The sequence below is a fragment of the Ursus arctos genome, unplaced genomic scaffold (assembly GCF_023065955.2).
Source record: "Ursus arctos isolate Adak ecotype North America unplaced genomic scaffold, UrsArc2.0 scaffold_29, whole genome shotgun sequence".
Taxonomy (NCBI): Eukaryota; Metazoa; Chordata; class Mammalia; order Carnivora; family Ursidae; genus Ursus; species Ursus arctos.
In genome coordinates, this window is record NW_026622974.1 from 9,492,995 (window position 1) to 9,565,083 (window position 72,089).

Consider the following 72,089-nt stretch of genomic DNA (forward strand, 5'->3'; position numbering starts at 1 on the left):
GATGGGAAAATGTAATTTCAGCTTTGGAAAATGCTTTTATTAAGTCCATATTTGTTAATGACTATAAATACATAATTAACCACAGAATTCACACACAAACCTACATTTTAAGAAAAAGATGTTTGGTACCCTCATTCCTACTCTGGTCTATAGAGGAATAAAGATTTTATATAATATTATTTATCAAACTTAAATTTAGTAGAATGGAAAGATATTCAGTGCTTATTTCATGTCACTGTGTGATCTAAGACTGTGGGACAAAAGAGTATTACTGGGCTTTGAAGTGATATAATGGTAAGTAGTCATAGGCCATCTTTTATTACTTGTATAACTATGGAAAGATCATTTAATTCTAGCTTTAAAATGAGATTAATAATTATTTTAGATGAAAGTAGTAATTAAAACAGATTGAGTGACATGATGGCAATAAATTCCCTAATCTAAATCTGTTTGGTGGTATATAACATATTTTTGGTACAGATCACATATTAAAATATATAAAGACAAGAAAATACATCATTAAGTAATGAGGTCCAGGTTGAAGTGTCCATGCATCTTATTTTGGCAACATATTTTCGCTCCTGCCACTATTTGAAATGAACAAAAAGAATTAATGCATTTTTGAGCTAACCTTGTTTTCTTCCAAGAGAGTAAGCTTGCATTTCTCTTAACCCAGGTCTGACAACTTTGGTGGGCTTTGGGACTTTTTTTCTTTTTGAAGGGATACATGGCATAGTACACTAATGAGTGTCTATATCAATTTCTTTTTCCTGAGTATATGCAGAAAGAATAAAAGACCCAAAAGAGCAAGCCAAAATATAATTAAAAATCTATAAATTATGTCTTGCCTAAATGGTCATTTATTCTATGTGAGTGACTGGCTATGATTGTTTCTAGTTATATAATCTTTTAAGTTGGAATCTGGTTGTCATTTAAAACAATAACTGATTTTAAGCATTATCCAATGATGTATGTGTTGGGGGGAAAACTAGTCCTGAAAAGCCAGAGGTAAAATTTACCCAACTGTGAGTTACTCTATGATGTGTACTCCATAGTTAAGTCAATTAACATTGATCCAATGCATTTAATCAGGTTTCAGCAACGTCTGCAATCCAATTAAGGTAAAGATTCTATAAGAGCTAAATTTTGTTAATCAAATGACATTTAAAGTTGCTCTATTTTCTTCTTTTTTGACGAAAAACAGATTGTAAAATTGGAGGTTTTCTAGTAAATCAAAATATTCAATGTCAAATGAGTTATTATCCATTGATAAAAATTTGAGTACAGTATAATATATGCTCTGACATAACACATATATTTTGCTCTAAAAAATCAATTAAAATTAGATGCATTTGTCTCTTTTCCTTCCTTCCTTCCTTCCTTCCTTCCTTCCTTCCTTCCTTCCTTCCTTCCTTCCTTCCTTCCTTCTTTTAAGTAGGCTCCACACTCAACATGGAGCCCAATGCAGGGTGTGAACCCATGGCCCTGAGATCAAGACCTGAACTGAAATCAAGATTCAGATGCTTAACTGACTGAGTCACCCACGCACCCTGTTGCATTTTTTAAGTAATACACCTGTTGAAAAGGAAAAAAAAAAATTCTATCATTCAAGATTCTTCTGGCTGGTCTAAGAATTAAATTGACATGAGACAGATTAACAGGAGAAAAATCAAATTTCCACATATACATGAAAGATTCCAAAGGCAGGGAAAATGAGAGATAGATATAGATATAGATAAATATAAAATTCTGGATTAAGAGAAGGAAGGTTAGGAATCTGAAGCTAGAAAGGGAAGAAAGGCAATTCACAGGAAGCATGAAAAGATAAATGTTTGGTAACCAAATGTTTGCTGGGTCATCCAGAAAACAAAGGGAAACAGAGAGTACTTTGATCATATAGGCCTAGCTAGGTTCCTCCCTGTATACCATACTTAATTCATATTATACTATAGTTATTTATGGTGATAGCTCCCTTCCTGGAATATGTTCTCTATCTAAATTTTTTGAGGCAGTTGTGGGGGGTAGGGAGGAGGCAAAAAGTAAAACTTGAGTTTTGTGTTCCTTAATCAGCTTAAAATAATCTATATGCCAAAGAGACATTTTGGGGTGGCAAGTTTTATTTCTCAACATAACATAAACTTGATTAATTTCAAAAACTTATTCTAAAGTTTAGAAATTAACCTTTAGCTTATGTTTTAAATGAGTTATAGCTCATAATATGGCTTATGAGTGATACAAAGACTATTTCATAGTATATTTTGTATCTTAATACACACATAAAAAAATGAAATTTCCTACCTTCACAAATAGTTTCAAAACTTGAAGGAAAATGGATACAATAGAATCATATTGTAAAAGTTTTCTAACGAATAATTTTCATCCTTTGGGGATGTTAGAAATAAATGAACAGTTCCATGAAAAGGAATTTCAAAAAATTATTTATGTTGCTGAGGTCATCAAAACAAATAGTGATACTAAACTCAGGAAAACGTTTTAATTACGTAATAATACTTTGGGAGATTTTTGAAGCCTGATTCCCAGCCCTATGGTTACTTGAATATTTTCAGGACAAGAACAGCGGAACCCAGAGGAAGTATCTACTCCAGTCCTCATGGGGGCAGAGGAGTGTTTTTGGTGATTTGCAAGGGGTCTACACAGCATAAATTTATTCTCTATCTTTCCACCAAACCCCATTCAAAATTATGTCATTTTCTTTCTTAAATTACACATTTGTCATTGTAAATTTACATTTTGTCTTATTAAATAAGTAGTACTCTGTGTAAAGAGTATGATTTACAAAATTATTTAACATTCAAAAGTTGTCATTGCTTTCGCTCCTCCCATCCCCTCCTCCTTCTTCTTCAGATATACAGCTGTATAAATGGCAGCAAATCAGTGCACATGCCCCTAGGGACCACTGAGCATAGGTACCATTGTGGTAAAGGAGGCATAATTTTTATTGCCTTAGGTAATTTCAAGAACAATATTCAGTTAATCATTCATACTATTTCTATTATATCTGGTGGAAAAAATGAATTTATTCAACTAATTTTCCACTGAATGTTAAGAACTCAGTCTCAAATATTTATTATTAATTATATTATGTATTATTATAATTACTGTTATTCATGTCTTAGTGACAGTATATTTACTCTATTTTCTCACCATATTCCCTTGCCAGAGAAATGTGAGTGAAGAGAAGTACTCTATGTACAGAAGACTATTAAATGTCCTCTGCAATGTAACCTCCACTTTTCTTATTGTTGTTGAATTGCAGTTAGACATTTATAAACATATTTCTCTTTACTATGAAGTCCATTTCAGCAGAGACTATGCTTTGCCATCTGTATTTTTATGGTCTCTAGGACAGAACTTCTGGCACTGAAGTTCAAGGAGGGAAGAAAGGAAGGAAGGAAATGAAAGGAAAAAAATGGCAGGAAGAATAATGATACTTGGATAAAAATCTAGAGTTTTGTTTTGATTATTTATTGCTGCATAACAAAATTCCTTAAAGTGTGATGACTAAAACCAATACCTAGTTAGCAGGCACTGCTCATCTTTGCTCCATGTTGGATTGGCTGAGGGCTTCTTTGGAGCCAGAGACACTAAGACAGCTTCCCTTGTATGTTTGGCACCTCAGTTTGGATGGATGGAAACAGTGGCTGGGTTACTCTACCTCTCTTTGTAATCTTTCATCCTTCAAATCACTCTCTCTTGATGGCAACTCTCTCCAACAAGTTAGTTGTTCTTGACTTGGTGGCTGTTTTGCAAAAAAAATGGAAGCTGTAAGACCTCTTAAGACCCAGAACTGGAAATTTCAGATTGTCACTTTTACTATACTCTGTGAGTCAAAGAAAGTCCCAGGACAGCTTGGATTTTAAAAGAAGAGGAAAAGACACAACTTCTTGACAGGAAGAGCAGCATGTGCATGTAGGTGTGGGAGGAAGTGTTACAAGTCGTCTTCGCAGAAATCTACCATAAGTGCTTACAGCCTGTCCCTGGAGTGTCACAGGAAACTATTTCTCAAACCCAACTGAGGAAGTATAATTTGGCAGAATTTTTCCCTCTTTACTACTTTTTAAAGAACACATTAAAATATTTGCTGCAATACCTCAGCCTGACCAAAAACTGTTAATCAAATATATCCTGAAAGTATTTAGGATCATTTTAATAATGTCTAAAAGCATTTATAAATATCTATATTAATTAACTAGGAAATGTTTTAGAGAAATTGTGAATTGCCATATCTATATAAAGCTTGTCACAAAACTAACTAATGATTGTAACTGTGAACTAATTTATAGAAGGGTCATGCGTAGTCCTTCTAAGTTTAGAAACTTAGTGTATTTTTCTGGAGCACAGAGCAGCTGAAAGATAGGGTGATAAGACACTTTAAAGATACACTTGACTCTCAATGCGGAAATTAGGGGCACTGACCACCTGCACAGTTGAAATCCCACATATAACTTTTGATTCTTCAAAAACTACTACTGATCTACTGTTGGCCAGAAGCCTTACCAATAACATAAATGGTCTATTAACACATATTTTGTATGTTATTTGCATTGTATACTGCATTCTTAAAGTAAGCTGAAGAAAATGAGAAGAAAATCATAAGGAATAGAAAATACATTTATAGTACTTTACTGTAAAAAATCCATGCAGAAGTGGACCCACACAGTTCAAACCTCTGTTGCTCAAGGGTTAACTGTCATAACATTTCTTTTGAAATATAACGGTATTTATTTAAATGGATTTGTGCATGTATTTACACATGAAATTTGTAACAGAAAACCTGACTAAAATATAATGGAAGCTTTTATTTTCCCCCTTTTTTTTTAAGTTTATTGTAACAAATTTGCTGCGTCATTGAAAGGAGTTACACACACATGTAGGCTTCATAAAGATTTGAAAACATATGATATTACATTTCTATCAGTTCAGCACTTTGGTTAGAATACACTTTGATTCTAATAAGATTGACTTTCTTTCATGAGTGCATTCTCCATGGGTTTGGGAAAATATATCTAATTTAGAGGATTGTTACAAGGAGATGTCAGCCCACAAATTAATATCCGTTACTGGTCATCTGAATGGTGATAATGGATGTTCACTGTGGTTTTATTTTATATTCTTAAGAAAATATTTTTTAAGATAGTGAACTATTTTAAGTTCTTTTAGTTTTTAGTTTCAGAAGTTTTTAAATAAAATTTCTGGCAGTAATTTTGAAAACATTGAAAACATGTTGATTCAGAGCCTCTTTTTAATGAAGTTGAAGCCATTAAGTGATTGGAAAAGCGTGAACATACTGTGTAGTCTCTGGTGATATAAATGATTATTAATATGCATCTTCCTAATACAAAGGATTCTGCAAATAGTTTTATTAATTATACTATTTTTAGGATTCTGGCATCATAGGTTTATTAGGAAGCTAATATTTCAAGGTAAGGCTTTGTTCAATAGCCTTGTGTAATTATTTCCCACTTTTGGTAACTAAGCTACTGAGGAAACAGACAAAAAAAATAACATGTTGACAGGATAAGCTATTTTTGCTTGGCTGCAATTGCCCAGAGTTTCTATTTCAACTTTTCTCCTCTCAGGGAGTTGCCACTAATGTGACAATCAATCCATCCAGGCTTCTGGTTATTAAAGGACAACCTGACAGCCCTTTTAATCGATCACCTTGCAGTGCCAAGAAGTGGTAGAGATGTTGAGGGGAGAGGTGAGGAATTACCTTAAATCTGAGGTCAGTGATACTCTTTGCAGAGGAAACCACCCTAGGAATCTATAACCTAAGGTGAGTTTTTACTGGTATCCTTCATTTTTTCTTTATGCTGAAATAACCTTGAGAATACACCAGATGATTTAGGCAGGTCAGGAAGCAATAGCCCATTTCTTCAGAATTCTTAGGGTGGAAGCTCATTCCCTCAAGGTAATACATTTTATTTGTACTATTTTCCACAGTTTAACCTTAATCAGCTTCTAGATAACCTCCTAACCTGTAATTTTCCCAAGAAATTGAGGGTGTGTGTGTGTGTGTGTGTGTGTGTGAGAGAGAGAGAGAGAGAGAGAGAGATTTAAAGCCACTCCTTTCTAGTCAGGGAAGTAGATTGTCTTCTGACTCATTTGCTTAGGATCCTCACCAAGGACCTACATGTTTGTGTCTGGCGGTCACAGCTACCCCCTGAATCATCCCTTAGAGCTTTATCCAGTGCAACCTTCAACACACAGTTCTCACTGTACTATCCTGGTTTTCTCCATGTCACACATACAACCCATTTCTATTTCTAGTTTGCGGTCTTTGCTTTTGCTATTCCCCCGGTCTTGCAATTGCCTGAACCTTTTTACTCATTACCACGTAGAACGTAACCTGTCTCAGAAGTTTAACTCCGTCTATCAGTTTCTTCTGATAATATCACAGCCCTCTTTACCCTCACAATATTTTTTTTTCTCATCTAAAGCAATTGCACTCATTTAACAAATGATTATATAATGACTTATCTAAAGTTTTTATGATGTTATGTCTGTCAGTTTGTCTTGCAAGGTTATAAATTTGAAACTGAGGATTATATACTTGCAACATATATCAGAAGGTTAGGGGCCTGGGGTGCTTTATCGACTGACTGATTTCTGCCAGTCACTTCACAATTAACATGAGATCCATCTCTTCTCACTGTGTAAGATTCCACATTTCACTGAAGTGAAAAATGCCTTTCCTTCTATATGGCAGACAAGTTTTTAAAAAAATATATTTTAGACATATCCTACGTAAGATCATTTTGTCATGTTTATATTATTTTTGTTTGCTACTGTTGTGATTCCCTAGACAGACCTGTTTTGATTAATTAAAATTCCTATTTTATTGTTGTTATGCAAACATTGCAGTGACTCGAACATCATAACTTGATCTTTGCTGTTTCTACTAGAAAAAACAACAACAAACAGTCTGCATTGCTTATGGATAGCAAGTTGGGGTAATGGGAGCTTCTTTGCTTTAATTTTTATATTCATAATTTATCCCTCCCTAGTTCTTATCAGGTCTCTCATTACATGAAGTACAGTAGCAGAATGGACAAAAATGATCCTTTAATACCAAGCTGTTTTCTATCAGGAACATTTCACTCCAAGATACCATCATATGGTGAGAAAGAAGTCTATTTAAAAATACAACTGCCATTCCTAAGTAACATTCTTTTGATATAAAAAAAGATTCTGATTTGCTTTTTATAAAATCAGAATTTTTCTAGCATTTAAAAATGGCAATAGGCAAATTACAGCCACAAACACAAAGGCACCCCAAATGCTGTCGTTCTTGTGCCAGACTAAAAATATTCCATATTGTGGTTTTTAGAAAGTAAATAGCTGTTAAAAGTAATTGTTTTATAACTATAACTGAGAGCATTACTGAAAGTAGAAACTAAAACATGAAGTGGATCACAAGCCTTGTTTTTTGTATAAGACACCCACTTAACAACATGTCTAGATGTCTACAAACAAATTGATTGACACCAAGTTGGTGTGTAAAGGGACAAGGAAAGCTCATATGGTTAGGAAGATAATACTGCTTTTACTTTCAAATGAAACAATATTTGAGCAGAATGAGTTCTTGGGACTGATTAGGAATTAGTGCAAATCAATAGAAAAACTCTTCAGACAATTAAGATGTAATTAGGCTTTCATTACCTCGCTACACTGATGTGCTTGTCCTTATTAACTTTGCCCCCCTTCTGACTCCTCACAGTTTTACTAAATCTGCTCTTCCTCCCTGCTTCAGACTCAGTGGTTCTCGAAAGCCTGACAGACAGGCGCTAGTAATGTCCATGTCCTCAGGTTAGAATTAACCTAAGAAACCATAGCTCAGCTCATGACTCAGTCTTGGGGCAGAGGTCCCCGCACTTCTCTTATTTCTAGCCTAAGATCTGCTTCTTTCTGGAAAGGCTTTTGGGTACCTGCATTCCTTTCTTTCTCAAACATCTTGCTTACCTCCCTGTCAGATTTTTTCTCCTTCTTATTTTTTTTTTCCCGTTCATAATTCCAACAGGTAATTAAGTTCTTTAGTCCTAAAGCAGTGCTCTGCAGCCATTTTTTAAAATCTTAATTCCTGAAGTTGGGATTTTATCACTTGGTGCAGATGTATTTATTATAGTTTTAGGGACAAATTTCCTGGATGGCTTGCGTCCACATTCTGCATATTCTGCCTTCCTGATTTAATGCCTACTCCTGGAATGATGGCAGAGACCCTCAGCTGATTTGTTCTCTATGATGATCTAGCTCCCTGTGGATTATAAGACTCTCTCATTTTATTGCATTTTCCACTTGTCAGTCGAATAATACCAGAACATTGGTAGGTAAGTAAAGGCCTATAGAGAAGACTGTCTTAGATATACTAAACATCTTCTTATGTAAGGTTAATAGAATGAAATTTTCTTTAAGGACTGAAGCAACTGCCTCTCCATCCTATTATCTTTAGGGTGTCTCTTTGAAGATTTAACTATCCCAGTAAGAGACTCAACCTTTTCACTTAACAATGCAATGTCATGGGCCTTCTGACCCTTAGAACTGTAAACACATCTCTCTGAAGTTATTTTCGCACAAGATTTATAGGAGACAATCACAAGATACATCTACCTTTCTCTCATGGAAGACAAATTTAATTGTTCTGTGTAAGTTGATGTGAATTTCTGTCCCTTACTGTAGTCACATTCATGCATGTTGATCTAATAATGCTTATTCAACATTAAATCATTTCATCTTCTTCTATATTGGTACAGAGAGATCTTCTCTTGACAGTATTGCTTTATTTGACTAATACCTACCTATATCTTAGAAATTTTTAAAGATTTCCTAATTAAAAAAATAAAAATATGTGATTTTTATTTACTTGCATTTTTAAGTAAATATATAGAGTACTCAATAAATATTACTCCCTTCCCATTCTTCCTATTGTATTTGCTTATTCTAATCATGAAAAACATTTTCAACCCAAATAGTTTCTCCTTAGAGAAAACTTGAATGTATTATGTCCAGAATAAGGTGATTTTAGGTTTAGGACATCAAGCTTTAAGAGGAAAAATGTCAAACTAGAGTGGTGGTGGTGGTTGTTTTTTCTAATTAATATTGAAAGTTGAGAAAGCCTCACCTTCCAGTCCTAAATATATGTGAACTTTAACCTTAATTAAATATTCAACTCCAGCTAACTTCTCTGAGAAGGCTTCCCAGTTCACCATAAACCACTTAATCACTCCTATTCCTTAGCTTTTAAAACACGTTTTATTGTCTCAATCTCTTATTTGGCATCAATTTTATGAAGACCTCACATTATTTCTCAAGTATATGATATACCCCAAGTGAGAATATAACTGGCTTAAAGCAGGGCTTTGTCCAGTTCTTGTTGGTATCTCACAAAACCTTACACGGGGTAGGTAACTTAACTGAGAAAACATCTTTCAAAAATGCAAACTTTAAACCCATTTATTTCCATAACGTTTCTCTTTTGTGCTACATTTTACCTCTAGATTGATGATCTGTTCATAGAAATCTTTTCAGAGATATCCACTGTTATCTTACTGACTGGTCTCTTTGCGGGCCCAGCACTAATATTCCGAGTTGTACATAAAATCATTTGTTGTTGAAGCCTTTCACAGGTCAAGGGAAATTTAAGTTTGAAATAAGTAACGAGGATTATTGTATATCTTTTCAGCAGAATGTTAGGGCCTCTGAACATTATCTGAGTCAATAACACATTCAGGATTGTCTTCTTTCAGCTATTCTACAACTCTGTACAGATCAAAGCTAAATTGTAGAGAACTGATGGCAATGCAAACCCATTATGCTCAGTGGCAGAACAACTCCCCCTCCGATGTAAAAGCCAGTTTTGCAGCCATTTGCAAGTTCATTTCAATAATCTTGGTCTATAAAGTTATCTGTTCTTTGGATTCTCCATTGAACCAGTTACAACATCTGTCTTGGTTTCTTCATTTAATTATTGAGTTAAATTGTATCTTCTACATATTTTAGATATATAGGAGTCATTATTTTGCATTTTTGCAAAGTCATGTTCAAAATCATGATTTTACTTTGTTTTGAAAGTTATGTTTTAAAAATACTTAGTCTCCTAAAAAGTGCATGCTGCTTGCAGAGTGGACTATCTCAGTAAAAACCAACAAAAACATTGGTTATTATTTCAGAATATATGTTTATCGTAGTTCTTGTGTTTTGTTTTGTGTTTTTTTTTAGTTTATTCATCATGTTCCTCATTCTTAGTAGAAATATGAAGCTGAAGTAATTTAATTCAGTAATTCCTCTATCTCTGTAGCAGCTATGGAAAGAATTATGGGACGAGTTTAAAGGAACTAACTAAATATTTCATAAATCATTAGCAGGAAAGCATTTTAGTACCAAATTTCCTGGAGAATGTCTGGATTTTAATTATCCATTTTGTCTTTCGGCTAGTGTCTAGACTTCCTTTTACAATGGGTAGTTTAAAAATATTACTACCTCTCTGTTCTTTTTAAAGCAAAATTAAGTGGTACCAATAAAAACAACAAAAGATAAACTTTCTTATCCAGGCATTCAAAGTGCCACTCTCAACATGTATTTTCTGCCTTACCTTTAACTATCATACACTATACACTATACATGCCCACCCTAAATGTTCACTTCCTACGTGTTGTAATTTATTTTCTAGTATGACACCATTCCATTTTTTTCTTCCTTAATCAGGATCCAGTTTTATTTAGCCTTTCTAGTTCAGTTCAAATTGTACTTTCTCTTACCTGATTTAATCTATTTCAAACGTGAGCCCGTAGAAAACTGCTGGGAAAGTCAGTCTCATGCCTACATTCTCTTTGCCCCCATTCTACTACCTAAGAATTATCCCTGAGCTTGGAACACTTCCTTCCCAAGAGATAGGGAGACCACACATCCTGTGCCAGGTTTATCATCTCTGTGGGAATATCTTTCTCTGCTTCAGGCTCAGTAAATGTTCTGTTGTCTCTGCTTTAACCATGTGTGTCATATGACACCTGGCCAATTCCAAGGTTAAATCCGTCCTTCATGACAAAGGGACAGGGTCCTTGTACTATGGCACAGGAAGGATGCATATACGCAAATTTTCTATGTTGTCTATTGCGAGAGACCACTGGCCATGGGGAACCAATGCCCACTATTGAAGCTGACCTTGTTCTTTATCTTCTCTGTGAGTAAAGCATTGCTCCATCTAGTAGTTGACTGAACTATGTTCTTGTTGTCTTCAGTACCAAGAGACAATGGGTAGAACTGTTTGGACTACTATTCTTGGTATTGTTATCATCTTTGCTATCCCCCATGTAGTCAAAGTTCTCCCCCGGTATATGTAACTGGTGCACAGTGTCCTACTCTCTTAAGATTGATAAATGATACATGGTAATCTCAGCAAAAACTATTTGTGATTTTCCTGTATTATTAATTACACACAGCATAACAAGCCAACTCAGGAAATCCTAATACAGGGTCTGGTTAAAATAACTGCTTAATAAATGTTACTGATAAAAAGAAACAGTGAATGAATATATATAGAAATATTCCAGTATATGATTTAACTATAGAATTCCTATATTTTAACAAACCACTAATAAAAATCACCTTAGCTGGAGAAATTATAATAGATTATTTTTAAATAATAATCTATTTAGCCTTACTAGGAAATCAGTGGACTTCCAGTAATTAATTTATCTTACATATAAGTTCTCTTACCACTATGATACTATGTTTAAAAATAAACTCAATTTCTTTTCCATCTCATGATATGGCACTTCAATTCACCCAGAGTCACAAATCTAAAGATGAGGAGTCATCCCTAAATCATTCTTTTCTCTTATAATCTTCATCATTCCCATCAAAAGACCTTATGAAATGCTCTAATTCTGAAATAAAACTAGAAAATTAATATTTTTATGGCCTCCACTGCTAACATCCTCTTCTCTATTACCATTAATTAATTATCTCTTGAAATAATGCAAAGGTCTTTTATTTGGTCCCACTGCTTCTCTATATTGCTATTTTTATTTATTTTTCCTAAAGCAGACATATCATTATAATGTATGCCATATGTTTCCATACATTCTAAACTCCGTAATGGCATCCAATGTTCTTGCTATGATCTACAAAGCTCCACACAACAGTGACCCTGGTTAATTCTTGGACTTCAGTGCCAAATATTACTACCTCCTCACTCACTGTGCTCCATACTCCCTGATGATTTTGAATGTTTAAAGCTCAGTTCTTCTTCTAGATTTTTCACTTACTCTTTCTTCTACCAGGATTGTTCTTTGCAAGATATCTCCTTGGCTTTTAATCAGTCCTGCCTAACATCTACAAAAGAAATGTCAGAAACTGATTACAAAACACTTTCTAGATACTTTATGTCACACACTATAAAAATGTCTTGGCACTGGGGATACAAATATAATCTTAATCTCTAGGCTCTTTGTGTCCTAGTGACAGAGATAATTGATGTAAATAGAGTAGGAAAAGGTAAATGAGCAAATGCTGTAAATGAAAAACAAAAGAACTAGTAAAATGTTGTAAATAGTTTGATGAGGTGTTTTAGCAGTTATGAGATGACAGTTAAATTTTATAGAGAAATTAATATTGACTTCATGAAAGATAGATGTGTACTAAATAAGAAACATTTTATTTGTAACTATATAACTTCTCTGTCATCATCAGTATTCTGGAGAGTTTCCTAACTATATAGCCATCTTTGATGAGGCATGAGCACATTATATATTTAGGCAGCATAACAACACTACGTTTTCAACATCTATTTGCTTCATCTCATAATCTGAATATTAGCAAGCTTCTTGGGGAACTTGGTTTCGGAGTAACAAAGCTGTTTAATTTCTGTGTATTCTAAGAAAAGTTTAAGTGTTGGTTCTTTAAAATCAAACATATTTCTTTGCTCATTCAAAACTTTACCAATGAACTGGACACATGTAAATATAAAACATTTTTAAAATATATTTTTGTATTACTACAGAGCCCTTATAAATCAGATCATGGCCTCCAATTACATCTTTCAGGTGTTTCTTTGTTCCAAAATGAGGACATGTATGAAAGTCATATATAGTTACCATATTACCTTTGTATTTAAAAATTATAATGAAACATATTTGAATGTTATGGTACACTGGGATGTCAACATAGTTAATGCGTCCTGCAGACTGTGTTGTTAGAATACCTAAGTTTGAATCCTGGTTCTGTCACTCCTAATTATGTGTGTGACTTCGAGCAATTGTCTTAACAACTATGAGTCTCAGTTCCTTATCTGGAGAGTGGTGATGACAATTTTTGTTTTTGTCCTGTAGGCTTCTTAGTTAAGATAACACATTAGATTAATGCCTTGTTTATGTGGTGTGTTCAGTATTTGGGGATTTGTTAACTGTTATTTTTTTAATAACTACCATGTAACCTGGAATGGAAAAATAAACTAGCAATTGAAAAACAGGAGACATTTCCATTATTGCCAATATTTGATTTTTTCAGTTTCAGTGAGAGGTTTTCTTGCAAGAACATGCCATTTGGAATGAGGTAATAATTATTAAATATGAGCTTTACTTGGTCATAGGAGAGCAGGTGGTTTAATTTTAATAAGACTATTAAGCTATGGGAGGCAGCAGCTTGAAGACCAGTAATTTGAAGCAGTTGAAAAACAATTTAAAAAAGAAAAAAAAAATACAGGTGTGGGAGACACCATATCATACAAAATGTAGATGCACTTTTTCTTACATCGAAGAAAATGTAAAGGGCATTTGTCCTTCAAAAGGCAATAAAAATAGGCAATGAAAATATCTTTATCTATAAGAAAACTGTCCACGCAATGTAAAGAATAGACAATAGTTTTCTTATTTTAAAAAAACTGAAGAGGGGCGCCTGGCTGGCTCCGTCAGTAAAGCGTCTGCCTTTGGTTCAGATCATGATCTCAGGGTCCCGGGATTGAGCCTCACATCAAGCCCCACATCAGGCTCCCTGCTTGGCAAGGAATCTGCTTCTCCCTCCCCCTCTGATCCTTCTCCATGCTTGTGCTTGCTCTCTCTCTCTCTCAAATAAAAAAATCTTAAAAAAAAAAATCCTAAAACAAACAAACAAACAAACAAAAAAAACAAAAAAAAAAACACCAAGAATCTAAGCAATTATACATATGTATGGGGAAAAAAACCAAACTGGGGATATAGAGAAAAATCAACATGTCTATGTGTCTTTGAGCTTTCTTGAACATTTACCTAGATTTTCTTTTTCCCCAAAGAGATTTACTTCATTCTGTTGGTATTATTTTCGATGCATAGGATAGTTTGTGTCTCTTTAGAACTTCCTAGAATTTTATTACAAAAGTTATATTAACAGTCTAATTATTTTAGTTCAGTTGCTAGATACTGACCATGGAAGCAACAAAATTTGATAACTAAGTATACTTTAGAGATATAATTTAATGTAATTTATAATAAAGAAAATGCAATCCATTTGTAAATATTTGCATGACTACTACTAGTTTTTTTAGACTGCTAGTTTTTAGCCAGAAATAAGTATTCACTAAAATAATACCTAATATCTTATTAGATTCTTAGAATTTTAGAACTAGTAGAATTTATAGTGTTTACACATTTCTTTCTTCATTTTATCTTCCCATCTATACATAGTCATCTTTTCCCCCTTGAGTTTTGCTCAGCCCTTAGAAAAGGAAATTCTGGTAAGGTACAAGGGAGGAGAGTTCTCTTTCTCACAGGAGGAAGTCATTTATTTGAGAAAATTGAAGGAAAGCTTGCTGATCCTGCTGGCCCAGCCTCTAGCTAAAACTCTCTAACTCATCTACCGCTCTGATTATTTTTGTCTAACAAACGCCACACACTTAATGACTTAAAACTACACTTCTGTATTATGTGTGATGGTTCTGTTGGTCATGGTGTATACCTGCTCCGCAAGGATGTGGGCATCCAGCCAGAAAGACCCAACGACTTGGACGTATAGAAGCTATTTTGCTCACATATTTGGTGCCTGGGAGAGGATGACTTGAAAGCTGAGTTCAACTGGTGTTAACTAGAGCACCTGCACTTAGCCTGTGTGGTTTGGGCTTCTCACACCATGCTGGCTACAGCATAGCTGGATTTTTTTTTTTTTAAGTAATCTCTACACCCAACATGAAGCTCCAACTCAGAACCCTAAGATCAAGAATCTCATGATCTACCGGCTAAGCCAGCCAGGTGCCCCAGGACAGCTGGAATTCTTACAAGTGATCTCAGGACTCTGAAAGTAAGTTTCCAGTGAGCAAAGGGGTAGCTGACCAGCGTTCTCTGACCTAGCCTCTAACAGTCAAAGAAGTCATGAAACTGCTCCTAATTCAAGAGGAAGAAACCTAGGCTGTACTTGTTGCTGGAAAAAGTGTCAAAAATGTTGCTACCATGTTATGAATTTTCTGCTCTTCTTTCTCCTGTTATTTGTATGTGTAGGTGCAGTGCACAGGTACAGGTATGTGTCCTTCACCTGTAAGTCTAACATTCTTAGTGGCTTTTTTTTTTATACTGCACTCAAAGAATGTGAATCAGGACATAATCCTCAATGGAAGTGGCCAGGTAAATGTCTATGTTAAGATCTGGTATTCAGCAAAAGTGAATTTTTTTTTAAAGATTTTACTTATTCATTTGAGACATACACACACACACACACATATGTGTGTATATATATATATATTATATGTGTATATATATTATATATATGTGTGTATATATAATATATATGTGTATATACATATTATATATATGTGTATATATAATATATATGTGTATATATAATATATATGTGTATATATATTATATATATGTGTGTATATATATTATATATATATAGAGAGAGAGAGAGAAAGATCATGAGCAGGGAGAGGGGCACTAGTATAGAGGCTTGCAAACTGTATTTTGTAGGCTCCCCTGCCACTTGGATTCTGTTTGGTTTCTGCCAACAGAAAGGACTCAAACCAAATTTGAAGGCTGAAGAAAGAAGTCATACTACTTTGCTTCTGCTGGTCACCTAATGAAAGCAGCAACAGTAGCTCCTCTTTGCTTTGGCAGCCACGATTCCAGTAGCGTTAGCTGTAGTGGATCAGAGATCCAGCAATGCTGGCAAGAGAGGCTCCCGCACCATATGCAGCAGCAAACTGCTAGTCCGGCAGTGGCAGTTTGTGCACAAAAGCAACCACTACAATCCTAAGTAGCACTGGTGAATGTACAACATGTACTTGAAACAAATGTGAATTCTGGAGTTCTTGGCTTTAGTGTTCCGTAAATGCTCCTTAGGTCAACATGGTTGATAGTGTTGTGTTCATCTTTTAGGATTTTGCCCCTCTTTTTACTTTTTTGGCAATATCAGTAGCTGACAATAGTATTAAATTTTCAATTCTGTGGAATTGACTATTTCTTCCTTTAATTCCATCAATTAAAGTAGTAATGGTGAGGAAAATGTATATGAAACGTGTATTTTTAAACCCTTATTGGGAATATACACATGTATAATTTGTCATCTTGATGAATTAGTATTTTCAGCATTATGAAACTATTCCTGATAATTTCTTTATTAAAGGTCAGTTGATCTTTTATTTTTTATTTTTTGATCTGACAGTGACAGACATTGGAGAATTCTTATGCTTACTATTAGATTATGTATTGTTCTGGGGCACCTGGGTGGCACAGCGGTTAGGCATCTGCCTTTGGCTCAGGGCATGATCCTGGCGTTATGGGATCAAGCCCCACATCAGGCTCCTCTGCTATAAGCCTGCTTCTTCCTCTCCCACTCCCCCTGCTTGTGTTCCCTCCCTCGCTTGCTGTCTCTATCTCTGTCGAATAAATAAATAAAATCTTAAAAAAATATATTTTTCTGACCATTTGTTTTCAATTTATATCTTTGTATTAAAGGTACATCCTTTGTAGAGAGTATACATATAGTAGGGCCTTAATGTCTATTTCCAATTTAAATAATTTCTTTTTTCTAAGATTTATTTATTTTAGAGGGAATGAGTGAGCACGGTGGGGAAGAGAAACTCTAAACAGACTCTGCACTGAGCATGGGGCCCAACACAAGTATCTCAGGACCTGAACTGAAACCAGTAATCGGACACTTAACTGTGCCACCCAGGTGCCCCCAATTTAAATAATTTCTATCTTTTAACTGGAGTATTTAGTTGATAAATATTTATTGTAATTATCATTATGGTTAAACCTAGTTCTACCATTTTACTATTTGTCTTCTCTTTATATTCTGCTTTTTGTTCGTTTAAGTAAACCATGCTGATTGTTTTTAGAGATTGTCCTAAGGATTACAATATCCATAAGTTTCACAGTCTTCTTACGGTTAATATGTAAAAAGTAGAGATGTGGGTCTACTTAATAACCCACATTCTTTATGCAACGGTTTTCATATGTATTACATCTAAAAGCATTATAAACCCTATGGTGAAATGTTAAAAGTTTTAAAATATCTTATGTGTTTGAAAAAATTAAAAGGAAAATAATCTTTTATATTAACCAACAAATTTATCATTTCTGGTGCTCTTTATTCCTTCCTGGGAGTCTGAATTTCTACCTGGTACTATTTCCCTTTAGTCTGAAGACTTGCTTTGAGCATATCTTGTAATGAAGGTTTACAGCCAGCAAATTATCCAAGATTATTTTGTAAATAAGTCTTATTTCGCTTTCATTCTTGAAGGATACTTCATTAAATACAAAATTTTGGAAAGGGTTTTTTTTTTTTTTTCTGTCAGTACTTTTAATATGTGGTTTCACTGTATTCTGGTCTCTATTGTTTCTGATGAGAACTTAGCAGTCACTGGGATAATTATTCCACTGAATATAATGGCCTATTTTTCTAAGACTACTTTCAAGATTTTCTCTTTGTCCTTGGTTTACAGCATTCGATGTGATGTGCCTTGACATTATGCTTGTTTTGTAGGTGTGCTGCTTATGGTTCCTCAACTCTTTTCGGGATTCTAATTAACCGTATGTTCTACTGCTTGATATTGTCCCTTTGTTTCCTAAGGCTTAATTTTAAAAAATTCTTTTTCTTCATACTGTATAATAATTTCCGTTAATCTATCTTGAAGATTGATTCTTCTGTCATCTCTACATCTCTATTTTGCTTTTAAACCCATTAGGTGATTTGTTTCCAAGCTCAGAGTGTGTGTGTGTGTGTGTGTGTGTGTGTGTGTGTGTGTGTGTGTTTTAGTATTTCTCTCTCCATTTGATTATTTTTGTTTCTATTCTTTTGCCAAAATTTTCTACTTTTAATTCCTTATGCTTATGTTTTCTCTGTGTCTTTTAGCCTAATTGTAAAAGCCACCTAAAACCACTGTATGCAAAATCTAACATCTCTGTCATCTCGGGGTCTCTGTTGATTTCTCAACAAGGAATCAGTAAACTATACCCCACAGGTCAAATTCAGTTCTCCACATGTTTTCTAAGTAGTATTTATTAGAACACACCTATACCCCTTCATTTACATGTTGTCAATGGCTGCTTTCACACTATAAATGGCAGAGCTGAATATTTGCAACAGGACTGTATAGCCCCCAAACCTAAAATATCCATTATATCATCTTTTACAGAAAAAGTTTACCGACTCCTGCTCTTCTGCTTATTTATTATTTTTTTCATTCGTCGAGTAAGTTTGGATTGTATCCGGGGGCATTACTAATGACATGCTGTGGTTTCTCTTATGTTTCTGTAAATGAACAAAAAAATTACATGTATAGCAGGCAGTTCATGTGGTTAAATTCAAACTGCAAACTCTGCTTCTGCACTTTTGGGCAGCAGCTGAAATCTTAGTTGTTCTTTTAAACATAGCTGGACTGCTTGATATTTGCCTCACACGTGTCAAGTTCAGGGTTCACCAGAAATGTAGGTAGAGTTTATTTACATAATTTGAAACTCCACGGGGCTCTCTTTTTCTTCTATGTTTCTCTTACTTTCCAGCAGTTGTAGCTGCCTTTATCTGCCCACTCGTTTCTTAAAAGCAGAGAGAAGGTGGTTTTTATACTAGAGCTGTTGCTGCCCAGCATGGAACTGTTCTCAGGCTAAAAATGAGACAAACAGTAATCTCACCCAGTCCTGTTTATTTCTTCTAAGCGTTAACTCTCCTTCAGTATCTGCCTATTTCTGTCCACTCTCCAATGCTTTCAGGGAGCTGTATTTGTTTTGCTGTTTGTGTGTGCACACATTTACGGTTGATACCTATGGAAAGATTGTTCAGAGGAGAACCAATCCTGCAGTAGCTTTGGTGGGAGTGAGCCCAGCACACTCAGTAGCAGCCACGGAGCTTCTTTCTGAGTAAGTGCTCGGCAGTCTCAGCAGTATCCGGGGCGAGTATGACTCATGTATTTATTTCCAGGGGAGGTAGTGTCACTGTAGTATCAGTGACATTCAATGTACTGACACCACCTTCTCCATTTGTCTTCTTCCCCAGAGAAGTAGAAACTTCCTGATATTGAGCTGTGCTCCCTTTTCTGCAGCAGCGTTCCCAATGTTTCTTTGTTGGTTTGTTTTCCTTCCCTATATTTCCTGCATTCACTTCCCCTGCCTGAACTACCTAGGGAGCTTTCTGCTTATTGACTAAATAATAATACTTATACATGATTGATGACAAATTAATATCAACAGTGAAGACTAATTTTAAAGGCAGGGAGAAAAGAAGAAATAAAAGGAGAGGGGGTGTTTCCGATAAAAAATTTGACTTTTGTTTGTTAGGTATTAGTCTAGGCATGAGGACATAATGTCCAACTTTTTTTTTAACACTATCTCTTTCTTTGCTCAGTACTTTTACTACCCTCTTAAGTGTTTGATTAATAAATATGTATTGAAAACATTAATGAATTAAAAATATATGGCTAGAGGTTCAAAAATGAAAAAAAAGAATTCCTAATTTTAAACTAATTTATTGTCCAGTGAAGTACTTTTCAAGGTGTTTTGTTTTTGTAATCTGAAACCAAAGCAAAAGAATGGAGGCATTAGGAACCAATTATAGGATGTGTCTAGAAGAATAGAGGTAGAAAAACAGCTGTTGGTGCAGGCCAGGGCTGACCTGGTAGGGTCCAGTGCCATCAAAAAATGGGAACTTATTACCCCCCCCTTTCTTTATCCCTTTCTTTTCCTACCAATCTTCCTAGTTCTTATGTTCCATAGATGAGAGAAACCATATGATAATTGTCTTTCTCTGCTTGATTTATTTCACTTAGCATTATCTCTTCCAGTGCCGTCCACAGAGATGTACTGTATGGTGACTAACATAATATAATAAAAAAATATATTTAAAAAAAAAAAAGAAGTTACAATAAAGCCAGCTAAGAATGCTAAAAACAAAAACAAAACAAACAAAAAAAAGATGGGGACTTAAAAAAACTCAGGATACTGTAAGACTGAAGCAAAAGAGTCCGTATAGGTAGGCAGCCTTCCTTCATGGAAATGGGAGGCACTTATATTGATAAAGCCACAGAAGTTCCTTTTGCTACTATCATAGGTATAAAATTATGTTCAGGCTTGGTTGGTGTCTAGATCAGAACAAGTGAAATACTGACTCATGGCCGCAGTTGGAACTGTAATCCTGCATATCCGTAACTCCACACTGATTAACAATCATATTAAGAATACAGCTATAATGGGAATAGAAACTGTGCACATTTACAAAATGCTTAATTGTGCTATAATTCTAAGAAAATAACAGGAGTATAATTATTGTTGGATCTTGCATGTTCAAGTCCTCTAGGAATGGGACACTGACTTGACACATGGAAAACAAGGAGCGTGCACTCAAAGATCCATAAAATGTATCCATAGTGAGGAAAGGATGATGACATGGAAGAAGTTCAGAAGCAAAGAATATCTTCTATCTGGCAATAATATTGGATAGATGTTAAATTGTAAAAGTATGACAATTATTAAATAAGCATTATGTAAAGGAGTACTGACAGAGATGCTGATTTTCACATACAACAGAGAGAATACAAAACAAAATGGAAATTTGTTTTATCAAAGAAATACTAATTATCATTACTGTGAATTACATACCAGCAATGCCAACTCCCATGTAGTGCCCGATGTACATACTATGATGTCAGATTAACCTTATGTGTATTTTATTATTCCCCTAAACTACTGATGCATGTTTAGCTCTTCTTGTTGTTCAGTGTTAGAGAAGCATTAGCAATACACATTTATGTTTAATTCCGTCCTTCCTTCTTAATCATGTATAATAAATATACATTTGCCTAGAAACATATTTGTCAATACAATTTTTACTTTGGCTCTCACATGTTATATGCAAATTAATTAACAAACCCCATTCTTTTCTCTTAGGAAACACGTTTATATAACTCATATTTGTTGTATCATTAGGACCTGAGATAGTAAAGAGTCACAAACTAGTTGAAGATGTCCCACAGGTTAACATAGACCTCTTAGCCACTATGATAGTCACCTTTTTCTCATTCCTTCTCCTGAAGGCCATAGAATATAAGGTGGTCTCTATGAGGTATGCTGGTTTAGCACAGTGTTCTGGCTACTAGGGTGTACTTCACTGCTTTGCACATTACCACAGGCTTATTTAATTCAAAGAGGGCTAACAGGGCTTACCTGTGTAATAGGCTAACATAGAAATACGGCTTTGTGGTCACATTTCCTACATGAATCTCGGAGATCATTTGCCCTTCTTTATAATGTTACTAAATATTCCTTAACCCCAGCATACACTCAGAAGACCTCATTTTAGAAGTAGTTTGAGTGACATATTCTGTATTGTAATACAAATCTAACCCCTCTTTAAATGTGGCCCCCAGTTCTTGTTTTGGCCAAGGATGTGTGTTACTCCAGTCCACCCTTCAGAAAAGTTGCTTTCCTAAAAGGTACTCTCTAGAAAATAGGAGCAGAGCCATTTTGCTAATCCATTCAATATCCTGCACCAGTGGCAGGAATTAAAGATTGAAAAGCAGAAAAGCCTTTAAGATTTTTCCCATGGGATGTTATTTGTTCATTGCCCCTTTTCTTAATTATCATCCATCACGCTTGCAGGACAAGTCGTTTCTTGTGCAATACCTGTTTTTCTAACTAGCGCATAAACCCCAACAAGCAGGGCTTATGGCTGTATTGTTTACTGTTACTCAAGTTGAACCCAAGCTTTAGCATATAAAAAGTGCTGCAAAACTATTTTTTGAATTCTTGGAATAATAAACGATAGATAGAAGGAGAAGAAAACCAACATTTTTATGTATTATGTTTTCTACTCCTTTCAAAGTCCTATCCCTCTTATCTGACTTGTGGCATGAATGTTTTTTAAAACAAGCAGAGAAAGAAAAGAGGAATCAGCAAACATCCTAATTAGGAAGCACTGAATACAGAAACTTTGGAGTAGTATAAATAGTTATTTCTTTTGTTTTGACATTAGTGACTAGAAAAAGCGTATCCCTGTTTCAGAACGTAGCTAGCTTTCAGCAGTGATATTTTTCTTTTCTGTTGTCTTCTGTAACAGCTTAATGAAAAATCTAGATTGGATGCAGCCACATCACTACCAGATTCTTGTTTTTCACTGTGATTAAGTGACATTCATTTTGTCACTTCAATTAAAAAAATAATTTGGGGGTGCCTGGCTGGCTCAGTCAGTGGAGCAAGTGATTCTTGATCTCAGGGTTGTGAGTTTGAGCCCCATGTTGGGTGTATAGATAACTAAAAATAAATAAATAAATAAACTTCAAAAAATAAGTAATTGAATGTGTTCCTTTTGTAATAGTTGTCAAATATAGAGATTACAGTGGCTCTACTCTCCTGAACAATAAGGAGAATATCAATTAAATTTTTTAAATTTGTAGTCAAATAAAATAATCTCTATCAAAAGATAATTTTCTTCCTAGGGACCAGTTGCTCTTACTGGCAAAAAAGCACTACTACCAGCTGAATTTTGAGTTCCCTCAACCATATTTAAAAAAAATACAACTGTTTCACATTTTATGTATCTAAATTTTGTCATGTCTATAAATTTTATCCTATAATAATGCTATAATATTTGTAAAACATATTCATATGTCTTATTTTCCAAAACTTGAATAATCAAGCCAGTTATTTTAGTACCAATCTTAAATGTTTAGTCTTAAGATGATTGCTACTTGTTATTTATTTATTGTGAAATAACTTCTACAATAGTTGCTTGACATTGTGCATTGCTGAAATAAATTTTGTAATTCCATTAGTTTATTAAGATATTTTAAACTATAATAATCTTTCATGGTATTAAGTTCAATGGTCATTCATTGGCCAAGTTTTATTTTCATCTGTAGGAATTTCAAGTCTTTTTTTTCTTAACTGTAGTGTTACGATGATAGGAAGAGGTATATAACCATAGAGTAGTGGTATCTGTCTACCCTGCCTTTGAAACTAGGTTGATCTTTGTGACAAATTTGACCAATAAAATATAGCATAAGTGGTCGAGGCTATATCATAAAGTTGCCATTCACTTCTAGTTTTTCTCTTGGGATGAAAAGAAACAGAACTTGTCACCCCAGTCTTTGACACAAGGATTATTCTGAGAGATCACTTTTAAGAAATTGCAGACACAAGAGAATCTCAGAAAACATATTATAAATTACCCTTTTATAAGACACATTTACATTTATAAGGGAAATTTCCATTTGTAAGGATGTCTCCTTCTCTGTACTAGGAAGAAGATAACTAAATCTCTAGAAATGTTTTTCAAATCTTATGAAGAAGCCAACAACTTAGTTCTGCTTACAACCTTACCCATGTTTACTGTGTTTTTCCTAGTAACTTCCCATAACTGTCTTCTCCACCTCCCAACATCTTTTGTCTTTGGCTAGAAATGTTATTTAAGGTGGTGGCTTGGGCTAAGGTGGAGAGTCACTCAGTTTTTCTGGGTATCTTCCGTGTATACAGGAGGTATATATATTATTAAACTTGTTTTTTTCCTGTTAATCTTTTTATTACATGGGGAGCTGAGGGGGCTTAGCCAAGAACCTAGAAAAACGTAGAGGGAAAATTATTTTCCTCCCCTACAGAAACTTACCGTTACTATTAGAACCCAGTTACTATGGTGTGAGAAGGCCAAATGTTCACAAGGAGAAGCCTCATGTGGATGTGTCAGCTGAAGTGCCAGCCAACAGCTACCATTAATTGCCAGATACATGAATAAAAGAGCCTTCAGATGATTCCACCCCCAGAAAATAAGTTACCAGCAGCCTTTGAGTTGTTTCTGCATGGAAAAGGAGAGAGCTTTTCCTGTTGAGTCCTGCCAAAATTGCAGATTTATGAGCAAAATAAATTATTGTTGCTGTTTTAAGCTACTTAGTTGGGTTAGTGTTTTATGCAGAAATAAATTATTAGAACAGGCACTATTTATTATTTCATTTAAGAACATAAAGGATGCAATTTATCTTTCTAGGTTTCTAACATTTAAATATGGGCTATTAAAAAACGTCTATCTCATAAATATATTATTTGGGGGAAAGGCATTTGACATAAAGCATAATTAATCTGGAAAAAAATATATCAACATCCAAAGATTATATTACAACCCAAATGTTAGAGGCAGTAAGTTCTACTTTAGAGTTATTTTAGATTTTATAACATTAATTTAAATTCTAATAAATATTAACATTCTACAAGTAAAGTACTAACATCCAAATTAAGTTTTATCTCTTCATCTTACTCTAAAAAAAATCATCAAAGTCTATTTAGGGATAAAGCTTAGAGTGGACCCAGGCCAGTCATCATTATCTAATCATAATATTGTGTCAAATATAGAAATACCCAACTTTTTGTTGGGTATACTGAAAAAATATGTTTTTCTACTAGTTCTGTTTATGCATCCAGTGGGAAAACTGAAATTTGCCTTGGAGCTGATTCTTACTTTGTTTTATAATCAACCTTTGGTGAACCTTTCAGTTATGCAGTTATGTAGCTATCACTATTTCCACGAAAATCGTGAATTCACAGAAGCCCTACGAAAGTACATGGTTCAGAGTAAAATACTGTTTTCTATTTAGTGATGTAAATTGAATGTAACTGTGGCAGATGTGTTCCTTTACATACATGGTGAATTTCTTTTCTTGATCTAATCTAGATGTTTTTATAATCACTTCTGTAGACTGGTCTATAAAGGAAGGAAGACTTTGCATTTCTACTCACTGGCACTGAAAGAAAGGCTATGAAAAGAATCATATTGTATTTGGTGCACCAGAATCCAGACTATTCCTTATTATTGTCAAAGATTGAGTAAAATGTCCAAATAATGTGAAATACACTGTTGTAATTAAGGTACCTGGGTAATAGAGCACTGACTGATCCTTTCAAGAGTTGGGTATTCTAGAGTATGGGAAAGATAATCCTCTGTGTTCCTCACAAAATCTTAATCCTGGAGCAGGATATAAAATGGTAATTGAACTAAAAAAGAAAATCTTTCTGAAAGGTAGGACAAATTGAACTAGAACTCTGAGGTATAGCAATGTGGGAGCATTTCTGGTGATAGAGGGGAGTTAGCAATCGAAGTGGAAGCAAGTCACTGCTAAGGCAGAAGATGAATTGGTAAGGGATTCTGAATTCAATCTATGGAATATTAAATAAACAATTCTTGCAGCTGTTTTATTTCCATTAGGTAGTCTATTTTACTTTATGACTAACCTTTAATACAGTCTAGTTGAAATTATATGAGTCTTATTCTTGGTAGAGAAAATCAGGGAGATTCACATTCTTCAGAACAAATTCCCATGAGCCATACAGAATCATCTCACTATATTATCATGGAGACTTATCTTTCTGAGTCACCATTAGAGTCAAAATGGTAGCTTATATTTTAGGGACGTTTCTAGTTCTCCTAACTTCTCTGAGTTTTTCTTTCTATATTTAGGGAAATAAATTAAAACATAACAATGACAGTTCTTAATTTATATGGCATAAAGAAGCCACAAATCCTTGAGTCTATAAAGAGAAGAGTTGCTCTTTTCAGAAAGCCAGCTAAAGGAAATGATGGTAGCCAGGTATGCAGTAGGTGTGTGCCCTTCTGCAATACAGTGGTTTAAGAAATATGCATATTTGGCCAGATGACCAAAGTATATTTCTTGTATATTTGGTCTTTGCCTGTGGTTCCTGGCTCACAACTCCCAAACTCTTGGAATTTCCTGAGCATGGGAGCATCTGTTGTCTTATGAAAATATGTAAAAGAAATATTATTTAAAATGGAGTGGGGAAGGCCTAAAGGAGTTCTTCTGCAGCCACATAACTAGCAGAAAGAAATAAAAATTATCTTGACAAAGGGGGGACATTTTTCACATAGTTTTACCTCCTGCTTTTAAGAAAAGAAGAAACATCCCTACCTGTCCTAGAACTAATGCACTAATCACTGCTTGCAGCCAGTGAGAAACCATCACAACTTCAAACTCTCATTCTTCTGTGGTAAACTTTTGCTCAAACAATCCATGTCAATTTCCTCTGAAAATCTAATAAAAGCTGACCTTCCCCTTGTCTCTTCAGACATGCCTATGCTTCGCCATAGTTTGCTTGTCCCAAATTGCAATTCTTCTGCCCTTCCCAAATAAACTCAATTTGCTGATACAATAACTGGCTATTTTTAAGGTTGACAGTCATAATATTTGGCCTCTTGTCCTCAGTTGCTGAAATTGTTTCAGAGCCATAAAGCTGAAATAGGTGTCTTCTTATTTATAACAGGCCATGTTATATCACAATCAGGTTTATGTTCATGAAGTGACTTCTGGAAAGCACCTAAGGAGGGAAGCCTATTGCCAAGGGATCCAACCCTGAATAGAGGGGTGGAATTTTCAGTCCCATTCCCTGATTTCCAGGGAGGGGAGAGGTGCTCAAGATTGAATCCATCACCAATAGCCAATGGACTAATTGATCATGCCTATGTAATAAAGTTACCCTTAAAAACTCAAAAGGAAGGTGTTCAGAGAGCTCCCTGGTTAGTGAATACATGGAGATTTGGGGAGAAAGACAAACCTGGAAAGGGCACAGAAGCATCCCACCCTTTCCCCATATCTTGCCTTATGCATCTCTTCCATCTGGCTGTTACTGAGTTATATCCTTTTATAATAACCCAAAAATCTAGCAAGTAAAATGTTTATTTGAATTCTGTGAACTATGCTAGCAAATTAATAGCATCCAAGGAGGGGGTTGTTGGAACTGACCTATGGCACATTGGGTCAGAAGCAGAGGTTACAACCTGGATTTGCAATTGGCCTCTTAAATCTGTGTGCATGCCTGTGTATGTGGCTGTGTGTGTGTGTGTGTGTGTGTGTGTTGGGGGGTATCCCTGAGGGACTAAACCCTTAACCTGTGGAATCTGATGTTATCTCCAGGTAGTTAATGTCAGAATTAAGTTGAATTTTAGGACACCCAGTTGATTTCATGAGAATTGTTCGATATGGGAAAATCCCCACCCCCATACACATTGAAATTGGTAATAGAAACTTTTACCTTCTTTACCCTTCCCCACTGTGGTTGGTGATCATGGATTACCAACTATAGCCCTTTCCTGCCTCACTCCTAAAACCAAGTATAGTAATATGTTCTTTTTCTATGGTATTTACCTACTCATATGCATTTCCCTCTTTAACAGAATGATCACCATTACTACTGCACTATAGAAGGGTCACCATGACTATGGTACAGTTTGCTGCTTCTTAGAGGTCACCTAGTACTGTGTCTTGTCTAATCATGAATGGGCACAGAATAAATGCTTAACTGACTCAGTAGGTATTTACTCAATGCATATTCTCTGCACAGCAAACATAGTATAAGATCCCAAAATGAAGATAAAGATCTTTTCCTTCTTTGGGTATCTAAAAATATCAGGCACAGATTATATATATATATATATATTTATATGGCATAAAGAAGCCACTATATATATATAAATATTTATATATATAATATTTATATATAATATATATAATAATTTATATATAATATATATATTTGATAAAATATATAAAGAAGCCACTATATATATATAAATATTTATATATATAATATTTATATATAATATATATAATATTTATATATAATATATATATTTGATAAAACCTGTAGACATAAATTTATTGAAGTACAGTTGACACAATGTTATATTAGTTTCAGTTGTACAACATAGTGATTCAACAAGTCTATTAGATATAGATTTTTGAACATCAGTGGATACATGATCAATTGAAAATAGAATATAAATAAGTTACAAAGCAAATTAAAACAACATGCAAAAACAGATCTTCCCTTAAAGCTAGTAAGTAGTTAATAGAAGTGCCAAATAGTCATGTAGCCTGGGTTGTCTAATGTATTTAATGACAAACACATACAAAATTATATTTGTATTCCAGGCAATATTTAACCTTTTCCAATGGTAAACCTGCGACTCATTTTCAGCATACTGGTTACCTCTCAGTGAAGACCTATGAAAAAGGGAAATACTTGAAATAGTCTGGAACTATCATAGAATATGATCATTAGTAAATGTATTTAGGTTGTTTGTAACTATTTTAAGTAACTATGTTAGTGATATTAAAGTATGTCAACCAAAACCTGGTTAGAACCAGGGTGAAAAAAGTGAAGTATTTGCCTTAGAAATAAAATCTGAAGAGTTAAACTCAGTAATTAAGAGAATTAATATTTTTTGCTATATTAAAAATAATCAACATTAATGCAAAAAATTCCTAATGTACAAAGTACCAAAATTTCAAAGAAAGGCGAGATCCCATTTTTCCCTTGCACAACCCTGCCTCACTCACCTCAACCTAATCTGAGCCCTGGTTCAAATACAACTTTGTTTACAAAAGCAGACAGTGGAACTTTGGGCTCTAGAGTTTGCAAACTTTTGTTTTCTTTTAATGTCACATAAACATTATTTGTCTTAATTACTGAGGGCTTTCTTTTGTTTTGTGTTTGGTGTACCTGATGCCAGTGCCCAACTCTCCATTCACCACTCTCAGTGGAGCAGACCCAAGGGATCATAAGTGATGCCTTCAGTATAATTTTCTGCTATTTAAACATTTACCACTGAACTCAAAAATGAGGGAAAGAGAGTTCAACTAACATAGATCAGCGTTTGGCAAGCTGTGGTCTGGCCTTTGGTCTAGAACCAGTCCACCATCTGTTTTTTATAAATAATAAATACAGCTGAATAGGAACACAGTCATGCGCACTCATTTACATGTTATCTGTGCCTGCTTTATGCTACAATGGCAAGCCTGAACAGTGACAGAGACCATAAGGCCCACAAAATATACAATATTTACTATTTGCCCCTTTACAGAAAACATTTGCCAACTTTTGATGTAGCCCATAGAAGATAGGCCTAAATTATAAATTCTATTAATATTTTTATCTAAAGTAATTCTAATGTCATTATATTTTAAAATGAATGGCTCTGGACAAACAGTCATAAATAACTTCTAGGTTAACATGTCCTCTTCTCTCCCCAATGATAACTGCGATAATTTGAGATAAGCTAAATCTATGTTTACCAGAGAACTACATAAATAAGAAAACTTTCATTTTAAAGTTACCTTATGAAATAGTAATGATTCCTCCCCTTCCATGGCTATCTAATAAAAATTGATATGAAAAAAGTATTCACGTTTGCTTACATGTCTAAATATGTGCAGTTACTTCATACTTATGATTCTGATGTATGTGACATGCCTTGTGAGGGGCTCATTTTATTTTTTTTCTTCTGGAATCCTTATGCCAAATAACTAACAAATAATTAACCTTTTGTCAAGTCATTTAGTGTGGTTGCATTTTAGAACGTGGGGAGATTTTTAAAAGATTCCAGTATCTAGGCGCTACCATATTAAATTCACAATCTTGGGGTGGGAGTTGGTGAATCTAGCTTTCAGGTCAAAGTTAGAATTAAGGTTAGGGTAACATTTGTTGCCCATGTGTGAATTCAAATTCATCTCTGTTTTTCTCAACTTTCCCTAAATATAGGGCTTTCTATCAAAGTTTGTTAGCCTTTATTGTGTTTATTTGATGCAGGGCTACTGATAATTTTTCTTCTTTAGCCATTTTAGCTAGTTAGGTCAGAAATTGAAACAATGGGAACAAAGCTAATTGCTGTAGTTCTCCAAAAAATGCTTTAATCAATTTATACCTTATAATTTCCCTTCCCACTTTTGTGTTTTACAATAATCCTAAATGTGCTTTCCTGACTGAATAGCAATGGGAGTGCAAAATGATTAACTACTTTACAAATATTTGACCATCCATTTGATATCATCCAGTTCCATTAATTATTATTGAACTCAAAGGCAAAACGTTTAAAATAATAAAATCAGTCTGAAAATGTGCTATACCAGTCTCTAGCTACCTGTCTGCTGCAGTGTTTAGCAGAAATCAAGCATTTTGAGAAGTAAAAATTAATCATATTAAAAAAATATGCTTACTAATGGCCGAAACGTTTCATTAAATATTATTATATATTTTAGCAAAACAATGGTTACCCTTATTTTACTGAGGTGCTCCTTCTGTGTTCTAAATATAGAAAACACAGAATCCAAGCCCCTCTGTTAATAGTCCTAACTACAACTTTTTCTAATTCCTTATCTATGACTGAGCCATGGGTATTGTAAAAATAAATAAATAATAATGTTGACAAACTGTCAGGTGGTAAAACAGAATACCATAGACTGGGTAGCTTATAAACAACAGAAATTTATTCCTCATAGCTCAAGAGGCTGGGAAGTTTAAGATCCAAGCAGAGGCACATTTAGTATCTGGTGAGAACCTACTTCCTGGTTCACAGGTGACTGGGTCTTCACAAAGGGGAAGGGAAAGGCTCGTTTTCTGGGTCCTCTTTAAAAGAGCATTAATCTCATTCATGAGAGCACTGCCTTCATGACCTGATCACCTCTAAAAGGCCCTACCTCCAAATACCGTCACATTTGAGATTAGGTTTTCAACACATGAATGTGGGAAGGACACAAACATTTGGAGTATGGTCACAAGCATATATGAGATGATTTGTTTTGTGATAATTTAAAAGTTACATTCTAGATCCATGTTTTACACGTGGGACAGAGACTTGTGACTTCTGAGTAATTGAAGGTGTAAACTTTATTTAAAATTCGATAATACTTGATTTATAAAAAGGGAAGTGAATGAGTACCCCTTTAATTCTCAAAAATAACAAACGTACTTTAAAATGAAAAATGTCAAAAGAAATTGTGTTACATAGTACACTTATTTTTAATTTTTTAAATTTTGAGAGAGAGCGAGAGCAAGCATGTGTGCATGCATGCAAGAGGTGGGGGAGGGACAGAGAGAGGGAGAGAGTCCCAAGTAGGCTCTACACTCAGCACAGAGCCCAACACAGCTTAATTTCACCATGACCCTAGGAATATGATATGAGCCCAAATCAAGAGTCAGACGCTTAACGAACTGGTGCCCCAACACACTTTTTTTGTCTTTTTGTGTTGTTGTTTTGTTTTTTTTAAATACAGAATACAACAAAGCTGTGTTTATTTTCTGGATGCAAATATGGTGAAATGATACAAAAAAATTATAGTGGAAGCAGCATTATTTAATGGGATTTCAGGTTGGAAATTGAAGACTTAATTGCATACATCAAATATGTATGCCAAACTGCATTTGTGATTATAACATAAGTTGGTAAATATGCTCTTTTCACAGTGTCAAAAGCAATCTTGAAGGCACTATAAACCATGCTATATGAAGAATAATTGAAACAATTTGGGAGGTAAGATGAATGAAGAAGGTACAATACCATTTTGTTGTGATTATTTGAAGAATTATGCTAAAGAGCGGTTATATTTGCTTTTGTTTTACAAAATTAAGAAAAAGAATAGGACGTTAGACAGGAAAAGACAGGAGCTCAATAGAAGGAAAAGGCTTTTAATGAAATTGTTGAAAGAAAAAAAGAGAACCAAAGCTTTAGAGAGTAACAGTTTGAGATCGTTTCCCAAAAGAAGGCATAAAAAAATACCTGTGGTGTTTTTTTAAACAAAAAGTTCCCATTCCAGATATTCTTATTAGTTAGTCAAGCTTGAGCACAGGAATCTGTTTTATACTCTGGCAGGTGATTCTGACGCAAGTGGCCCAAGAGACCACAGGCATCCCTCTCTGGGAAAAATTTCCATATGTTTATATACCTTAGGCTCCTTCTTTTCTTTTGATCATTGAGGTTCTAAGACAATGACTAAGATTTTTTTTTGAGGTAAAACTTCCAAGGTACTGATGACCACAAATAATTTCATTTGCTAAAATTGAAAATTGGGTAATTTTAGAATACGAAACTGAATTTCCAAAAGTTCCTCAAGCCCTGGTCCCCTCTGTTTTCTGTTGCACATATCTGAATCTACTTCTGTTTTGGAAGCTCAAGATTAAGAGGGCTTTGAAAATAAAGGACCTGGAAAATACACTAATCAGGTAACAATTCAATTAATGAGAGAGAGTGGGTTATGCTCCCAAGTCCTAGGCTCAAATAAACATGGAGTTTGGATTGTATTCCTAGAAAGATAAGGGTACCTGAGTCTCCAAAAAGTCACCCTATGCCTCACCTGGGAAGACAACAGATATTTCATAGTCGTAAAGGGCATTTTTTTTTTTCTGCCACTGTCTTATTTGAGATAAACAATCCCAGTTTTTCCTAAAATACTGTCACTTCTCTAATAATTAGATTATCTATAACACAATTAGTACCAGTAACCACCGCCCAGAAACAATTAAGGACTTACTTGTTACTTTTCTTTTTTTTTTTGATAATATTTTTTTTATTATATTATGTTAGTCACCATACAGTACATCCCTAGTTTTTGATGTAAAGTTCCATGACTCATTACTTGCATATAACAACCAGGGCACCATGCTTGTTACTTTTCAAATGTGGCATAAATTGATATTTGTCATCTCTTTAGGGATGACTTTTGATCATGCATGAAGCCTGTAAGTTTGTTTCACCAAAGATTTGTGCTAAATAACGTTTTTGGGTAAAATTTGGGGGGTTTAACAGCACAAGAGCTGAGACTTCAGTGGTTCCTCTTTTCTCTATTCTCCCTTAGTCTCAATTCCTCTCCCCCATCTCCTCCTTCCTTGCCCTCCTTCCTTCCCTCCCATATTTCTTCTAATTGTTCCTTTTGCCTCCTACATCTTTTTCTTGAAATGTCAGTCCAATCACCCTTAATAATCCACCTTACATTTGAGTAGCAGTTTCTTCATCTCTTTCCCTCCACTTTCCTCTCCATATTACCAGTTTAATCCATTTACCTTTTTCTATGGCCTAACTAATGGAAATTAAAAATTAACCATCTTCCTTCCATCCCTTTCCTTCCTTCCTACAATTAGCAGTTAATAATCACCACTAGGCTACATAGATTTAAAAGCAAAAAAACAGGTCTCCCAGAGCTCACAGTAGAATGCTCCTCTTTCCTCTGTGCCACTGAATTAAAAATCCCTATATGTAATCAGAGAAAGGAAAAATTCAGCAAGTTTTGGGTAGAAAGAGATCAGACCACTGAGATCACAAAAGGAATTATACTTTTCAGAAGTAATATTTAATCCCAGTTCTGTCCTATCCAATATAAATTTCTACACTTTGTGGAATTATACACTGGTCTAGAAATGATGAATTTTAAAATCCTTTTTGAAAATACTAGGTGATACATTTCATACTCTAGTAATCATATTACTTTAGGGCAAGATCTTTAATTGGGCTTACTCTTCTTTTAATTTTAGAAATAAAACTCAGATATTTTAAGTCTTCATTACATTATACACTTAAGTAATTTTCTACCCGCACTTAGGGAAATAATAATTTGGTGAATGTAGAGTTTAACAAGAGACCAGGTGTTTGCTTTAGCTGATTCTCAGTCTCTTTTCAAAGCACCAATGCATGAGAAAAGTATATAAAACATGGAAGATGCATGAAGCTCCAAAGAATAGTGTCTACATACATTAGTTTCATCATTGTTCTATTAATAAAATGTAGTTGGCCTGTTTTGAGTCATTTTCAGTCATTTTTGTTTTCCTCCCATATTCAAGATACAAATTTTGCTGTGTCTATTTGACAACTTCTCTTGCATCATTCCTACCTGTTTTGTTATTACTCTAGCATTTTTACTTCAGGCTTCCATAGTCTCTTTTTCAAATAATGTGCTACTAACTTATTGAGAGCAAAATCTCATCTCTCCAACTCGTTTTCCCCAATTAAGAGAGTTACAGCTCTAGAACACTTTAAATATTTTTAGTTCTTATAAAAAATTTGGTAACTTTTAAATTCCTTACTTTAGTACTTAATGTTTCCCCCCAAATTTGACCCAAAAACCTTATTTAGCACAAATCTTTGTGCATCTCTATGTGTCAGGTCAGAGAATATAATGGTAAGCATAGACAAAGTCCTCATTTGTATGGAGTTCATTTCTAAAGGAAGAACAGTCATTAATTTCAGATGCAAAAAATAAGTTTTAATTATGATAAGTGCTGAAAATAATGGGTATGTAGTGCTCTGAGAATATCTACGAGAGGGATTATACACTGAAGGGCTAAAGAAAGCCTTCCCTATGAAAGTGATACCAGAACTCAAGTAGGAATAGACAGACGTTAAATAAGTGAAGAGGGGTGAATGTGTTTTAGGCAGAAGAGTGGGTGCAAAAGCCCTATGGCATAAGATACTTAAAGACAAGTCAAGAAACTAAAAGATGGTCATCTCATTTGGAACGGAGAGAGAAAGAAAGGTAAGAACATGATAGAGATGAGGCTGGAGAGTTAAGCAAGGGATTGATATGTGGGTGCCTTAGAGGCCATGTTAAGGATGTTTGATTCAGATTAAAGGACAGATAGGAAGTATCCATTAGTAAATGACTGCATCATAGAGGGGAACATAGGCTGTAACCTCTTTGACATTGGCCACAGAAACTTCTTTCATGACACGTCTCCAAAGGCAAGGGAAACAAAAACAAAAATGAACTTTTTGGACTTCACCAAGATAAAAAGCTTCTGCACAGCCAAGGAAACAGTCAACAAAACAAAGAGGCAACCCACAGAATGGGAGAAGATATTTGCAAATGACACTACAGAGAAAAGGCTGGTATCCAAGATCTATAAAGAACTTCTCAAACTCAATACCCCAGAAACAAATAATCAAATCAAAAAATGGGCAAAAGGGCAGAAGATATGAACAAACCCTTTTCAATGAAGACATACAAATGGCTAACAGACACATGAAAAAGTGTTCAGTATCATTAGCCATCAGGGAAATTCAAATCAAAACCACATTGAGATACCTTACATCAGTTAGAATGGCAAAAAATTGACAAGACAAGAAACAAATGTTGGAGAGGATGTGGAGAAAGGGGAACCCCCTTACACTGTTGGTGGGAATGCAAGTTGGTACAGCCACTTTGGAAAACAGTGTGGAGGTTCCTCAAAAAGTTAAAAAAGAGTTACCCTATGACCCAGCAATTGTGCTACTGGATATTTACCCCAAAGATACAGACATATTGAAAAGAAGGGCCTTATGCACCCCAGTGTTCATACCAGCATTGTCCACAATAGCCAAACTGAGGAAGGAGCCAAGATGCCCTTCAACAGATGAATGGATAAAGAAGATGTGGTCCATATATACAACAGAATATTACTCAGCCATCAGAATGATTACCCAACATTTGCATCAATGTGGATGGGGCTGGAGAAGATTATGCTAAGTAAAATAAGTCAAGCAGAGAAAGATAATTATCATGTGGTTTCACTCCTTTGTGGAACATAATGAATAGCAGGGAGATTAGGAGAAGGAAGGGGAAAATGCAGGGGTGGATAAACAGAGGGGGAAATGAACCATGAGAGACTATGGACTCTGGGGAAACAAACTGAGGGTTTTGGAGGGGAGGGGGTGTGGGAGGATGCGCTAGCCCAGTGAAGGGTATTAAGGAAGGCACGTATTGCATGGAGCACTGGGAATTATAGGCAAACAATGAATCATGGAACACTATATCAAAAACTAATGATGTACTGTATGGTGACTAACATATCATAATAACAAGATAAAAATAAAATAAAAAAGGAAATGATTGCAGATAAGGAGCCAGGACCAACATCTTGGTTGGTGGTAGTAAAGATAGAATTCTGTATTATTCAATAGGAAATTAATTCAGTAGTAAATAAAATATCTGCAGGGGAGTAGTTGAAGGTGCAGAATTTAGAAAATAAAATCCAGAGAACTTGGTGATAGATTGGACACAAAAGATGAAAAGGAAAGGAGGGTTAAGATTGACTCTTAGGTATCTGGCTGGTGCAACTAAAAGGATAAGGAGGCCTTGTTCTGAGAACAAAAACATTAAAATTGATCAGATTTGTGGGAGAAAATCCTGAATACTAAGATGGACTGAGTTTGAGGTGCCTTTGAGTCAACCAAAGAGATAGAATATGCTTGCTTTTGGACTTAGGAAATTTTCTATACAAATTATTACTACACTTCCACACACAGTATAAATTAACCACATAGAGGTGTTTTCTATTGTCTAGACTTACCATAAGTCTTCCCAGCAGAATGTTCTTACCACACACCAAAATTCTATTCATATTTCAATCCTTTATGGATACAGTAAGGGGCATTTTTCATGAGTTTATCATCTGGCAGATATTGGGCTTACAGCAGGTGCTTAACATTAATCATTTATATTTCTCCCACCAAAAGAGTTTTTAATACAGGAGTATATATATCTATAGGTCCACACACATTCACATCCCTCCACACACAGCTGTAATTACAAATGTCATTCTAGGACTAAGAAAGGGTGCATAAAACAGGTAACATAAGCTGAGTCTTGAGGAATAAATGTTCATCACATATATTAGTGGATGAGGTATGGTGTTCCAACTTACCACAAAATAGTGGTCAATAGTCAACCTACCCACCCATCCCCAAACATACATACACCGAAAAAAAAAAAAAAAAAAAAGCTTTCTTCCTTCCCATTATTTTCTTCAAATATCTTGACAATGAGATAGTAGCTAATTATTTCTTTCCCGCACTAAATCATATACTCTATATATTCAGAAATTTTCTTCTTTTGGGTCAGTTATACACTTGATACCTAGAATAATGTTCTACATATAGTAGGCAACCAATTAATATTTATTGAAGAAAGGGATATAAGAAGAAAGTGTTGACTCAAAGTTCTTAAATATATGTGATATGAGAAGTATTTTCTGATAAAATAGGGAGAGTCCCAGGATATTCTGTGTAGAAAGTTTATCATTGGTGTTCTAGCCCATAGGATAATGGGGAGGTTATACACAGCATCAGGTCGATGTTGTTAATCATGTCTCTATGGGTTCCTTAAGAGGTGAGACATGAAGATCCAGTAATAAATGGAGCTCTGGACAAGATCTCGGTTATAGTGGGTCCACTGGTTCCACATTTTCTTTTCAATTGGCCCACTCACCACATTGGGTCTTTGGTCCTTCTGGAGTAATCTCTTAAAATGGGGAAACCCAAATGAAAGCCAAAAGCTACCCACCCCAACCAAGCTATTAAATTTAAAAAAAATTTACATCCCATAGAGCATGTCAAAGATCAGGGACAACCTTAAGAAGCTAGTTGTGTTACAACCATCAGATCCCCATTTAATTCACCAGTCTGACCACTGAAGAAACCAGACAGATCATGCAAAATGAGTATAGATTACTACAACCCAAGCAAGTATTGGTTTCAATAGCATCCACTATGCAAGATGTGCTATCTTAGCTAGAGAAGATTAGTGGGACTTCAGATCCATGATATGTGGCCATTGGTTTGGTGAAGGTGTTTTTCCTATCCCAATCAGAAAATCCCAGTTTGTATTCACACTGAACAGATAGCAACATACATGTGTAGTTTTGCTCTAGGTCTGTGTTAACTTTCTTGTCTTTTGTTATAACGTAGGCCAAAGAGATCTGAACCATCTGGACATCCTGCAGACATCGTACCAATTCGTTAAATCAATGGCATTATGTGGATTGGTCTGGATAAGAACCAGGTGGTTAGCAAACTGGAAACTGGAAACCTTGCTAAGGCATACAAGCTTCCATAGGTAGTAGATAACCCCTCCAAAAATGAAAAGTCATGCTCCACCCATAAAATTTTCAGGAATATTAGCAGCTAGTGGCAAGTCAGGAAATCTTCTCTAAACTTGAGGACATGTTATTGCATCTGTCTCTTCTATAATAAAGAAAGAAGCACAAAACCTGGTAGATTCTGGAGGCAGGAAATATTACATCTAGAAAAATTCTCACACCTCATATGCTGGGTGACATAATTGCCTGCCATCATTGAGGATGGCTCAGTGTAGGAAAGATCTCTACAGTGGGAGTAGATGTGGTACAAGCAGTCTGTCTCTTGTGCAATTTGACTAGATCCTATAATTTGGAGGTAGAGCAGCAGATACAGATGTCATGAAGAATTTATATAGATATCATATAACCACCTGGAGAAGAATTTAAAATCCCAGGCTTGGTTTATGGAAGAATTGGTTCAGTATGTGAGTGCAAGCTAAATGGTGGCTCTAATATAGTCTTATTCAGGGGTGAAAGATAGTGGTGAGAGAAAATTTTCCCAGATGAAAAGATTTGTGAGTCTTGTGTCTGATCACGCACCTTGTAATGCAAGAGAAATGACTCAAGTTTGGATATACAAAATCATGAGCAACAGAGAATTTCCTGGCTGGCAGCACATGGAAATTTAAGAAAGAAGTTAAGGATTGGGGATGAGGAAATCTAGGGTAAGTCATGAGCATGGTAATAAGCTAGAAGTGTGAAATTTTTGTACATTAATGGCGACCAGAGAACATCCACTCTGAGAAGCTCTGAATAACTAAGTACAAAAAATGACACAGTCTACTGATATCAGCTCAAAGGAATAAAGCAGCCACAGTGGCAGAAGAGGCTGTGCATGGGCTCAGCAGCATAGACTTCCAATTACCAAGAATGATCTAGTTTCTGCCACATCCAAATGTCTAATATGCCAGCAATATAGACCAATCCTATGTCACTAATGGCACCATTCCTCAAGAAGACCAACAAGCTACTTGGTGGCAAATTAACTACACTGGACCACTTCTATCTTAGAAAAACCAGTAGTTCATTCTCAAAGGAATAGATATATATCCCAGGTATAGTGTTGCCTTTACTATCTTCTGGGACTCATCCAACATAACTGTCTGAGCGGTTAAGCACTAAGACATCCACTAGGTTGGGATTCCACATAAAATCACAGCAAACTATGGAAACTATAGAAACGAAGGTATAAGGATGCCTCACGACAACAAAATCCACTGACCATATATCACATCATCCAAAAAATATTGATCTAACAGAGCACTGGGAGGGCTTTCTGAAGCACTATCTAGGAAGCTATACTCTACAAATATAGGTATGTTACCTCCGAGGAGGAAATACATTGATTAAATAAAAGACCTATATATGGCACTATATTTCCTATAAGAATGCCTGGATTCAGGATCAAGAGATAGAAATAGACAGATCCCAATTACTATCAGTAACAGTAACACATTTGAGGATTTTTTGTTTCCCACCCCTGCAACTCTGGGCTCTGCAGAACTACTGGAAGAGACCCAAAAGGAGGCATACTTTTGCCAGCAAGAATCCACTGCACTATAAACTCTGGTTTTGTCTGGGCATTTGGACTGTCTTTGCATAGGGCCCAGCAGAAGAAAAGATACTATTTTTGATGAGCAATTGACCTTGTTCATCTGAAGGAGATAGGAATCCTTGTATATAATGAGTGCAAGGAGTAATGCATGTAAATCAAATGTGGTTGCTTCTTCATTTTCAATTGTCCAATTGTGCCTATAAATGTAAAAATATAGCAAACCAGTATAAACAAGATATGATTGCCAGGACATTAGGATATTATTGGGGGTTAAATTTCTGAGTCATGTGCCAGGAAAGGCTTGAAAGCCATTTAAATGGTAACTAAGATTTGGGGTGAGGGAATCTATAACAGATATAAGAGGGAAACCATGAGTACTGATTATGGACCTGGGATCATCTGCAGTGCAGAGGCTGTAATTTGTTCCACCAACTTCTCTCCTCTAAAGCTTCTTTAAGGAAAAGAGGCCCATTGGACCACCAGAAGACCTGCTTCCTGAATGTGATGGAGAAGTAGATCTGCATGGTGTGAAGGGTGGACTGTGGTAGATATACAATATGTCCCTCCATCCCCCTTTCACAGAGGACTTGTTGCACAGCATCAAGGACTGAAGTTGGGGAATTGCTTTCAGATGTCAGATCCCTTCGGCATCTGTCTCAGCGGAAAAGAGATGATTCACCAAAAGCCCTGTACAAAGTCCTACTCCATAGCTTCTCACCTGGTTGCCTGAAGTTTTTTGGGGTCTACTTCACTCACCAGTATCCTGCTTTGCCAAATCTTGCCCTCTTTATTTTTTCTTCGTAGGTTTAAGAATTAGCAAACATGTTTCACAACAAGCTTTATCTTAACATGTATTCCTAAAATACCCAACATTGTATAGGTTCTCAATAGGTTCTCAGTGAACCATTTCAATAAAATTTATTTTAGCTAATGCAGTCATGTAAAATTTAACTTTTAAATTACCAGAAACATAGCACACCTTGAAAATATGACAGGTGTTCAAAGCTTGATGGAAGGAAGGGAAACATGTTCATAAGGTGAAAATCAAATGAAAATGGCCAAACCTCTTCAGATTCAAAAATTCTCTTCATTCAAATGTTTAGTACCTTACTTCCAAGAATATAATAGTTTGGCACTTGTAAATATAAAATAGCTCCACCATGCCATTTATGAACCTTACACATAGGAAGCTAAGAACCACGGGAACCAGTCTAGTCATGGAGAGGTCTTGACTGCAGTTCTCTCATTCCCAGGGAGGTAAATTAATCAGATTTTTCAGCTGAAAAGTCTCCACTCTTGTCATCAAAGGTAAATATACACCTCAATACTATCTTATATTAAAAAGATAAGAAAAAGATCTGAGAATAATACAATAATAATTGGCAATGTACAAATGATCATGAATCTAAACCCTTAGAGACAAAGTATTAACAGGAACAAACTCAGAATTCAAATAAGTTTCAGCAGGTATTAAAGGCCTTACTAAGGCAAGCAGGAGCTGTTAATTGAAAAAAAAATGCTGTTATGACACCATTAATAGTTTTAGCTTCAGAGAATTTCTTAGAATAGGCTGTAGTTCATATTTACTTTGAGTTTCTTCATACATAACAGTTTTAGGGTCAGTTTCCCAAATTGAGAAATAAGTTTGCATCCTTCAGTCCTTTGATTCAGATTACCCTGCTTAATTCAGGCATATGGCTGTGAAATTAACCATTTTTATATGTAAAATTGGTTGATCCTCTTGAAATTTTTTTGCTAGCTTATTGTACTCAGGATATTTTTCTAGAGGAAAAACAGAGAAACAACATGAAAGATGAAGGAGATAAGTAGGTGAAATAGAAGAGAAGAATTTTTTAAAAATTTTTATTTACTTATTGAGGAGGGAGGGAAAGGGAGAGGGAGACGGACAAGCAGACTCCCCACTGAGCAGGGAGCCCCGCATGGGGCTCAATCCCAGGACCTTCGGATCATGACCTTAGCTGAAGGCATATGCTTCACCAACTGAGCCACCCAGGTGTCCCAAGAAGAGAAGAATCTTTTTAATACATAGGTATCTGGAACTTCCATCTGTGGTATAATAGTGCATTAGACCCCTGAAAAATCATATTCCTAAAAGCTTTTGATAATTTTAAATGAGATCACATATAATGAATGTTTTGTATGCACACTGGTGGAGAAACAAAGAAAAGTAATCCACAAGAACTAGAACAATCCCATGAACTTGGAAAAGAACACTAAATTCTGGATGAGACTGCAGTAACAGGTATGAGATCCTGAAAAAAGAACTCAACTAAGTCATGCTCAGAATCCTGCCCACAGAAACTGTAAGATAACACAGTTCAAGATAATTTGTTATTCAGCAATAGAAAACTATTATAAAATAAAATACATTGTGGTAGAATTATTAGACTTTAAAGATATAGATAGAATCCTTTGAATAAGCAAGTAAAAATCTAAGTCACTAACTAGGCTGACTTAGTAGTTCTCCAGAGAAAAATTTAACCTAAGGTGATTGTGGAACAGTATCCACCATTAAAAAGTGTGAGTCAAGTGGTATGAGTTAAGTTTCCCCAAGCAAATAATTTTCCCAAGACAAATACAAATTACTTCTAGAGGGGCGCCTGGGTGGCGCAGTCGTTAAAGCGTCTGCCTTCGGCTCAGGGCGTGATCCTGGCGTACCGGGATCGAGTCCCACATCAGGCTTCTCTGCTATGAGCCTGCTTCTTCCTCTCCCACTCCCCCTGCTGTGTTCCCTCTCTCGCTGGCTGTCTCTCTCTGTCAAATAAATAAATAAAATCTTTAAAAAAAAAAAAAACAAAAAAACAAAAAACAAAAAACAAATTACTTCTAGAGAAAGAAAACTTTGTGTTTATATGAAGGAAAAAGTTTTGAACATATAAAAACTCAGTGAATATTTCCCCCTTGATATAATCTTAAGGAAACCACTGTAGAATAACTTCAGCTGGTTTAGCTATATTAGGGAAATTATAAGATGGTTGCCATTGAGTATTTAATATACATAGGGGTACATAAATCTGGGCATTAGAGAAATTTGTCATGTAATGTAGATGGCAAATAAGCATCATCGGAAAACATACTCAACATGTCATTTGGGAATCGTAAGTAAAAATAAGGAGACCAAGAGATACCACCATGTATATCTATAGAGACACTAAAACTGTCAGTGGTTTCCAGCGCCTCAGAAGGAGGGAGCTAGGGATAAATAGGCAGAGCACAGAGGATGTTTAAGGCAGTGAAATTATTCTGTATGATACTGTAATGATGAATACATGTCATTATACTTTTCAATATTCATAGAACAGAAAAAATGAATCCTAATATAAATGATGATTTTAGTTAATAATAGAGGATCATTGTTGGTTCATCATTTGTAACAAATGTACGACCCTAATACAAGACTTTAATAATAGGTGAAACTGTTCATAGAGAAATGAAATTTGGGATAACTGCTCAATTTTTCTATAAACCTAAATTTTCTGCTCAGTTTTTCTATAAGCCTAAATTTTCTCTAAAAATTAAGTCTATTACTTTTTTTAAAAAATGAGAGAGGTAGAAGAAAAGACTCAGGGTAATATTACTTATGTTTCATCTGTAAAAGCTGAATGTGAAAATAAAAACACCATCTAACAGTGACAAATCAAGTAATAGACACTGATTGAGCTTGTTTACAAAGGTACACTGTAAAATATAATTTTAAACTTTTGGGGAAGATGGTGGAGTAGGAGGACCCTAAGTTTACCTTATCCCATAGATACAACTACAAAAACCCAAATCAGTGTAATAACCCAGAAAATAACCCAAAGACTGGTAAAACAGACTCTCCACAACTAAATGTAGAAAAGGCACATCAAAGATGGTAAGAAGGGCAGAGACAGGTCAGAGCTAAAAGGACCCTGGGGACTGTCCAAAGAAGGGAGGAACAGCACAGGCAAGGAGAGGAGAATGAAACAGATCCTCACAAAAGGCACCACAGGCATGGGGAGCCCACATGGGGAAGATGAATCTCCATAACATTTGGCTTTGATAACCAGAGGGGCCTAATTTTGCAGGTTCCTATAATCAGTTGGTCTTACCACCTAGAAGTTAAAAAATCAACAGGCTCAGTTCTAAGAGAGCTGGGAGGGCCAGAGGAAACTGAGTCCCTGCCCTTAAAGAGACACCATGACAGACATCCCTGTGGAGATACAGCACAGAAGCAGCAGTTTGAAAAATGTCTGGGGTATACAGGATGGAGACTAATTTACTAAAATCACAGTGTACCCTGGAGGTGCAGAGATCATTAGGAGACTTTTCTAGGAACAGAGGTGCTGGTGAGTACCATTTACTTACCCCACCCCCAGCCTAGACACATAGACACCTGGGGGAAACCAGTGCCACAACAACACTCACCACCTAGCTTGCTAACAGAACACCTGACCCAATGCTCTTCTGCAGATCTGCACTCTCCAACCAGATCCAGGTTCTGGTGAACATGGGACATTGCACTGCAAAACATTACAGGACCTCTTCTTTATAAGGCCACTACTTTAAAGTACAGGAGACTTAGCTGACTTTTCTAATACACAGAAACGGACAGAGAGTTGGACAAAATGAGGAGACAGAGGAACATGTACCAAACTAAAGAATATGACACAATCACAGCAAAAGACTTAAATGAATCAGAGATGCAAATAAGCTTGACAGAGAATTTAAAGTAATGTCATCAGGATACCCACTGGATTTGAGAAAAGAGTGGAGGACCTCAGTGAGACCCTTAACAAAGATACAGAAATCCAGATCTAGGAGGTATAGAGAGCCTCCAACAAAATCAACCCAAGGAGGTCCACACCAAGACACACAGTAATTACAATGGCAAAATGTAGTGATAAAATAATTTTAAGGCAACAAGAGAAAAGACAGCAGTTACACACAAGAGAAACCCCATAAGGCTATCAGAGGGTTTTTCATCAGAAACTTTGCAGGCCAGAAGGGAGACTAGCATGATTTATTAAAGTGCTGAAAGAAGGAAAGGAAAGGAAAGGAAAGGAAAGGAAAGGAAAGGAAAGGAAAGGAAAGGAGGGAGGGAGGGAGGGAGGGAGGGAGGGAGGGAGGGAGGGAGGAAGGAAGGAAGGAGAAAGAAAGAAAGAAAGAAAGAAAGAAAGAAAGAAAGAAAGAAAGAAAAACCTGCAGCCAAGAATACTCTATTCAGCAAAGCTATCATTCAGAATAGAAGGAGGGATTAAGAGTTTCCAAGACAAATCAAAGTGAAAGGAATACATCACCACTAAACCAACACTACAAGATATGTTAAAGGAGACTCTCTGAGTGGAAAGGAAAGAGTATACATAGTAGTAAGAAAAGCAGGAAGCAAAAAGCAGTAAAATTAAGTATAACTATAAAAATGAGTAAAGGAATTTGCAAAATAAAAGGATATAAAGTATGATACCATATATGTAAAATGTGGGGGAAGAGAAGTAAAGAAAGGTTTCAAACATAAGCTACCATCAACTTTCACATAGACTACTTAATGCATAAATTGTTATATATGAACCTAATGGTAACTACAAATAAAAAATTAGAAGATATGCAAATAAATAAATAAATAGAAAGGAATCCAAGTGTATCACAAAAGCAAAATAGCAAATTGTGAGAGAAGACAAAAAAGAAAGGAACAGAACTACCAAAACAACTATAAAATGAGTAACAAAATGGCAATAAATGCATACTTATAAATAATTACTATGACTGTAAATGGACTATATACTCTAATCAAAATACATACTGTGACAGAATATATAAAAAAGCAAGACCAATATTTATGCTGCCTACAAGAGACTCATTTCAGAAGTAAAGACACATACATTTTGAAAGTAAAGGGATGGAGAAGAATTTATCATGTAAATGTATGTGAAAAGAAACCTGGAATAGCAATCCTTATATTGGACAAAATAGACTTTAAACAAGGAGCGTAAAAACAAAGAACCCAACATGGGAGCACCCAAATATATAAAGCAGCTAATAACAAACATGAGGTAAGTAATTGATAGCTAAAATAATTAGAGTAGAGGAATTTAACATCCTGTTATGTCAATGTCTACATCATCAAAATCACCAGGAAAACAGTGGCATTGAATGACATATTGGACCAGATGTATCTGACAGATATATTCAGGATGTTCCATTCCAAAACAGCATATACACATTTTTTTTTTCAACTGCTCATGGAAGAAACTCCAGAATAGATCCCATATTAGGCCACAAAACAAGTCTCAACAAATTCAAAATGATCAAAGTTCATATCGTGAATGTTTTTGGACAACAACACTATGAAAATAGAAATCAACTATAAGTAAAAATATGGAAAGAACACAAGTATTTGGAGGTTAAATAATGTGCTATTAAACAATGAATGGGTCAAACAAAAAATCAAATAGCAGATTAAAAAAAAAAAAACATGGACACAGATGAAAATGAAAACCCAGGGGTCCAAATTCTTTGGAATTCAGCAGAAGTGGTCCTAAGAGGAAAGTTATAGCAATACAGGCCTACCTCAAGAAGAAAAATCTCAAATTAGCAACGTAACCTTAAACCTAAAGGAGCTAAAAACAAACAAACAAACAAAAAGACACCCAAATCCAAATCCAGTAGAAGGAAAGAGATAGTGATTAGAGCAGAAATAAACAAAACAGAAACTAAAACGACAATACAACAGATCAATGAAACCAGGAGAAGTTCTTTGAGAAAGATAAACAAAACAGATAAACATTTATCCATATCCATCAAAAAGAGAGAGAGAGAGAGAAAGAGAGAGAGGGAGAAAGGACTCAAACAAAATCAGAAATGAAAAAGAAGAAATAAGATATCACCGATATACAAAGGATTGTAAGAGAATATTATGAAAGGTTATATCCCAACAAATTAGCCTAGAGGAATGGATAAATTTCTAGAAACTTCCCAAAGCTAAATCAGGAAGAAATAGAAAATTTGAACATACCAATTACCAGCAATGAAATCAAATCAGTAACCAAAAAATTCCCAATAAACAAAAGTCCAGGACCAAATGACTTCACAGGCAAATTCTACCAAAAACTTAAAGACTAAATACCTATACTTCTCTAACTATTCCAAAAAAAATAGAAGAGGAAGGAGCTTCCAAATTCATTCTATGAGCCCAACATTACTCTGATAACAAAACCAGATAAAGACACTGAAAAAAAGAAAAGAGAGAGAAAGAGAGAACTAAGGGCCAATATCTCTGATGAACACAGATGCAAAAATCCCAACCAAACATTAACAAACCAAAGGTGGAGCAGGAAGATGGTGACAGAGTAGGAAAACTAGGGTTACCTCGTCCCACAAACACAACTAGATAAGTATCAAATCATCCTAAATACCTCAGATTTTGACCAAAAACTCACATAAAATCTCCACAACTATAGGAAGATAACAGGCCACATCAAAGAAGGTGGGAAGTATGGAGACATGGTTCAAGAAAGAAATGAATTGCAGCTGCTGCAGAGGAGAGGGCCCCAGGGAGCCATGTTCTTGCAGAAGAATGAGAGAGAGAAAGAGAGAGAGAGAGAAAGAAAGAGGAGAACCCACAGGGAATCCACAAGGAGAATGTTTCCCTAAAGCAATTGGCTTGGAAAATGAGAGGGACTGAACTTCCTGTTTTGTACAACTGGTGGGGCTTAAATCCTAGAGTTTTGAAGGTCCATGGGCTTGACTGAGATAGAGCTCAAGGGCACTGAGTTGCTCCCAAAGAGAAGGCAGCCAAACAACCTGGGCCCTGGCAGTGTGGACACAGTAATCTGAAGAGCATCTGGGACACATAATGGGGAGATTATTTGCTCTTCATAGAGCACATCCCTGAGAGGCAGCATTCACGGAGACACCTCTCTAGGAAAAAAGGAGCTGGCAAGTGCCATTTCCCTCACCCACCCCTCAGTATAAACACAGAACCACCAATGGGAAGCAGCCCAGTTCCAACACTGGATGCCTAAATTGTTTATACCAAGACCCATCCCACTGCACTTTGGATGAACTGCCCTTCTCAGTCCCAGCACAGGGGCCCCTCCCCAGGAAGACCAGCATAAACCCCTGCCCACACCAAATCTCCCAGCCAGAGAGTTCTGCAGGGCCTCAGTTCTGGTAGAGGTGGTAATAGGTCTCATTTCACAAGCAACCAGAAGATACCTAGTTAAAACGCATCACATTCAAGCCAAAGAACAAACAGTGGCCACAGCAGAAAAGGAGAACCTCTGCAGATGTTTGGCCTGAAGGAAAGAACAACCACACTACAACAGAAGAACACACACAGCAAACACAGGGAAAACTCCCTGAAACACCAGGCCCTAGGCACTACATGACTTTTTCTTCATAAAGCTATTACTTTTAGGAGCAGGAGACATAACTGGCTTTTCTAACACAGAGAAGAAAGCAGAGACTTAGACAAAATGCCAAGATGGAGAAATGTATCCCAAATGAAAGCACAAGATAAGACCATGGCCAGAGATCTAATCAAAATAGATATAAGTGGCATGTCTGATGGAGAATTTAAAGCAACAATCATAAGATTACTAGCTAGGCTTGAGGAAAGAATAGAATTCATCAGTGAGACCCTTACCACAGAGATAAGAGAGATAAAAATGGATCAATCAGAGATGAAGAGTGCAATAAATGAGATTAGAAACACCCTTGATACAATGAACAGCAGGCTAGAAAAAGCAGAGAAATTAATTGATGAACTAAAAGGCAAAATAATGGAAAGCAATGAAGCTGAACAAAAGAAAGAAAGAATTATGCAACACAAGATTAGACGTAGGGAACACCGTGACACCATCAAATGTAATAACATGCATATTATAGGAGTCCCAGAAGAAGAAGAGAGGGAAAAGGGGACAGAAAATTTATTTGAAGAAATACTGGCTAAAAACTTCCCTAATCTGGGAAAGGAAACAGACATCCAGATTCAGGAACACAGAGAACTCCCATCAAAATCCACAAAAAAAGCCAACACCAAGACATACTGTAATTAAATTTTGAAAATACAGTGATAAAAAAAAATCTTAAAAGCAACAAGACAAAAGAAATCCTTAACTTACAAGGGAAAACTCATAAAGCTACCTGGAGATTTTTCGACAGAAACTTGGCAACCCAGAAGAGAGTGGCATGATATATTCAAAGTGCTGAATGGGAAAAACCTGCAGCCAAGAATACTCTATCCAGCAAGGCTATCATTCAGAAGAGAAAGAGAGGTAAAGAGTTTTCCAGACAAACAAAGCTAAGGAATTCATGACCACTTAATCAGACTTGCAATAAATATTAAAGAGGACTCTGAGTGGAATGGAAAGACCAAAAGTGATAGTATAAAGGCAGAAACACAAAAGCCATAAAAATGAATATATCAGTAAAAACAAGTCAAGGAACTAAAAAAAAAAAATCTAAAATATGACATATGCCAAAAACATGAGGACAGGGAGAGAAAAGAGTGGCTTCAAACATGAACAACTATCAACTTAATATACACTGCTATTTGCAGGAGTGTTAGCCATATATCAAAAACCTAATAAATGTGCAAAGAATGAAGAGAAAGAAATCCAAATATATCACCAAAGAAAATCAGCAAAACATGAAAGAAGAAAAACAAGAAAGGATCAGAGAAAATCTTGAAATACCCACAAACAAGTAATTAACTGGCAATAAATATATCAATAATTGTTTTGAATGATAATGGACTAAATGCTCCAATCCAAAGACATGGGGTGTTGGAATGGTTAAACAACAACAACAAGACCCATCTATCTGCTGCCTACAAGAGACTCATCTCAGACCTAAAGTCACCTGCAGATTGAAAGTGAGGGGGTGGAGAAATATTTATCACACAAATAGATGTGAAAAGAAATCCAGAGTAGCAATACTTATATCAGACAACTAGACTTTATTTTTTTAAATTTATTTTTGTTTTTTAAAGATTTTATTTATTTATTTGACAGAGAGAGAGAGAGACAGCCAGCAAGAGAGAGAACACAAGCAGGGGGAGTGGGAGAGGAAGAAGCAGGCTCCCAGCAGAGGAGCCCGATCCCAGGACTCTGGGATCACGCCTTGAGCTGAAGGCAGACGCTTAACGACTGAGCCACCCAGGCGCCCCATGACAAACTAGACTTTAAAACAAATACCGTAACAAGAGACAAAAAAGGGCACTATATAATCATAACTGGGACAAACTAACAAGAAGATCTAACAATTATAAATATTTATGCAACCAATAAGGGAGCAACAAAATATACAAAATAATCACAAAAATAAAGGAACACATTGATAATAATACAACAATAGTGAAGGACTTTAATACCCCACTTACAATGGACAGATCATCTAAATAGAAAATAAACAAGGAAACAAGGGCTTTGAATGATACACTGGACCAGATGGACTTAACATATATTCAGAACATTTCATCCTAAACCCGTAGAATATACTTTCTTTTCAAGTGCACATGGAACATTATCCAGAACAGATTACATATTAGGCCACAAAGCAGGCTTCAACAAATACAAAAAGACTGAAGTCATACCTTTTCTGACCACAATTCTATGTAACTAGAAGCCAACTACAAGAAAAAAAATATCTGGATAAACCACATATATAAGAAGGATAAACAACCTGCTACTAAACAATAAATGGGTGAACCCGGAAATCAAAGAAATTTTTAAAAAACCACATGGAAACAGATGAAAATGAAAATATAATGGTCCAAAACCTTGCAGAGGCAGCAAAAGCAATATTGAGAGGGAAGTTTATAAAAATACATGCCTACCTCAAGAAGAAAAATCTCAAACAACCTAACCTTACACCTAAAGGAGTTGGAAAAAGAGCAATAAATGAAACCTAAAGCCAACAGAAGGAAGGAAATAATAAAGATTAGAGCAGAAATAAGTGATATAGAAACAAAATATAACAAAATAACAATAACAAAACGGAACAGATTAATGAAACCAGGAGGCAATTCTTCAAAAAAATTAATAAATTGATAAACTCCTAGCCAGACTTATCAAAAAGAAAAGACAAAGAACCCAAATAAGTAAAATCACAAATGACAGAGAAGAACCAACACCAGAAAAATACAAATAACCATAAGAGAATATCATGAAAAACTATATGCCAACAAATTGGGCAATCTGGAAAAAAAAAAAAAAAGGATAAATTCCTAGAAACATATGAACTACCAAAACTAAAACAGGAAGAAATAGAAAATCTGAACAGACCAATAACCAGCAAAGAAATTAAATCAGTAATCAAGAAACTCCCATGAAATAAAAGTCCAGGGCCAGATGGCTTCACAGGGATATTTTACCAAACATTTTAGGAAGAGTTAATACCTATTTTTCTTAAACTTTTCCAAAAAATATTATCAAATTGTCTACAAATAGTGACATTTATCTACAATAGCCAAACATAGAAACAGCCCAAGTGTCCATCAATTGATGAATGAAAAAGTGGTATATATACACAATAGAGGGGTGCCTTGGTGTCTCAGTTGGTTCAGCATCCCACACCTGATTTCAGTTCAGGTCTTGATCTCAGTGACATGAGTTCAAGCCCCACACTGGGCTCCACACTAGGTGTGGAGCTTACTTAAAAAAAAAAACAAAAAACAAAAAAACAAAAAAACCATGCGTGCGCGCACGTGCACACACACACACACACGCACGAGTATTACTCCAGCATAAAAAAAGAATGAAATCTTCCCATTTGCAATGACATGGATGAATCTAGAGCATTAATGCTAAGTGAAACAAGTCAGTCAGAGAAAGGCAAATACCATATGATTTCTTATTAAGAAACAAAACCAATGATCAAAGGGGACAAAAGGCGAGAGAAAGGCAGACTAAGAAACAGACACCTAACTATAGACAAACTGGTAGTTACCAGAAGGGAGGGGGTGGTGGGGTCTGTTAACTAGGAAATGGAGATTAAGGAGTACATTTGTGATGAGCACGAGGTGTTGTATGGAAGTGTTGAATATTGTACACCTGAAACTAATATATTACTGTATCGTAACTAGAATTTAAATAAAAACTTAAATATATATATTTAGATAATATATACATATACATATATATATACATATATACATATGTGTGTGTATATATACATACGTGTGTGTATACATATACATGTGTGTATATACATACGTGTGTGTGTGTGTATATAAACAAACTGAATCCAACAATACATTTAAAAAAATCATTCACCACAATCAAGTGGTATTTATTCCTAGGATGCAAGGTGGGTCAATATTTTCAAACCAATAGGTGCAACACATCACCTCAACAAGAGAAAGGATAAATTTCATATGATCACTTCAATAGATGCAGAAAAGGCATTTGACAAAGTACAACAATCATACATGATATAAACCCTCAACAAAGTAGGTTTAAAGGAAACATACCTCAACATAATGTCATGTATGAAAAACCCACAGCTAACATCATACCCAGTGGGTAAAACAAGAGATTTTCCTCTAAGATCAGGAACAAGGCAACAATGTCCACTCTTACCACTTTTATTCAACCTTGTACTGAAATTCCTAGTCATAGCAATCAGACAAAAATATAAATAAAACACATCCAAATTGGTAAGGAAAAAAGCACAAGTTTCACATTATATGATATGGTATATAGAAACCCCTAAAGCCTACAAAAAATCTACTAGAAGTGATAAATGAGTTCAGTAATGTTGCAGGAAATAAACACAATATATAGAAATCTATGCATTTCTGAATACTAATAATGAAGTAGCAGAAAGAGAAATTAACAGTCTGCTTTAAAATTGTACCAAAAATAAAATACCTAGGAATAAACGTAACCAATGTGGTGGATGACCTGTACTCTGAAAACTATAAAACATTAATGAAAGAAATAACAAAAACAAATGGAAAAATATTCCATGCTCACGGATTGAAATAACAAATATTGTTAAAATGCTCAAACTACTCAAAGCAATCAATAGATTTAATGAAATCCCTATCAAAATACTAAAAGCACTTTTCACAGAACTAGAAAAAATAATCCTAAAATTTGTATGGTACTATAAAAGACCTAGAAAATCCAAAGCAATCTTGAAAAAGAAGAATAAAGCTGGAAGTATCATAATCTCAGGTATCAAGATACACTACAAAGATGTAGTAATTAAAACAGTATGGTACTAAAACAAAAATAGACACATAGATGAATAGCTGGCCCAGAAACACACTCACAGTTATATGGTCAATTAACCTAAGACAATGCAGCAATGAATATTCAATGGGAAAAGGACAGTCTCTTTAACAATTGGTGTTGGAAAAACTCAACTACATATGAAAGAATGAAACTGGACTACTTGCTTACACCATACACAAAAATTAACACAAAATGAATCAAGGACTTAAATGAGACCTAAAACCATAAAAATCCTGGAAGAGAACACAGGCAGTAACTTCTTTGACATCAGCCATAACAATATTTTTCTAGATATGTCTCCTGAGGCAAGGGAAACAAAAGCAAAAATGAACTATTGGGACTATGTCAAAATAAAAGCTCCCTGCACAGCAAAGAAAATATTGAACAAAACAAAGACAACCTACTGAATGGGAGAATATATTTTCAAATGATGCATCTGATAAAGGCTTAGTATCCAAAATACATCAAGAACTTACATAACTCAATACCCAAAAACCAAATGGGATTAAAAATGGGCAGAAGCGATGAACAGACATTTCTCCAGAGTCATGCAAATGGCCAACAGACACATGAAAAGATGTTCAACATCACTCATCATCAGGGAAATGCAAATAAAAACCACAATCAGCTATCGCCTCACACTTATTAGAATGGCTAAAATAAAAACAAAAACCAAGTGCTGCTGAGGATGTGGAGAAAAAAGAACTCTCATGTACTGCTGGTGGGAATGCAAACTGGTACAACCCCTCTAGAAGACCATATGGAGTTTCCTCAAAAGTTAAAAATAGAACTACTCTACAATCCAGTAATCACACTATGGTGTATTTACCCAAAGAATACAAAAATACTCATTTGAAATATATGCACCCTGATGTTTACAGAGGCATTATTTACAATAGCTTAATTATAGAAGCAACCCAACTATTCATCAATAGATGAATGGATAAAGACGTGTTATATTCATACAATGGAATATTGCTCAGCCATAAAAATGGAATACTGTCTTTTGCAACAACATGGATGGAACTAGAGAGCATTACGCTAAGTAAAATAAGTCAGAGAAAGACAAATATCAGATGATTTCACTCACATGTGGAATTTAAGAAACAAAACAAACCAATAAAGAAAAAAAAAAAAGACAAACTAAAAAACAGACTCTGAACTCTAGAGAACTGATGGTTACCTGAGGAGAGGTGGGTGAGGAGATGGGTGAAATAGGTCAAGGGGATTAAGAGTACACTTCTCATGATGACAACTGAGTAATGTGTTGAATTGTTGAATTACTATAGACCTGCAACTAATGTTACACTGTATGTTAACTATACTGGAATTAAAATTTTAAATATATACATAATTTTAGTCATTCATACTAAGTTTTGAAGAAAGGAGGGTAAAAAGGAGGAAAAGCTCATTTCATTATTGTTTATATGAGACCTTCTTTAGAACAGCTGTAGACTAATAATTGTATATATACATATACAAAAAGGGTAACATATACACATTTCTCTCTCTCTAATATATATATATATGCACGCACATTAGGATATATAAGAGATAATATAAAATATATATCCATACACACACATATCCAGTTGCACACACAATATAAAGGGAATCTTAAAGTTAACCACTAGTATAAATATACCTATTTTCTTAAATGTCAGAGGAATCAAGCACTTACATTCATGCACCTGAACACACACACACACCCCTAAAAAAAAAAAAAAAAAAAAAAAAAACATAGGAAAAGATAAAAAAAACACCAAGATCCAAACTAAAAACAGGAAACACAGTGTCAGAATGTAGATAAGACCCATCTGTTATCTCATCTAATATAAATGGGCTTCTCTCTCTAGTTAAACATTGAATGAAAAAGGAAAGCCTGATTATTTCTATCAACAAGCATGGTAAAGCAATGTAATTCAAAAAAGTTGAGAATGCAAGGAGGGGCAAGTATACTCTGAGAAAATGCATATTAAGTAAAGCAGAGGCAGCAGTCTTAATATCAGAGTAGGTGCAATAGCTAATTCAGTTCTGAATGAATATTACAACGTGGGTAGAATTCTTGCTCATGTAACAAGATTTATGGTAATTAAGATAGAGAGCTTTGGCATAAAGATAACCAACTATAGTAATTTAATATATAACCTAGAAACTGATCCATATACATGTGAAGGCTTAATTTATAACTGAGCAACCACAGAAGTTTACTGAAGGAATGATTGACTCTTTAATAATTTTTATTAAAATCTATTAAATTAATATTTTATTAAATTTATATTTAATTATATTAATTTATGTATTTAACTTTTTACAACAAATACTTAGACATAAAAGGTAAATCTATAAACTTTATGAAGAAAATGTAAAAAATACACATAAAATTGGATTAGGAAAAGATGCTCTTACACTAAGTGAAAAGAGCTTAAGTCATTCAAAAGAATTCATAAATTTAACTATCTTTTGGAAGAGATGAAGAAAATGGTTATTGTGCTTCTCTTACACTGTACTACTGAATTTTTCTGGAATAGTAATATCGTATTTACATTGTAGAAAACCTCCCACCAGGCTGTGTCACTCTGTGCCCTACACCCTCCTGAAGATATATCCAGCCAGGGAGCAGGCTCTGCCAGTCGTTGCTCAGTAGGACAAATGTATCATATCCACACGGTTAAATTGAGGTGTGAAGTAGTTTTCATATTTCTGACTTACAGGCCTTGTGTTCGTAGCCCAAAAAGATGTCAATAAGCATTAACTCAGGAAATGTCTTTGGAAGGGAACTGGTAAATATTTTCCTATTTCATAGAAACAAGAAGAATATGTGTAAGATACCACCTTCTTATTAGCCAGCACAGAAGCTTAAAGAGCAACGGTGCTTCCAAAGAGCAGGGAGCTCTAAGCAAGTATCAGAAGAGCAGTGTTTTGAAGCAGTAATGCACTGATGTCCAGAAACAGATTTTAGCTTTGAACCCTGGCTCAACATTCATTATCTGTGCAAAACTGGACAAGCTATATACCTTGTCTTTGTCTCAGTTTCCTTATCTGTCAAATAAGTGTTAATAGTATTTAATTCACAGGGTTGTCTTCAGGGTTCATAAAACACCTGGACCAGATCTGAGATCAGTCTACGTGCTAACTTGCCCTTACCATGAGCAATAGATCCATAAAAACATATGAGAGAATGGACTGTAAATAATCTTAGAATTCTCCTCAAAAGATGATCCATATTTCAATTACTATAAAAGCCGCCCTGTTTTCTAAAACTGATTGACAAATCCATAGGCAAATGTTATTACGGATACAAATCAGCAATCCAAATGGCTTTTGAATCAAAAACATGAAATGCACTTAATTTCCAAGTCAATGTTTTTACTGTAAAAGGTACGCATTCCTTCAGAAGGATGGCTTAGGCAAATCTAACTATTTCTATATAAATAGGATATAAGCTGTACAAGTTCAACAAAATCTATACCACATCAAAAATCTAATCACACTTTAAACTTTAGGATCCAATATCACAAGACATATTATAGTATTCTCTAACCTAGCTTGTAGAATCCTGGGGAAGAGTATGAATATAATGTTTTACACCTATCCATTTTCTAGTTACGGGGATAGACCTACCTCGAAAGAATAATCCCTAATAAATACGATTTGATTCTTATCAGAAGGTTCTCTTGTGGAAAGTCTTCCCCAATGTTCTAACTCAAGGATTAGAATTACTACTACAGCTATTTACTGATTTTGATTGGGACAGAAAATATAAGATAAAATATAAGATTGTCAACAACAAAGACTGTAAACTCTGACTGGAATTAGTATGCCACATAATCATTCACCCACCTATGACTGAAAGACTTGACACAGGAAATTAGGTTTTGTTGGAAGTGAAATGGGAATAGAAAATATTCTCTTTGGCTAAGAACTATACTGTAGATTACATTATAGTTGGGAGACAGAATTAACTAAAGGTGTGGGGATATTTAGGTGGGGAAAAATAAGGAGGGGATGGTTTGGGGAGGTGGGGCTGGGTAAAATTAGAAATACAGACGATAGAGCACAGAACAGTGGAATTAAGAGGAGATGAAGTGAGTTTTCAGGGGGTGAAGAGAATCAGATTAAGTCAGAGACTTTATCAAAGCTATTATGACTGTTACCTATAAAGACTGACATAAGCAGCAGAGCACCAATTAATACCTACTGGTTTCAGGCCTTTTGCAAAATTATGTAGATTGAACCTAGCAGAATCAATTGATTATGATCAGTGTCATTAGGACTAAAAAGAGAGGCAGTATTACTTAGGGCAGCTGTCCTCAACATTAACTTCATGTTATAATCACCAACATTTATAACTTAAAAAATTCAATAGAAGTAACTTTCTTGCGTTAAGAACTATTTCTTTAATAAAATACTTTTGTCTTATACTAAATCTAGCAGTCTTATTAAACTATGAATTCTACATATCTATAGATAATTTAAGTTTTCTTCATATACATTTGTTATATGTGAAAAATGATACTTCTTACTATTCTAGTCTTTTATACTTTTTATTCCTTTCCCTTAATTTATTAAATTAGTTAACATCCCCCTGTATTGCAGAGTAGAAATGAAGAAGCTGGCATTATTGCCTTATTTCTAAACTAAGGTAACAACTGTTTTTTTATAATACCCTTTACTTTACCAAATTAGAAAGTTCCTTTATGTTTCAAAATTGCTAAAAAAATTTTTAATAATGAATGGATTTTAAATTTTATCAAATAATTTTTATTCTAAATATGCTGATATGATTTTGTCATTTAATATGTTAATGTGGTGAATGACATTGATTTTCAAATGTTAAACCAAACTTTCATCCCAGGAATAAATCAATCTTAGCTATAAGATGTTATGTACTATATATTCTTACAGTAAAAAACATTCATTAAGAAAATTTTAAAGAAAATACATTTAAAGTACTGAACTATCTTCACCAAAAAAAAGTCTACATATATAAATGGGCCACACAGTCCAAACCTGCGTTGTTCAAGGGCCTACTGTACACTGGACAAGAGTTTAGGAAACATGCACAATTTGTGTAGCTAGAGGGTCAAGTTAACTTAAAACAAACGTAAAACGTTCACAGGAAAGGATCCAGTTTCTATAGGGATCTTAGAATTTGTGTGTGTGTGTGTGTGTGAGAGAGAGAGAGACCAACAAGAGACAGAAATAGATAAGGTGTTCCAACAACTATAACAAAGGGGAAGAAAAAAAAAAGTTGTCCTAAGAGTCTTTCTCTTTTCAAAACTATGCCAAATTGAGGAAGGAGAAACTGTATGATATACACAATGTGCACCTGAAATGTGAACACTATACACCTGAAACAATCTTATTCTGGAATAAAAAGAATTGTGTACTTAACAAGATTCCAAATATGTTGTGTTGTAGAAGATATTTTACCTTATAGAAAAAGTTGAAAGAATTGAGTTGAAAGGAAGAATGAAAAGATAATATCTTAAATTTATTCAGTGAGTTGTTAAACCAAAATTAAGTACTTACTATTAAAGCTCTTTGATTTTTGATCTGCTTTTATTAAGGTTAAAATGTTTTGGAGACTTAGAACATATTTGTATATTCTGTATGATGCCAGAAAGATAAATTATTCAAAGCAGATATTGGTGAGAACCTCTGGCTGCATGAGGGTATCCTATTTTTCCACTAGGTAATTTCTATTTATTTGCCTTGTCTTTGTGAAATATTTAACAGATCTATCATAGTTATTCTCAGTTGCTCAGTGATAAATTTAGTGAATTTCCAAGCAGCTGAATTTACATCTCCTATTTGAAAAGAGGGGTTGTGTCAAAGGCATGCATGTCTTAATAACAAATTTATCACTTGTCCTGTTTTACCAAACCAGAGCACATTTATGAAAGACAAGAATCTTAATGCCTTAGCTTTTTTGACATGAAGCCCAATATTTAGAAAAGTTGAAGAATGAGAATTTCAGAGTGCATCAGATTATCTCCCTGCCCAGCAAACCAGAGAAAGGTTAATACTATTTGGATTATTTGGTAACTGAGTAGAAAACTCAAAGTTGTATGCTTACACACACATGAATGAACTAGTAGGAAAAAATGTATTTTCATTAATCATGAGTAGCTTTTTAAATATTTACTTTTTAAAGCAAGTAAGACTTTAAATAAATTTGTTATTAATATTTTCCTGTCATAATGTGACAAGAGATCACTTATTACAACATGTTGGGAGCTATTTTGTATTATTAGTGGGCGGCAGAGAAAGCTTTTGCATATGTTTTGCTTAGAGTTCTGCAGACATTTTTTAACCTTGGCTCATCAAATGCTCCAGAAATTTTTGGTTGTGTGAAGCTGAGGGAAGGTACAATTTCTTGTTGCAGTTTACAACTCTCCACTTCTCTGGACAATCTGGTCAACCTGGCTCTCAAAGTTTTAAAATGAGATGTGGAAAAATTCCTGGTGTATTTCCATCTCCTTTTTTCCCATCCCCCCATTACATCATCAGACACTGGTGATTACTATCAAAACAGCCAAGAAGAATGCAACTTACATACCAGAGCTCAAAATATGATGCTCTTTCACTCCCATGAGACTTTTCCCTTCAAATATATTATCTCTAAGTAATTTGTGTGAAACATAGATCAACAGAAACTTATGCCAGGCAAAGTTGTAAATTAAGCTGAGAGGAGGTTTGACCAAGGATAACCATAAACACCTTAATTATGTTTTTTTCTGTAGCTCAGCAAAATTTGAAAGAGAATCATTTTTGAAGGTCCAAATGTTGTAGTAACTAATGATTATATAAAATAATTTTTCGCCCAGGGTTGAGAAAGTCAATAAAACCTCGGCAGTAATAAAACATATTAATAATAGTCTGTAATGTGAGCATTAAAAAAAAAGAAAAAGTTTAACACAGTATCTCCTTATATCACTTTATATGAAATACTAATTGCTGAAAACCTAAAGCTTGAAAATTGCATCTCCTCATTTTGATTGTAATTTAAGAAAAACTCTTTAACTTGATTTTATATATAATCATGATTTTTATATACACTTATATATTGTGTTTTTTACTACAATTTAAGGAATGCAATCTCTATTAATTCCTAGACTGTACATTTAAAAAAATAATCCAAAGATATACTTATCCTTTGATTTTTATCTTAATTTTTTTTAAGATTTTATTTATTTATTTGACAGAGAGAGAGAGTGAGAGAGGGAACACAAGCAGGGGGAGTGGGAGAGGGAGAAGCAGGATTTCTGCTTAGCAGGGAGCCCGATATGCGGCTCAATCCCAGGACTCTGGGATCATGACCTGAGCCGAAGACAGACGCTAAATGACTAAGCCACCCAGGCGCCCTAATTTATCTTAATTTTTCAGTTGTTTTTCTCTTTCTGAATTGAAAGCTTACTTTTGGTTGCCAGGACAACATTTTTTCTAAGTTGAACTCGAATATATGACCAATAACAGATGCCCTGATTAAGCCTAAAAACAGAATATGAACAAAGGTCTATTTTAGTCTTGTCACAAAATAATTCAGAGCATTCAGAGTTTACATGTGCTTTAGTGAGGAACGGAACATGAAATTTGTCCTTCAAGGTTTGTCCTTTTCCTTTGTCTTGGGAGCAGCAAAGGACTACCCTATCTCCAAAAGGTAATTTAAAAAAAAGCAAAGACAGTTGAAATGTTAGAAGTTATTCTCAGGGCACAGGTAAATCCAAGAAAGGCACATAAAAAAGATAAAAATGATTTTCTTAATGGTAAATACTCTAAAAAAAAATGCACCTGGTTCTCTGACCGAAACACACAATACACACACACACACACACACACACACACACACAAACACACACACAGGCTGTGGTGAGCTGAAGCCATATTGCATGGCCCACTAGATCTGATTTTTAAATGCACAGATAGTTCGTAAACTGGTTGTTAAACTCTTCATAGTTTGAAATTGGTCATGGTGAGAATATTTTTGACACAGAAATTGTCAACTGCTACAAAACAATACTTTTTGATAAGCCAATTTAAGAATACACCACTGCTACAAGGCCTTCATTTCCTTGTTTTTTTGTTCTTTATTTCTTGTTCTTTAATCTTTTGGTTTGTTCCTTGGGGAAGCAAACCTCAGTAACTTACTCATTTTCTCACCCTACATCTTTACTTGATGGAGACAAGAAGACTATGTATTCATTCATCTTCTTCACATCTCACCCCAACAGAGAAGACTCTTCCAACGGGTGATGAACCAATGGTTCTTTATTTAACATTTGCCAAATATATATACAAAAAACAGAAAAATTGGCAACCACACACAAAGAGACACTTTGGCCATCAAGGGTCTTTTCCAACTTTTCTAGCATAAGCTAGAAAATCTTGGAAAGTAAAAAGAAGAAAATCCTTTTAGGTCATACAGTCCCTTTGACGCTCCCTATAGATCCAACGGGGTGGAGGGAGAGGAAGACTTCCTAAATATAAGACCCAACTTTCATCTCCCCTTTCTCCTGCATACTCAGCTAGTGATTCTAATAGATTCCGCAGCAACAGTTGATAGTATGAGAAGCTGGAGTCCCAAAAATCTAACCCTTCCTGAGGGAAAATAATCAGAATGCAGACATCAGTTTAAAGCCACCTTTCCAATACTGGCTGCACTAAAATTTTTAGTTCTTCAGACTATTTCCAAGGATCATACTAACCAGAGGAACAAGAATGATATGAAGTTAAATAATCAATTGATATTTTTATAACTACTAACAATGTTTGCAGAAACTGCAATCAAGGAAAAAGAAAAGAAAACAAAACAAAACGAAAACCAACCAAAAAACACTATCCTAACCGCCAATTCCATTGTGCCAGATCTTTATTCTACCCAGTATCTGCAGAGCACTGACATTGCTAACATTGCCTCTCTTGAAAAAAAATTCCCCCTTTTTCCTCAAAGGTGGTCATCTTATACTTCTCTACGCCCATGTTGATGGTTCCTGTTTTCCTGTGTTAACTCTTAATGTATCCATCCAGTAAATACTGCTTTGTCCCGTGTTTACATCTGTGAATTTGACCTTAATAAACAATCCAGGTAAAGAGTTTAGTATAGTGTCTTTTATAAGGTGGAAAATAGAGAAATGTCCTCTTCCCTCTGCTCCTCCAGCTTTTAATACTGCCATTTATTTCCATGGTTTCAAACAACACCCTGTTAGGAGCCCTAGGATCTTTCTCCTGATTCACCATTGTTACTGAGTCCCAAACCTGCAAAGCCAACTGTGTCCTGGTTATCATCTCATTATCTTACCATGGCAAGTCAAAATCCACCTTTCAAAACTGAAATCATTATCCCCATCCTCTTGAAAATTTTATTCTACACTGTCCTCCATCTCAATGAATGGCATAATTTTCTCACTTGTGATGCAAACAAGAAAGATCAGAGACATCTTCCATTTTCTGTCTTCTTCACTCAGAATATTAGTTTATATTTAAATTTGGCTGATTTTATTATCAATGTATTTCTTAAATGCATCCTTTGGCCTATTTCCACTACTATTATCCTCTGCAGGCTTTTATACTTCTGGACAATGTTAACAACACAGCCTTCCAACTGCATTTTCTTGCTCCACTGTGTATGTTGTTGTTTTGGTTTTTTTTTCTAACCCATAACTTATCTTACCATCATAATTATCTTTTCAGAATTACCATCAGAATTATCTTGTCTGGATTCTTAAACTCATTCTCTGGAATATTTTCTGTAGCTACCCATTGTAATACAGTCTTAGCAAAGCTTTCAGAGCATGCTGCATTGATCTTTTCAGCTTCATTTTCTCAAATTCTTCAATCTCTCCAGTGATACCTGGTTCTCTTTTAAGTCCTTATAGAGCACTTGTATTTCCCTGAATCTCCATCAATATTATCTCTGTATCCTGAAGTTCCACCCACTTTATCACCTGATGGAATCCTTGAAAATCATTCAAACCAAAATCCCCAAACTTAGTAAAACCAATCAGACTTCCTTTTAGAGTAATTATCCAGCATTTCTTTCTTTGAATTCATCTAGCCTGACATTTAGGACTTTAGAACTCTATGTCATGCCAATCTTCTTTTGTTATTCAGACTTCTACCATCTTTTGTTCCTATAATTATACATCGGCTCACCATGTTTTTTTTCTATCACATTTGAAAGACAAAATTAGATTTCATTTTTGTGGATCCAACACATGTCCAAGTACTTGACACATAGGAGACACTAAATAAACTATAGTTGAATAGATGTATTGAGTATGTATTGAAAATAAGTAATTTGTCCAGTTTGGGTGCTCTGTTGCTGACATTCTTTTTTAACAGAAATTCTCTTTTCATGTTTTATGGCAGTATTTGAAGATATACTCTAGCTTCTGTATCCCATCGTGAGAAGCCATTTGAAAACTGAAGAATTTTGACTTAATTAGTCTTAGTATTATGTATTTCTTATTTAGAAGATGGACCGAAAACATACTACTCTTTTGAAGGGATTTCTGTACTTTTTTTGTGAGATACTCTATTAGGAGTAGCCTGAAGTTCAGTGCCTGGGTGGCTCAGTTGGTTAAGCATCTGCCTTCGGCTCAGGTCATGATCCCAAGATCCTGGGATTGAGCCCCACATCAGGCCCCCTGCTCAGCAGGGAGTCTGCTTCTCCTCTTCCTCTGTCCTCCCCCCACTTGTGCCTCTCTCTCTCTCTCAAATAAATAAAATCTTTAAAAGAAAAAAAAAAAAGAAGTATCCTGGAGTTTAAATCTTATAGGTAGACTATAGTAATCATTCATTCCATTTTATAAGGCTTTGCCAGTTTTCTTTGGTTGGCCAAATAGCAGTCCCAATGTCTCTGGTTAGGTGGAGTAGAAAATCTTAAGATCTCAATCTAGTTATTAAATTATTAACAAGCACATACAATATGCCACACAATATTTGATTTACTTCACATAAATTAACATATTTAATTCTTAAAACAACCCTGTGTAGTAGGTACTATTAGTATACCCATTTTACAGAGAAAGAAACTGAGCCACAGGATAATTAACTGACTTGCACAGAACACAGCTCATCAGTATTTGAGCCAGGAGATGAACCTAGGCTCACACTGATTCCATATCCCATGTTCTCTCTAGCTGTGCTGTCTTTCATTGACAGATGAGAATCACATGCAAAAGTAAATATAAAACAGGGATTAGAATAAGACAGGGATTAGACTGAAATTTAAGGAGTTTAGTTGAAGGGCAAATGAAGGAAAAATTAATTTTGACCACATCAGAAATTAATTTCAAGACGAGAAGACCTCTTAGAATACACTCATTTGCGAACAGGGCTCTGACCCTCGGCCACTTTAATGGCAGACCATAGCCCTGTGGATCCTCACTGTTCACTTTATGCTCTGCCCCAACAGCAACTTACATTTCCTTTCTTATCATCTTACAGCATCCTGGACCCTCCCACACTCTTCACAACTATTGCAAAATATAATTACATCAGTGATTACCACAACACTAGTTGGCAGCTTATGTAAGAATGTACATTCCCTTAGCTTTGTAACAAAATGCTATTCACCTAGCATTTCTGAACTCGGTGTATTATCAGCAGATAATTGAAGAACACCCTGATACTCATATCATTTTATAGAGTCACTTTCTCTCCCAAAGAAGTACTTCAAGCTTTATTGAAGTCATTGTTTTATGAACAAATGCCAGCTTTGACTGAATACTGCTTAAACCCTAAAAACTTTGAGGTGAGATATTTTATTTTACCTTTGCTAAATAATAAGTAACCATATTCAGGCTACACAGACACACAAACACACACATGCATTTGCTAATGCACTTATTTTAGCTAGAATCTAACTAGGCTTACTTTTAATAAATCTTCTAAAGATTACTAATCCTTTGTCCTTCTCTCCTCAAAGGAAAAGGAAAAGCACAAATGTCCTCTAATGCTGGTCTCTTAAGCTGTATAAACAGCAAATTGATTCATATTTTATTTAATCAGTACAAATCTAGCAGAATATTTTTAGAGGAGGCATAAAGAGACTATGTTTCGAGCTGATTAAATCTCTTCCTCCTCCCCCCCTATCACTTCATAAACCTCTCACCTATAATCAGTGCACAGATGGAATCTTGGGTCCAGCATTAAGTACCTCACTAAATTAAAAGGAAAAAAAAATGATCTGTAAAACTCTTGAGTCATTAGGAGAAAAGAAAACAGGAAAAATATGTTGTGCTTTCTACGTAACTGTAAATCAAGGATAACTTATTTGCATTATTTTTTGAAATGCAGTAAACATTCTCCACATTCCTAATGTATCAAATACTAGCACAGTTGAAACTCTTCCAAGAGTGGTATCCGAGGTTCCTTCACTCCTCTCCTGCCACTAACTTTCCAAAAGGAAAATTTTCATAAAAATTAAAAATATAATCTTATTGGAGACAATGAAATTTTTAACAAAAATTCCCTAAGGATTTACAAGCAAGCATGCCTCTGATTCCCACTTGCAAATACTCTATGGTTAAGATAAGCTGTTTATCACCTATGAGGTAATGATCGGTCACACTGACTTTAGGGTTCCTAGGAAAGCCTTTAGCATCAGAATGCCTCTATGTTGGGTTTATGTTATTTAGGCTACCCATTCAGCAATAGGACTAAAAAGCAGTAAATGAAAGTATTCATCTAATGAGTTTGTTGTGAGAATTAAACAAGTTGGCATATATAAAATTAGTAGGATGGGGTGCCTGGGTAGCTCAGTTGGTTAAGCATCTGCCTTCACCTCAGGTCATGATCTCAGGGTCCTTAGATTGAATCCCACGTCCGGCTACCTGTTCAGTAAGGAAGCCTGCTTCTCTGTCTGACCTCTGCCACCGGAGCTCTCCCTCTCTCTCAAATAAATAAATAAAATCTTTTAAAAAAATTAGTAGCATAATACCTGGCAAATAACTGTTTATCATTTAAATTGATTGTCTTCAGTCGTTCTCCAATTAGAAAACAAAGGGTTATTCTCTCAAATGAACAAGTAGAATCTTCTAATTCACTTTATAGTCCCAAACCCACTTGCCAGAAGTTATGGCCAAGGCTTTAGTATATTATATATTTTTTAAGATGCATTGTATTCAGACTTCCTCCCAGCTCAGTAACAAAGGGAGCCAATATGCTGACTGTGCCCCTCCTCCTCAGGAGGTTTCCGGAGAGTGAACAGGACACAGGGCTAATGGATCAATTTTAATAACATGACCAAAACAAGTAGAGAACAAATTCAAACTGCAGTGACTTGCATAGCTATGCCTCAGGACAAGACAAGACAGACCAATCAGAGACAATGTGAATGCCTAGATCCGAGGAAGAAAGGAATCGAATAACAAGAGTAATCATGGCATTTCGTGCAGTGATAAGTGGTTCTATTAGAGCGCATTGATCTACCCCGGAGTCCTCTTTTTCAAAAGGTAGCCAGTTATAAATCGTTCTTACAAAGCTCCTTATCAACTTCAAATTCCAATCACTTGGTAGAGGTTTTATGCAGGTGAACAGTGAGTGACACTTCAGAGCACAGACTTTAAGGTTTTACATTAATACGCTTAAGATTTTTCACTTCCATATTCTCTGCACATTGTTCAATTTTCTTTCCCAACTGTAGTCAATATTTCTTTACATTGACTAAAACAACTGTTGGCATGCATTTGGCTATTATAATTTATTAAAATTCACTTTAACACACCTACTGTATTCACCACCACAGTAATTTTATGAAATTCCAAGGGCTAGTATTACTGTCCCAAGCATTTAGATGAAAGGCTGAAACTCTGATTATCAATTCATGTGAAATAACCTAGCCAACATTTGACATCTCTGCCCTTTATAGTCCTGTGTTCTTTCCAACTTCATTTTTGTCCTCAGCATTGCTCTAAGCAATCATTCTACCTGTCCTGGTCACCTTCTTCTGCATTCTCCATACCTACTATATTAAAAATTTATAACATTGCTCATACCTCAAAGACTCCTTTTCCTCTCAACAGAATAGACAGCCAACTACATAGAAAAATGAATAAGGCTCTCAGGCATAAACAGCCTCATTATTCCCATTTCATCATTTACCTCCATCTGCATGTTCATGCCTTTTTCATTGCAAGATAAGCATACATCCTTTTGATTAATCAATTCTGCTGTCTGTTCCTCTAATTGTATCCCCTTGTTCCAATTCGTCATACCAGTTGTTATTCTCTCTCTTGTCTGTCTCAGCCTGAGTTATGTACTTAGGAGACTTCCTAAGGACTACTCTGAGGGTCAGCCCCTGCAAGGGATGCAGCAAGCAAGATGAAACAGAAGTGAAACCTCAAAGCAGTAGCAGCAAAGCCTCCACATATCCTGCAGGAGCTCAGCAGCTGAAGGCCCATCAAAGTTGTCTCAAGTGAGGCAAAGGGTTGAACTTTGTACCCCTTTATCAACCAGTCATGGAATGTGGGCTTTCCTGTGGGAATGGATGTAATTTTGCAAGAAAGCTTCTTTCATCCCGCAACAAACCTGGAAGGAAGACTCAGTTCTGAGCTGTAGCAGCACCCTGGCACTTGAGAGTGCACACAAGGTCCACTAAACCCTTGTCTTTCATTTAGGTATCAGTTCAAGCCACTCACATATCCAGAAAGAGAGGGGAAGGAACCTTCATTTTTTCTCAGTATTATTCTAGTTGCAATACTCTGTCTCTCATTCCTCAAACAGCTTGTTTTGGAATACTCTTCTTTCTGTTTTCTCCCTTCCCTTCTCTTAACTCTCACAAAAATTTTATTCTGCATGTTTTCTTAAATACTCTTGTATACTGTTCCTGCAATAGCTATTACCTATAGTCTGATGGCTCTCAACCCTATACCGTTAATATAGATTCCTCTGGAATAGTCTCAATCTCCTCTAAGGGCCAGTTGGGAAGCTCTCCCTGGACACCGCATAGCCCTATAATCTCAAAATGTCCAAAAAGAAAATAGCATCAGAGAGCATCTATTCCCCTAAGCAACAGACCCCAAATATCCAAGACATAATTCAATGTCATCATTAACATCTTGTACATGGTACATATCAACGTGTTGCATGAAAATAAAACATAGGAAGGTGTGAAACAGCACATGTGACTTTTACACAAACATAAATACATACATATATATATATATATACATTTTCAATATCCAGAACTTAAAAAGGAATTGGGGAGGTATTTCATTCCCATTAGCACTAAATCGTGTAAGAGTATAGAGTTTGGCCAACAAAACGGTTCCTCCTCCCACCCAATTTCATGGTTTAATACAAATTAAAAATTAGTATTTGGTCATGCCATGTGTCCCACCCAAAATGATGGAGGAATGCTACATACTATCACTCAGGAACCTAGGTAGGGATAAAGCCACCAGCATCTTTTATCTGAAAGTATAAACTTCTTGGTCACTACATAAGAGGGAAGAAGAAATTAGGGAACCATGCAAATTTTTTTTTTTTTACCACCAAGTTGTGATAAGTATCATTTGTACTCACGTTTTATGATGGACAGAGGCTAATAACCACATTACTTACTCAATTGCAAGTAGTCAGAGAAGTGCAGTTTCCCATGTGCCTGAAAGAGGAGGAGAACCAAATATCAGTGTATGATGGTAATGTGTGACAATATTTAGTATATTTTACAAGCCCTCATAAGGGACGGCCATCTATCTATTCTTTAACTTTATTAGAAAACAGGATATGAAAAAGAAGTAAAAAGCTAAGCAGTGAGTTTCAAAAAATTATCATTTTTCTTTGTCATTGTCTATTTTTAAATCCTGCTCATGCAGTCTGTCCACAAGTGGAAACATTCCTATTAGCTGCTCATTTCTAGAGCATCAAGAATGAGAAAGGTTTTACAATGTTTATGTTATTGTTGTCTGTTTTCATATACAATCAATTTGGCAACAATTGACTCCTGGCAATAATTATTTAAAAACATTAATTTTTATTGCCCTAACTTGTGTTGTCTGTGTGAAAAATTTTAGCAGTCATAATTAACCATGAAAATACTGTTTGCAGTAACCCATTTTCTGATGTGTGCAAAGGCAAACCAATGAATATAAATTCTGCTGATTTTGTTTATGTGAGTGCATTCGCAGAAATGGACTTGAAAACAGGAGCTAAATTTGTTTGTATATTTTCACAACTAAGCAGCCAATTTCCTATATAATTTGTTTTTTCAGTTTTACCCCATATAAGTGAGTAATTTTAAGATGAATGGGCCTCAATACAAGAAACCTCAAAGTCTAGTAGGATTTTTTTTCCCTTTTGTCTCATGGTTTAATCCTAAATGCTTATCTGTTATCATTGTCCTTAGCCAAAGATAAACAAACAAAAGGTTTATTGCAGCAGCTCCATGAATATTGTAATCTTTTTATACTCTCAGTGGCAACAATCTTTTAATATCTGAAACCGTATCCCTCCCCTTTATCCTTCCCTATTTTGTAGAGAACATTTGTAAATCTCATAAGCTTATAAATAATTTTCTACATATATTCTAGGTTTTATTCCATACAGTATGAAAATTGAGAATGAAGTTTTTGTGTTATGAATCTGCTGTATAACATGGTAAGTAAATATTAAAGGAATGAATTTTATGTTAACTGTAGACTTTATGACACAAGGATCATTGCCTAAAATTATGTGTGGCCTTTTATGTTTAGATCTCATAAATAAATGTCTTAGTGTCACTACCTTACTAATGTTGTATACCCTTAGCTTAATGGCCCCTGGAGGGGAAAAATCACATTTGTATGCAGACAATCAATCCATTTACTTCTTCAAACAAAGTATCTGTATTTTTGGTTTTAATAATGTGAAATTCTAGCCAAATGATAAAGGGATATATCCAATGTTTGGATTAGTTAGGTTGTTTTGAGATATAAGTAGTAAGTAATCAAAATAAAATTGGCATAAACAAGAAGGAAAGAATACTCTTTGTTGTAACAATAGGATAGGTGCATGCAGCATGAACAATTGACTAAAGGATATCACCAGAGATCCAGTTTAATTCAGGCTCTCTAATCTCTTTTCTTTGGAGTTTGCTTATCCTAGGAACACCTAATTTCACCATGTCAATATGACTGTCAGCAAGCAGCAAGTCAGCTGTATGTAGCAGCAAGGATATTCCTCCTACTCTCTCTCTAAATATGTATGCATACATGCATAAACCTCTATACATATCTGGACAGTGAGGTGTCCTTACAAGAAAGAAAGAGCAAATCTGTGATAATCTACCTTTGAAGGCAAATAAGTCATCTGGCAACATGTCTTCTAAAGGATTCAGAATTCTTTTTTGTAAGGCCTATGAATAGCTTGAGACAACACTTTAAGATTAGTTTTTTTCATTTGTTCACCTAATCTGCATGCAAATATTTTGCTTAATTCCTTGAAATATAGAGCTTAAATCTAGGTAATTCCCTCCTTCGTTCAAAAATAGATATTGAGGATTTACGATTTTCTACTCATTAGACTATGTTCTGGGGGTTAAAATGTTGAATATAAAGGTCAAAGCTCCTGATTTCCTAATGATTATGACTAACAGGGAAGCGAGATGATGAACAAACCACTAAAACAAGCACACTATTACAATCAAGAAATACAAAGTGTTGTCAAGTTCTGTAGTAGTGGAACCAAGTCCAGTCTGGGATGTTACAGAAGACTTTTGTGAGAAGACAAAACTTAGTCTAAAAACTGAAGGCTAAGTTATGATATCATTTATTATCCGAACTAGACACTTGTGAAAATTAAAGGTGACGTCATTAATAATTATGCCAAGAAGTAATAGATGTTAAATGCAACTGTTAGAGCAGTCAAAAAAAAAAAAAAAAAGAATGCTATGCTTTTGGAAAGTAGAAATGCATTTTCAAAATCTTTTAAGGTTAAGAGCTCTAAAAGATATCATGAAACTGACTGTGTAAAACATACGAATTCGTATACAAAAATATTCAATGTGTTATACTAATCACACTTTGAAACTCAGAATTCATTTCATTGGTATGGATTAATGTGAATAAGTACTTTTGTGAGATTCCTGAGCTGTGCCTTTTTTCCCCATTCTGAGATGTCTTTTACCTCCTTTCCACATCCTCACATTTAACCAGTCTGACCCCAAGTCTGTTTTACTTTCTATCATGTGAAAATCAGTGAATTTCAATATACAACTACCTTAAAAATTAGTGAAAAAAGAAAATTTTAAAAGCACCCAAAATATGAAAAGCAGGAAATAATGTTAAGAGGAAATAACTAAATAAAGAATGTATTAGATAATATAAAAAAATACAAATAGACAAAAGATACTAATAGTTTTGTTTATCAATAAAAAAATACACTGACATATCACAGATGTTAAAACAATACTGTGTATTTTGAACGCTTTTTGTCAACAAATTCGAAAATTAGGTGAAATGAATATACAGAATATGTAACCTACTAACTTTGACTCAATAGTAAATAGGAAAGAATTATTTGTTTTGTTTTTTAAGATTTTATTTTTATCTAATTTCTATACCTAACATGGGGCTTGAACCTACAATTCTCAGATCAAGAGTCACATGCTCTATCTACTAAGCCAGCCAGGTGCCATGAGAATTTTTGTTTTTAATCCATTAAAAGAATCGAGTTATTCATGAAAAAAAATTCTCCATAAATAGAACTCCAGACTCAGTCAACTGAATCAATGCGTTCTACCATGTATTTCAGGGAAAAAATCTAAACAAGTAAATTATGCCAGAAAATAGCAAATGAATCCTGGCAATGAATAAATATACATAAGATATAATACATTATGGTATATTTGAGTTTATCTCAGGAAAAAAAGTTTCTTTTAACAACAAAGATCAATTATCATAATCTACCATATTTACAAAGGGGTGAAAAAAAAGAAAAATCATATGGCCCACATCAAATGATGCAGAAAAAAAAACGTTAAGATCAAGAACATATCCAGAACATTGATTTTTAATGTACCAGCAACTTTCTCAACCAATAATTAATATCTCTAAGTAAGAACAACAGTAAAGATCCAGCATAACAGTGAAATGCTTAGACATGCCTTTTGAGAATTAAAATATTCTGTGGGAACCAGCTAATCCTGTTGAAAAAGGAATACAAGATATTTCTCCCAGGGAAGATGGTAGAGTA